Raw genomic sequence first — 72,089 nt, 5'->3', positions numbered from 1 at the left:
TATGTACCGAGGGCAGTGTCCCGGGATGATTTGGTGGCACGCGAGTTCATACCGGTCGGACAGTCTTTTTCGAGCAAATCGCTCGGTTACAGCGGAATAATTAACCATTTGGGTATGACGGTGTTGCTTGTTACTTGTACTTTGCATGATGATTGATTTAAATAAGGGGGGAGGACTCACTTGTAAGATCCGTAGGTGTTGTGGCAGGTGCCGAATCTGCACGGCTGGAGATCGCACTCGTTTACGTCCTCGGAGCAGTTGGGCCCGGTGTATCCGGCCGTGCAAGTGCATTGGTACGTGTTGTCCAGCGATCGGCATTGCGCGTCGTTGCGACAGGGCGACGATGCGCAATAATCGACTTCTTCGCAGAATTCGCCTGTAACCATGAATATACATTTTTTACGGTTAATTAATACATTTATTACATCAGTCGATAAATCATGTACCATATTATTTTAAGAGTCTGTGTGAGGCTCGATTGGTTGGGCATAAATCTACCTTAGCAATCAAATGTGGGTTTCATTAGTGTGCGATTTAAGCCTCGCTATCTATAAAATTCAATATACCAGAGACATTGGGTTTGAGACTTTGTATGTGCCATTTAACGAAGCTTTGAACGTTTCCAATAAATTATCAATCCAACGAGTCATTGGCCGAAAAATGATAAAATTTCGAATCAGAAATTTTCAAGGCCAGCATAAAAACATTTATTTGATATCTCATCGGACAGTATAAGTTTTTATCCAACGCCTCTGTTATATTAACGTTTCGCGAAACACATGGAAATAGCTTGATATACGTTCGAAAATTCGTTTTATTCTTCAATCCAACGGAGAATGCCACGAAAACGATCTCACATGAGAATCTGTAGGAAAAAAAGGAGCAAAGGGGAAAGAAAAAGAGTTCAAGAGAGAGAGAGAGCATGTCATTAAAGGGAAGCGAAGGAGGGGGAGGAGCGGGGGGTCTTGGAAAATACTCTCGTGTAATTACCCTCGTGTATAGCATACTCCGAGCAGGCGATATGGAATCGCAAAAAAGTTTCCGCGACATCGTCCTAATTCGCAGTAAAGCCGTCGCGGAAGAGGTCCATGGAACCGAAGGGACCTATACGGCGTCCGTGTAAGGAAGTTAAGATATCGGAGCTGCAGAGCGAGCCTTGACCCCTTCGCTTTGCCCCGTGCTTTTCAGCTTCTTCTTCTTCTTCTTTATCGAGTGTATACGCCATTCGTGGGGACGCAAAACGTACGTACACGTGTGCTGAACTCTGTGTATCGGCTGTGACGCGTGTAGCTTATTACATTCGCTTAGGGCAATCGTGGCCTGTAGTTTCGCTGTATCGTATACGTTTGTGTCCGGGTGGTGGTTTTTTAAATAAAGTTTTACATTGACCATGGTTTTTCTATACCTTGAACTAATACAACGATATTCAAAGATTTTTTTTCGCGACGAGTTAGCTGCTCGTTAACGTTACAGTTAAGCGATTCAAACATGTTTCGATTCAGGACCTGGTCGTTGCACTATACCTCAGAACTGCAACATTGGGCAAAACTATTAGCTACGGAAATGTGGTTACACCTCAGAATTTTTTTTCTATTGCTAAACTTTTTATCATTGGAAAGTATTGCGTGCAACGAGCACTTGGCCACAAATCACAAATTTTTAATTCCGATCACTTCTAAGGTTGCCACGTGTCTCTGTCACAACAAACAGAGGATTAAGTCGTTATGCTCGATCAATCGACGTGAACCAGTAACCAACATTTTCCGAAATTATTTTTTAACCATTAAACCAATAAAGGACAACAAATGTAAAAAGAGCAACAGCATTCCCCAAAAGCTCCTCGAGCCGTTCCCAAAATGGTCATCACCCGGCACCCAAATAAAAACTGCGGATCAGCCGTGCCTCGATTAAATAAAAAGAAATGAAAAAAAAATACATCCAAGAAACCTTCCTCGTTCAAGCCTCCTATACCACAGCCCGTCCTCCAGCTAAACCGCGTACGGTCGGGCGTCTCTCGATCTCTCGGAAGGCAGTGGTACACAAAAAGTCACTTAAACGGGTGCATTAATCGACGGAGGCCGCCCGTTGGATCCAATCGGAGGCCGTGGGCCCGTTATACACGTCTCTCGCGACACATCCCTCGGCCTCTCGGTAGAAAAAAAAAAAAAAAAAAAAAAAAAAAAAAAAAAAAAAAAAGCCGATGATCCTCTGCTCTTCGCTTCATTCTTACTCCTTCGCATCGGACGCTCGCATTTGCATAATCCCGTTGAAGAGGTCCTGGCACCCACGCGAACCGATAATAGTACGTACGCGTTACTCACACTATATGTGTCACAATTAAAAATATATAATCAGAGCTGTGAGAGAAATCCGGGAGTATCTAACGTTTTTTTTTTTTTTTCAACATCGAAACTTGCGACATAAATGTATACGTGTACGTATGATTCATACTCCCGAGCGATCGATCGGAACTTTGTGCAACGGCAACTTACAGCGAGAGCGATTATAATGCATAGATTTCCCGGTGCAGGTGTAACGGGTTTGTCTTTGAGTCGGAGAGTTGAGAAAAAAAAAACAGGTAATAATAATGCAAAAGAAAAATAAGACACGGAATGTGGATTTCATTGAGCCGAGCGTAGGGAAATGTCGCGAACGTCGGATGTGTGTATGTGTCTTATCGCTCGCTGCATTGCATGTTGTTAGATTGATGGGGATACCTTATTAATTAAATATGTAAGTAGGAGAGCTGCTCTCCTTTTTCCACGAGAGCAGTGTGTGAACCGAAATGTTATGTAAGCGATCGGAGGAGTATGGGTGTGTTTTCAGTCTGTCCAGCGACGTGGTGGTGTGACACATACGCAGGAATTTTGCGGTGCGTGAGGATTTTTTTTTCCCCCTGAATAGCTGCAGAAACGCGTTACGTGAAACTAGTTAAGTGTGTAATAAGAGAGTATACGCGTGTTGTAAATCTGAAGCGCGGGTATTGCGGTCGGTAGGGATTTTAAATGCAAGAAAAATATGAATTTTAATTGAGTGGAAGGAAGGAAAAATGTTTACCGTCCAGATGTATTCGTAGATTTCATACATTATCCATAAAGAAGAATAGTTTTATCGACTTTCTGCTGAAATTTTTTATTTTACTCAGCATTTAGAAATACATCGCGATAACTGGCTAATAAGAAGTGTCTCAGACCAGAAATCAGTGTGGATATCCACGTAAGTCGTGGACATAACATAAACTGACATCAAAAGCCCTCTGAGAATCAAAGCTCGATTTCTATTTTATTGTACTCATGAGTATGAGGATCTTAGGGTTTATGTTACTATGACGTTATTACACATGAGAAAGTACTAATTTGGTTCTTAAGTAGTCTGGAATGACAAGAGATCAAGTATTTCTGAATTTTTTAATTCAAGAAAAAAACAGTTTTTCATTTTCCCATCTAAAGCGTAATTTTAAAACTTTGAACGCTTTGCAAGCCCCCTGGAGAAGATGTAGGCCAGTAACGAAATTCATAGTTGTTACTTTATCCTTGCACGCATTTGGTAGAAGATAATTTAGCGTTTGATGATTAATAATATGCAACAGGAGTAAAAATTCATTAAAAAGTGTATATTTGGTTAACAAAATTAGTGTCTTACAGAACACAAAGAACTTTACATAAGTGAATTATAAAATCTAGTGATACAAATTTGAAATTCAGTCATTTACATAATAACTTCCAGAAAATTATACAATAAGTATATCTGAATTGAATACAACAAATTTATGTAGAAAAATTGTCCTTAAGATTATCATGTTTATTGTATTTTTTATAAAAATCTTATTCTTGATGGCAAAATTTTCAAGCAACATGAAATGAACATAAGAATCTTGAAATATGCCATAGCAAGACGACCCATGATTAACTTTGGGGTGGCATCGTATGATTTTCTTCTACATGCTGTATAAATGCTGTGAGAGTCGCAAACGTTTGTTTGCACTCGTTGCAACGATTGTGGTTGGTCTTGTGGATTTCCAGGAAAATCACATCATAAAAAATTTTCCCGCACTCGAGGCACATAATTACTTCATCGTTTTGGACGTTAGAATCCTGTTCTGAACTTATATCCATTTTAGTATGTAATCCTGGAGTTTTCAATCAGCTTTTATGATTGATTCAAGTCGTCTCAGTTTTCAGAGATGGTTAAAGCTTGAAGTGCTACTGTAACTTAAATACAAAATTGATTTAAAAAATTGTTTATATGTTGCAAAAACGTAGATAGGATATTATGCACTATGCACCTGCACGAGACTTTTCAAAAAGTTGAAATAAAATCCTCATAGCTTAAAAGTTATTTATTTCTTTTATGATAACAAGCAAACATGCATTCTAACTAATATATTTGATGATCAAAAGTTGGAAAAAAAAATTGTGGACTCACTAAAAGTAATTGTTTTTCGACTAGTTTGAAAGCCTTAACAAGATTGTTCAACACTTTTTTAAGACTTAAAAATATCACTTGATTTATTTCAATTACACCCAACGGTGTTGGTAAGTTTCACACATGGAATGATAGAAACGTGTAAAAAAAAGTTACAGAGTAATAAAAAATAGTCGTTTTCAAGTAGATTCACATTTTAGTCTCAATTTTGATCCCGAACTAAAAAATATCATTCTTCTTCATCATTCTATTTGAAAAAAAATTAATTTCGATGTAGAATCGAATTGAACTCGAGATTTTATCAAATCCACTTACGTTGATTTAACTATACTGACACGTACAGCTTAGTTTATTGAATTTATTTTAGTTACAAAAATCGTGACTATTGTTCAATGCACTTTAAAGATTTAAGGTTATTTTACTACGTCTCAAAGAAAGTTCGAGTGTAGTTGTGTTTTATGGAAAAAGTCAATCATCATCATCTAATCTTTAATTTGTTAAAACTCGTTTCAAAGACACACGTGTTTGAACAAAAAAGTTGTAAGAAAGAGACTAATTTTTGTTTATAAGCGTACTGTAAAGATATGAGGTTTTTTTTCTACATTTTAGAAATTGCCTCGTGGACATGCTTATCATGCACCTAGGGAGCAAAGTAGGCTTTGTACGTGTCTCGGATACTTAGTCTCTTAGAATACATAACAGCCTAATTTACTCCCGTGGTGCATGTAGGACATTGTTCAACGTACCTTTTTGTAAAGTTCACCCTACGCACATAAGGACTCTCCACACGAAATTTGACTGCAATGGCTCTGATTGCACGTAAGCTAATATAACGTCATGACTACCTCAAACCATACCTAACTCTGTTAGAATGATTAAACTACTTTCACTCTTATCACAAATAAGTAGAAAAATTCGTCCATCTCTTACACAAGTTAAGTATAATCATTTATGCCATGTTGGCTTAAGTTCAATCAGTGCTATTGCAGTCAATTTGCGTGTGTACAATTTTCGAGTTGATAGTTGTGTAAATTTTCTTCAGTTTTTTTTTACGTTAAGAATAAAAAAAAGTAAAAAAGTAATTTTATTCATATAAAAAAAACTTACCTTTATGTGAATCAATAACAATATTTTCCCTGCAACGTGGCTTAGAGACTAATAACTGTAATATGCTTGCACCGTTCAACGTATACTTATCATAATACGTGTATACGAATGTGTAAAAATCACTAAAGAAATACTGATAATGTATTTACAAAATTTAGCTTCTGCGCATATATGGAATATTCCGACTTTTCCTACCGTAAAAGTGAAGATTGAAAGTGGACAAGGAGGTTCGTACAATGGTGCTGACTTGGGCGCAGCTTAGTTTGACTCAGTAGTCGCAAACTTTTTCATGCATTGTTATTTGTTCAACAAGTCATTATAAGTAAAATGGCTCCTCCTATATCCTTTTATTACTTCCATTGAATCAAGATTTAAACCAGAGCTTTTTTTTTTTGGTCAGAGTCTTGAATGTCGTCGTGTACAATCATCAACAAAAAAAAAACATGAGTCAAATTTTTCGTCTGTCAAGAAATTTCGAAATATTAAAAAAAAAAAAAAAAAAAAAAAAAAAAAAAAAAAAAAAAAAATTATAGATAAACTCATAGATTCAAAGCCACTAAATTGTATTTTCGTCATCATTTTTTATGAACATTTTAATATGAGGTAGACCAAGTACTGTAGATACGCCTGTAGCTTATTTTTAATCCGTATTGTTAGTAAGAAATAAAAATATGTTGCAATCACAGCTGTCCATTGGCTATAGTAAAACATTTATCAGTTCATTGAGGTTTCATTGTGTTAAAAACTAATACTAAAAACGAAGTGGCAATACATTTAGTTGCGTACACAGTTAATTACAAGTTATCAACCTATCAATTGTTATTGATCAAACAGTTGCTAGCATTTACGGTCACGTTCGTTAACAGTTTAGAAAAATATACAATTACAAATTATTATTATTATTTTTTTATTTTTTATTTTTTACAAGTATCGTGAACCTCTAGTAAGGTGGAAGTTAACAAGCATACATTTGGTAAAACCAAATCAATATAAGTTAATAATAAGCGATCGTTAGCGTTATACCGAACATTCCGAAGAAAATAAAGAATCAGCTTTTCAAGTTTAAGGACAATTAACAATTTAAAATATTATCAACAGCCCCCGCTGTATGACCATCACTGCTGCAACACTCACTGCTCTTTGTCAAATATTATAGCAATATCCGATGAAAAAAAAGACTGTGTGCGTTAAACCCTGGATAAATCATTGGTTGGATTGGCTGGAAGAGGTATGAAGAGTCACATCGTGCCTATGTGTATACGTCACATCCATTTAATTTACTTCTCGAATGAATGTAACATTAAATTGGTATCCTTTGTTTTGAAAGTGTTATTTTCTACCTTAAAGCTAAAATTAACTTTGAAAAAAAAAAAACTCTTTCTTTTCATAAAATTTGTGCCTATATTTATACGTTTATATGCGGTAAAAACGCGTGAGTGTTAAAAAATCTACTTTACCTACGTTTGATGAAGTAAAATAAACTGCGTAGATAATAAAACAAGTCAATTATTTTGGGGAAAAAATGAACTTTGACAAAAAAAACCAGCAGTAAATTGACTTGGATCCATAATATCAATCGATTTTCATCGGTACACGTATACAGCCATGGGTTCATAAATAATGGTCCCGTTACATATATCTCAAGCGCACAATTACTCAGCCGTCAATTACCGTAACCAGCTCACGAACCACCTTAAAAGCCAAAATACAACAATAATCGCTCGACGATTTATTGTCCACGTAATCCGCAATTTTTCCTCCATCGAGAAATCCGTGGAAGAAACAAAAAATAATAATAATAAGAGAGAGAGAGAGAAAAAAGGGTTGCGCCATGTTGAGCTTACACTCAGATGGAGAAGTTTTGAGCAAAAAGTTCCGAACAACGAAGGGTATACGGGTGAGGTTGGCGTATTCGAATTTGGCGCGAGAAAGAGGGACAGACAGAGACAGATAGACCACAGTTGCTCCCGCGGGTCTCGTAAATCCTATGCTCGTTGAACTAATGAATCGCACGCGCGCGGTACTTAAAGCTACGAGCTGCCGTTGTTGCCTCGCGAATCTTTTCCTAGTCGGGCCAGCTCTTTCTCTAAGTATCTGTCTGTCTGTATGTCTTTCTCTTTCCTACGTATATACAGATATATATATACACGAGTAGACACTCGAGAATCGAGGAGAGCTTTCGTGTGTGGTGTGGGAAATTCGGAGCTCGCGTGGTACGCAACGTGGATCCCAAATGAAATTCAAGACCGATACGTGCATAGGTGTACACATGTGCGGTTCGTTGCACATGATTGTTGTATCATTATGTGTCATATGTCACGTGCAACGTGGAAAAAAAAAATCAACTTACCGGCGTAACCGTGGGCACAGGAGCAGGTGTAATCGTAGAGCGACTTGAGGACGCACGTGCCGTTGTTGGAGCAGGGCGACGAGTCGCAGGCGTTGTCGATCCTGATCTCGCAGAGGCTGGCCGTGTAGCCAACGGGACAGGAGCAGACGAATGACGGGGTACCACCGCCGATGCCCTCGCGCACGTGGCAAGAGCCACCGTTTTGGCATCGCGGTCCTGTTAGGCAAGGATTGCGATGCTGGCAGTACTCGCTCACGTAGTGAGATGTGCAGCTGGAAGGAAGAAGACGAAAATTAGTTTTTTTCTTTTTTTTCCATTTCATGATTTATGCTGTTATATTATGTTGAGACACTTTCTGAGATTTGGGTGGCAAGTTGTGGTTTGATCGTTCTAAAATGTCATTCAGATGCTATTTGCCATTTGATTCAATTTTTTTTTCTTTTTTTCAATTTAATCAACTCCCTTTATGTTATCTATTGTATGTTGGACTTGTACCTTCATTTAAACACTTGTCTTTACAAAGTTAAATTAATGATATTTCAAGGATATTACATTGAACATTGATTCCAACTCCAAAGAGTCGGGTCTGATCGAGTAGAGCTATCAATTAAATATTTTTCACATATTTTTTACAGATACGTAACTCATTATTTGTATCTCCGTATGAAAATACTCTTACAGAGCTACGTGACCTAAATACCCACTTCCACAACTGTACTTTCTGTGAATTTTACCCGGGCGATCACAAATGACCAATTCTCAAGGGGTAAAAGTCAAATGCGTGATACATAGTAGAGTTATCAAGAAAGGCCATATAATCTCTCGAAGGCACGCCAGAGCTCGTAAATATCGTCAGTGGTTGACAATTCTTACCCCTACTTAATAATACTATGCTCAGAGGGGGTACATATTAATACAAACACTTACAAGAATATTACATCCTATGCACGAAATTTCGACGAAAACACAACAATAACGATCAAGGAGTGTGTGTAACCCTAAGGAATGCACCCTCTGCGTCTCGGACGCGACTTACGGAAAATTTAATGCGCGCCCTGTAGAAAGAGCAGCAATGTCCAGGCTTTGTTTATCGCCGTCGAGGATACACTTTATTCGAAGCTTGCCCGTAAAAGCGTGTAAGCCCAAAGAAAGGGAAAAAGAGAGAGAGAGAGAGAGCCAAGCGATGTTGCAAGCGCAAGTGTACGCGGAGAGCACTGCTCCTCTTTGTACCGATCGGAGGGGGAACGGAAAGAAAAAAAATCGCAAAGCCGGTGTGTAGCTTCGTGCCGTGCTTTTTTCCTCGTACACCCTAGGGACATACGCGGAGTCTTTCGAGCCGCAAAGATTACGGATGAATCTACAAGATTTTCGAACATCGGCTCGAAAACCGATCTCCCTTATACCTACATCAAGACGTCTCCCCGAGCGCTCGTTTAGACGACCATCCGTCTCCGGGTGAATACAGAGAGCAAACGGAGTAGTGCACTTTGTCCATATTACCGGTCATCCCGCGTCCCGGATAAATTAATCCAAGCCTAAGATTAATTTCCCGCTCTGTGCATCAAAGCTCCATACGTGCTCGCACGTGTATTTTCCCGACGCCCCGGGACAGCGCTCTTCTTTTCCAGAGTACAGATACATGTATATATACAAGGATATTGGCTCGCTTGGCAAAAATGGTGGCTACACTAGTCGTACTAGTGCCATCACAGCGTGTGCATCGGCGGCAAAAAAACCGCACGCAACTCCTTTGGGGATGTGAGAAGTACGCGTTACGCGCGCGATCGAGTGGAAGAAACTCGTTCGTGCGTCGTGGGATCAATCGAACGTGTAGGTTTGTACAGGGAAGGAGCTGCGCCAAAGATGGAAACTCGGCTCGTGGGGCAATTACACTCTCGTTAGTACGGATTTCGTTTTTGAGGGGGCCCGTATAGTTGGGACGGCTGCGTTGCCGATTTCTCAATTACCCGCTCTAAATGGCCGCGTGCACTGATTGCCGATGAATAATTTAAGAGCCCTGGCAGTCGTCAGCGAGCACCAAAGACCCGGTCGCCTGAAAATCGGCAAGAGATCGGTAGAGCCCGAAAATGTACGTTTGTCTTCATCGGCGACAATGCCCATATCTCGTGGCTAATTTACCAATTACCCCACGTGCCATCGAGCATAATCTTAACGATCAATTTATCGAGAGTATACGCGTTTTACACTCGCTGCTGAGCAGTGGCGTAAAAACTCGCTCCGGTCGTCCGTGGAAAAATGCCGACGCACCCGATGGTCGGGACAAACTCAAACTCGAGTTCAAAGCGTCGCTGGGGCAAAAAGTTTTCCATGCAGTCATCGGCGCGAGAGATGCGTCGCTTCTTTTTTTCCCTCCCTCCTTTTTTTTATACAAAGGTACTCCCCGAGAGTTGGTCAGCGCTCGCCGGGAGAATTTTCTATCGCGATGAAGGTTCCCGGGCTACCGGTGTATACGTGCGGGAATGAGAAACGGGGAAGTGAAACGTGCGCGCCGAGTAAGTATACGTGGTATATATTTCCTCGGGCAACTTGTGTGCGATCCGTACAAAATCCAGAAGAAATTTTCATCCCGATGCGATTGGAAAGAAAAAAAAAAAAAAAACAATAATAAGAACAATCACACGCTCATCGGTACAAAACTGTCCAAACAAGCGCGCCAACGAGGAAACCCTCGTCGAGATTATGCATACCCTCGCGAATTATTTTAAATCTCATGCAATATTCAGGGATCCTTCTCTCTCGCGGCGCGATGTGATTTTGCATTCCAATCGAATCGACGGTATTTTTCGTCCCTATACGTACACATAGTACCTTTTACGCATATGTATGTGTATGTAGACTCTCGGCGTGTTCCTCTTTTTCGCTCCACTCCTCCTCCGCACACGTACACACTCACACGCAGTGCCGGACAAGGGCTCATAAAGAAGGGAATCCATTCAATGCGCAATAACAGGTTTGATCTCGTCGAAAAACAGGTTCCCCCTCGCGTATTATCACTTTCTTCTTCCTCTTCCTCGATTATTTCCCCCCCCCCACTCGCCCCTTGTACATTATTCCCTCGGAAAGATTCCCTCTTTCGATTTCTATTTCTTATAATATACGTACACGGACGCGTCCCTTTTTTTTTGTTTGTGGCCATACGTACACGTGCATACACACTCCCGGCGCGGGGTCTTTACGATCACACCAAATGATCGCGAGGGCCTCTCTTTCTCTCCTCGTCATTACTATCGATCGAAGGACTATCATATTGCGATACAGAGTCGAGGGTGAATTTCACGGAGATGCAAATTGAGCTTCATCTCGCGGCTCATTTGGGGTGACCAAAGGATCTCCGTGGCCATTTTTTTTTTTTTTTATTCGTACCTCGTCTTTTTCTCACGTGCTTGGACGCGCAGAAAATTACGCGTTCGCAGAGAGTGAGGTATGCATTATTATGAGGTGGCACAATCGATTGGCACTACATGTAGTCGATTGAAAAAAAATAAAAGTATGACCCATCGATTTTAATCATTATCTTCGTAGCTTGTTTGAGTATTGTGTTTGAGAACATTTTTAGCGTGCGTTGTTACAGATGCTAACTGTTGGCACGCGTCAGGCGTCGAGTGCGCGCGTGGGCGTTTGTTCGGCGCATTAATTTTCATATTTTACTTGGCTCGCACGACAAATCATAAATCATATTGTGCGTGTATTTGGAAAAAAGAAAAAAAAAAAAATCTCTAAAAGGCACAGGTAGGTGCTCTCATGGTTTGTACAGTTCAATTAGCACCTGCGAGGCGAGCGTTAGACATTTCCCTGCTGGGAGCGCGTGTTTGTTTTTCGGTATTATCAACTCATGAATGATGATTCAGGCAATTAGTCCTGTGTACTCGGAATCTCGTATACGATAATTCTCACAGATAAGTTCAAGGAAGGGTAAAACCAAAAGAAATACATGTAAAGTTGAAACTCACGTCCCCGCATTTTATGGACGCACTCGGGTGCAAGTAAGTAATTATAGCTGTTTAACAGCAATTGCAATTATGTATTTAAACTTAGTTTTGAAGAGCTGCAATTTCGTACTTTGTTTCATTTGCCTGATTACTTAGTGAAAATAACACGTGCGCCAAAACAAAAAGAAAGATTGGCCATAACGACGTACATTCAAAATCGTGCCATTTAGCACGCGCAACTAACACGTGGAAGTTCTTGCAGGGAGAAGAAAAAGCAAAGGTTTTTCGAGGCTAGCTTGGAAATTCATCGAAGGAATCATGCCACTTGGCATCGGAATGCCCGCAGCGCGCGGTGTCGAGCCCCTCAAAGGGTCTACATAGGTATACAATGATACCGTGTGCGTAGCGCGGAGCCCCGCAAAGACATCACACGTCACACGACTCTTTCGAGCCTGCGTACACGTATACACGAATACATAACAGCACTCTTCCTTAATCAAATTAGCAGTATCGTAAAAAGCAAAAGTACGCGAGCAGCTATAGTAGAAAGACTCTGATGGTACAGTTAAAAAAAGAGGGGGAAAAAAAAGTCATGCACAAATAAGACGATACGTATCGCACGGACCCGTACACGTCATATGAGAAAGTGTACAATGGTCTCTTCTTTCTTTCCCTGTACAGGAGGCCGCTTGTAAAATATACATTTCATTACACGCGGGGGACCGCAATAAATGTTTATGTTTACGACACACGCGCGTATTGAGACGCATATATAAACGGCAGCAGCGTCGGCTACTGCTATGAGCGTTCCCTTCGTCATTTTCTCCCCTGCGCATGATGATTACGCGTCGTACTTGTAACGACATTCATAGAGTGGTCCAGCGGACGTGTTTTCAATCACCTCGACTCTCACTCTGATGTACCTCTCGCCCAAGGAGTGCAAAAACTTACGAGTTTAATTATTGTACAGGTACTTTGCGTTCTCGCATCTTTAGTATCGTCAGCGTGTAAATTTCAAGCCTAAGGTGATGGTCTGAAGAGGTTTATTGCCCATTAAACGCATTGAGAAAACTTGGGTGACGTGCGATTGGCCTGAGCTTACTCTACGAATAGCATTTCCCTTTACTGCACAGGGACAAGACGTGGTGATGGTACAACCCTTTGCAAACCCCCTCGGACACGAATTCACTTGTCCATCCTCGATGGGAACACGGAGCACCAAAATTCGCCTGCCACGAAATGAAAAATAACAAGGAGAAGACTCTCTGTTGCGTATCATGACAAATGGAGCCACCCCTGCTGTTTGGACCCTCTCTCTCTCTCTCTCTCTCGCAAAAAAAGCGCTGCCATCGCCGCACTCGCTCATCTCCTTATCTAAACGAGCATCTGAAATTGCATCGGGCGAAACACGGAAGCAATTTTTAATTCGCACTCGGCGTCTCTCTTGTTACCACTTATCGCGCCTCTGGAATCGCCGTTGAAATTTTCGGGACAGCACCCTCTTCCCTCTTATTCCCCGAGCGGGTATAACAGTTTTGGAATTGGCATCGATTCGCGCCCCACCCCCTGCCTCGTACGTATTTAATTGCGCGCAAGCGTACGCGAAACGGGAAGGCTTCCTTCGTTTATTTCGCGTCCCGATCGCGATTAAAGGTGCCGTGTCTCAATTTCAAAAGGACGTAACTGTTTTTTTCGTCGGAGGGAGGTCCCTCACCAACGAAGAGAACATCGGCACAAAGCTATCCCGCGTAAAAATTTTTACGTTTGGCCAAACTTGCGCAAAAGTTCTTGTGGTCAAAGTTTGGCCAAACTTTGGCTGAGCTTGGGCAATGAGAAAATCCCAAACTTGGATTTTCGTTGGAATATTTGACTCAATATTTTTCGTAAGTCATATAATGCAGACCAACTAATATCCTGACGCAACAAATTAATTTTTTAGACGTTTGGATGAACATTTGCTAAACTTGAGTCAAATATTCCAACAAAAATCCAAGTTTGGGATTTTCTGATTGCCCAAGCTTGGCCAAACGTTGACCACATGAACTTTTGCGCAAGTTTGGCCAAACTTAAAAATTTTTAAGCGTGTTTTAATTGGATTGTTTGGGAATATGCACACGAGTTATTTTCAGAGAGAAGCCAGAAAAATCTCTATACGCGCCAATACAACGTCTTGTTTTGCCGGATACACAATGCAGTGATATAGTATGTATTATTTCAAAAACAATTTCCACGAACGGTCATCCGTCCGAGGAGGCCAACGTCCGGCCGAGAGGCGTGTTTTCGCGGTAAAGGCTCGGTAATCGTCCCCTGTACAACACGTATATGTATAACCACGAAGTCCCCCAACAACGAAATTCCCGAGCGCACTTTGTGGACCGCTCCCTCCCATTCCATCTCATCCGAGCGAGGCTTCAAAGACAGCTGTTAAAGCGCCACGGCGATACTGTTTGGCAGGTGAAGGAGAAGGAACGCAGAAGCCCGGAGTATAGGAGGGGAGTTTGACGACAGTATATACTATGTACGCGCTTACATGTATACAGGTGCCCTACGGGGACTAGTCGCGTTTGCGGGCTGTTCACGGGCGTGTTCGTGAATGGGCTTTGGGTATATTTTTGGTATTTTCTATGGGAGCATACTCCTGTATATACCGGCGAGCTGTGTGGGGATGCAAGGATGAACGGCAGAAGATGTCGACGAGGTGTCGTAAAGTGTTTTTGTACAGATGGATGGGATGCGCGTGTGCGGTATGTTGGATTTTACGGTGCTCGATGCTGATTATTCGAACGGGTCCTTGCGCGTCGAGAGACAAACATGCGCGTGAGAAAATCTAGCACAACCTAGTGCCATAAACTCATCTCCGCGTGGCCGGTGCGTCTCATCCTTTTGTTTTTGCGTCTGTCCATTCGAACTTCCGATCCATCGGTCGATCCATCGAATCATCGAGTTCTTCCCCGAAAACGCATCCACCGGGGGAGCAAGTATGCGCTTCAGCCCCCGAAAATTTTCTGGGTCTAAGAAAGAGGAGGAGGTGGTTGGTACTTGCGTAATTATTGTTTTTCAGTGCCGGAGCGCTCGCTTTTTTTCGGCAAAAATGTTCTCACGACGACAAAGCGGACTTTCAACTCTCCTCAAGCGAGTGTGTGTCTCTCTTCCGAAAACCGGATCCCATCCTCTCTCGCGTCGTACCTATTACACGTATATAGGTGCGCAACGACCGGGACGACGTGCCATCCTTTGGTTCAAAGGAGAACAAATCCAGTTGGGATTTACCGCTTTGATTTTTTTTTTTTTTTTTGGAGAACTTGGCGCCGGCCACCGCGGTCTTTCTCTTTAGACGGGAATCGGTGTATGGGCCGTTTAGCTTCACTTTTTTGAGGGTTTCCTGGTAACTCTTTTACATAGGATACCACCGTAAAATTCTAAACCGTTGATGATGAATCTCGCGGCCCTGATTTTGCGAGTTGAAGCAAACACGGTGAGCATACAAGTTGTTTTTTTTTTTTGTCAACAATGGGTCTATATGTATGCAGCATTTGGCTGTTTACAATTATAATCAACAAAATCAATGAATTGAGAAGCAATAATACACGCGAGTCCGAAGGATGAAGCCTGGTCGAGCCCCCATTAGGCGCACAAGCGCGTCCCGGTAATCAGCTTTCCCATTACAAAGGCGGCCGGCGCGCGAGGAAGCTGGGGAGAAGAAAGAAAGAAAGAGGATCTTCTCCCTCCTCTCCCACTGCCACCCACCCAATATCCAAAGCTGGACGGTGGCTCGAGGCGGTCCTCTACTCCCCCTCCCCCCTTTCCTCTCTCACGACGGCAGGCAGCGGCTCCATTAGCGTTCACGGCTTGTAATTTGCCGCTCGCCGAATGTTAATGGACTCCGCGAGATCCTCCCTTTATAATATAAATAACACTCTCCTATCGTGCATCCGTATGTATATATGTACACACACAAGGAGCGATGCCGTTCAATCGTCGTGTCGATGGTATACGGTAGCTGATGGCCATTGCACGCGGTCCCACTTAACACACACTGTGCCTATTTTTTCTTTTCCGACGCATCATCTATATACTCGTGGCTTTCGTTCCCGGTTCTTGTTTTCTCCCGCCAAGGAAGATGATATACACGTACGTAGTGTGGGGAGATACTTTCTGCCAATCGATCGAAGATGCGCCGTTTCAAATATGCATCCCGATGGTCTTTAGGAAGCGTTTGTCGCGGCATCTTCGATTTGTCGCCATCAGCGATGCCGCAATCTGGGGGTACTGGGAAATAAAAGATCCACGAGTGTCCATCGGATTCAAAGTAACGGTAAACTCAATTGACATATAATTCACATCGACTGGCATATCCGACATGGCCCAATCGATGAATCGAAGCTCTATAGACACACGCGAGGGACGGTGTAATCTTATCCAAGTGTACTTGCGTAACACCCCAAGAGACGCCTCGTACACCTGAGACTAAATTGTACTTGGAAGCGGTGAAAGTACCGAAGAAAAAATGAAAACTGTAACGGGTAAAAAAAAAAAAAAAGAAAGAAAAAAAGAAAAATGGTGTGTCCGAACGATAATGACCGGGACGGAGGATAGAGAGGGTAGGTGCATACACTTGTACAGGGGCTCCTCCTCGCGGCACCTATTATTGGGCAATTAAGACAACGAAGGAGAGAAAGAAAGAGGAATCGCTCGTTAAGTAATTATGGAATGGCATTAGCCTCGATGTAAATCTCGTCAGCAGCACAAGTGAAATCGAGTCGATCTTCGTCTTTGTATGCATGAGAGTGTAAAAAAAGGAGAGGGGGGAGGGGGTAGGGCACGCGTTATTATGAGGATAGAGTTTTTTGTGAGCGAGGGCACCTTTTAAAATGAATATCATCTATTAGGTAGCTGGGCTTGAAAACAAAAAATGATTGAATCACCGAGAAATTGCTTATTTCAAAGTTGATGGAGTTTGGCGGGCATTTTTTAAAAATACATTCATGCATACGATGGGTAGTAAAAAGGGCGTTAATATATTATACACAGGTAGCCGCGATGGTCGGTCTTTTTACGTAACCCGGCCGCGGTACCTCGCTTGGTTACGGTGAATATTACGATACTAAATTGATTTTTTCAAAAGATTTTGTAACCTCCAGATAATATGTATGTATTTAATTACGAGTACGTATAACTTTATTTATTGGCTTTTGTTTTACGTAAGTTTGGTATGCGACGGAGTTATGATGGTAAATTTTAATATGCGCGTTACGCTACACTTGGACTTTCGAAAGTACGTAATTCTCACGTTAAACAATTTTAATTGATGCTTAACGCGATTAATAAATTATCCCAGGACTCCATTCAAGTGTCGAATCTAAGTTAACTTTAATTTATGGACCTCGATAACTCACAAACAAGTAGCAAAATTTTATTAATCATTAAATTTTACTTTTATTTAAAAAAAAAAAAAAAAAAAAAAAAAAAAACAAAGGTGAGAAGCGAATTCATCGAAATTTTGAACTGTATCTTGAAATACCAAGAAAATAAATAGGAAAGATACGATGAAGAACCTACCAATTGCAATTGCCAAAATAATTTAAATACTTTGGAACGGGACAAAGACATTTGAAAACTCGAGCAATGACGCTTTGTCCCACGATCAAACCGTAACAGCCATCACACTAAAAAGGAAAAAAAAAAAAAAAAAAGAAAAAATTCCCAACCATTACTCTGAAAGACAAAAGGAAAGCCGCGCTTTCCCAAGAGTCTCCCGAACCCCTTTTCCCTCGACGCAAGTCCCACGGCGCAGCCCCGAAAAACAAATCACCGTCTTCCTCAAATTCACCCTCGCACTCGGCGCCCAAATCAATCTTCCCTTTTCCCAGCATCGAGGAAACAAACGAGTCTAAATCCGGGATGCGTATAAACGAACGGGTTGCCGAGTATAGTCCAGGTGACGGGGTGATCTAATTAGAGGCAGGCGGAGCTAATGAGGGACAAACACTCAACGCTCCTTGCAACCCGATAGCATATTATACTCCCCCGAGGATACGGAAGGAGGGAGCGCCTGCCCCGCTGTGGGTTGAAGTGCACTATGGGGTGGCGACACCGAGCCCGCACCAGCGGCCACATTATCCACGTGGGAAGGTTACACGGAGGAGTTTGCCTGTACGTGTATACGTGTACTCGCGTGTACCAGCCGGAGACTGGCTCGTCATATCGTGCTTTTGTCTCTCTCTCTCTCCCCTCTCCGAAATATCTGCGCTTTGTTCAAGGGTGAAGTACCGCAAAAGGTGGGTGACAATCTGTATCGGTGGATGAATGAGTAACGCTAGGCGATAAGTTTGTTTGATATACCGAATGGAAATTACCGAAATACCGAGGGAAAACAACCCGAGAGCTCAACTGATTTGCTCTGTATACATGAGCCAACGAACGTGAGATACAGGGCCCGGCTGCAAGTTCTTAAGATCACCACTCGAATTCCCAATACGTGATGCCGAGGAGGAGAAACGACGAGCGCCTTCTCCGTTTGGAATAGCCTCGATCGCTCCATCGGAGCACACAACTCTCTCGAGAGCCACCCGGCGCTGCGGAGCCTCAACGGGGGACAACCAACTCTCTTTCTGGGCCGCAGCCTCGAAAATGATCATCGTTATGCAAAGGCAAAACAAACGAGCGTGAAAACGAGAATCGCTGAACGGAGTCGAGTGGCGAGGGAGAAGTCAATGCATCATCGGAGCGAGAGTGGGTATGTGTGTGTATGTGTGCCGAGTGCGCCCACAGCCTCCCTGAAATGGATACGCGAGCGACGCGGGGCGAAAAATAAGGCCAAAAAAGAGAGGAAGGCGAGCCATGGGGAATTGTTCCCATGGGCTGCGGCTTTGAAAGACAACACTCTGCGAGCGAAGGATGCCGGAGCAGGGGGAGGGATGTGTTGGGAGGAAAGAGATGCATTTGCGTCTTGCAAGCAGGAGAGACAGACAGAGACAGACAGAGACAGAGTCCGTACTTCGTGCGGTTTGAGTCGCAGAGTGACAAAGAAAGTATGTTGCACGGAGGTCGCTTATTTTTTTTTTTTTATTTTATTTTATTTTTTCATGTTCGTAGTTGTTTATTCCATTTCGATGACAACGAAAACATGTTGCAATTGTAAACGAGTCACTGCCTGTAATTTATTTAATTGTTCGAGTCACCTTAGCGAGGGAGCAATAGCTTTTTACTTTGAGGATGAGTTTAAAATTAGTTGGGGCGTGAGTACGAAAGCTTTTGAGGAATAAAGAACAAAGTCGGCAATTACCAAATGATCATGCACAGGGTTACGCTTTCGGTTCAAAGGAACGAGGGAACAAAGATTTAACCGCATTTGGTTGACTCTGTGCGAGTAAAAAGCCAGTAATGCGCCATAGGCGTGTATTTTTTATATGGTACACAAAAAAAATGAGACAATGTAACAATTTTAAGGAACCCAAAAAAGAATTAAATGTTGCCAGCGTAGGCGACTATTACGAGTCTACGTGATACTTACTACTGTAATGTAAAGAACTGTACTTTTATTTTTATTTTTGGTGTTTCTGTTGAAAAGAGGAAATTACAAAATGGAGATTACGACTACGGATACACGTGCACAGTGACATATGCGGCCTGTTTTTGCTGCTCGACATGTGTAATTTTTTGTTGTTGTTGTTCCTCATGAAGCAAAGTGAGAAGAATGACGATACAAAATATCTAAAAAATATTATTTCAATAATTACTTAATTCTCTCTAGGAAAATCAAACCAACGGCAGAAGACAAAAAAATTTCGCTCTCATCGCATACAAGACCCAATGCCCTGTGACCTTAACAACATCTTACGAGACACATACCTATACACATGTTAGCCAAGCAAACGCGGGGCAAAAAAATTTCACCACATGCTGGCGGAGGAGCCCGCGCTTGCACAAACGGAAGAAAATAAACGGGAGGAAAAAAAAGGAAGGACTGATCTCGTCGTCGTTGCGTCAAATTGTCGAGCAGCAAACTTTCTCACGACTTGACTCGGTTCTCCCTCACTCTCTTTCTCTCTCGTACAAAGGCTTAATCGTGCGCAGAGAGAGCGGTAATGAGAGGAGGAGGCAAGAGTTTATTTTGGGGCGGGGGCACGTAGAGTTACGATCTTTGGGGTTGGCTCATTGATAAGCTAATTGCTTCTTGATACCCTACTTGTATGCGTTGGGTACGCGTTGGAGGAGAGAACGGGACAGCTTGTCGGAGATGTTTGAGTAACGAGGCGTGAACTAACGTAAGTCTGGTGAGGCGTTTGAAGTGCCGATGAAGAAGTTGGGCGGACGTGTCTTGAGAGCCTTTTTGATGGTTGTAGAAAAAAAAAGAAACATTGATTTACAATAGGAATACAAAATAGTACAAATACATGTTCTATGGCTGATTTTTTAGAATATCAATGTTTTATTGAAACTATACATTACTACAAATATGCTAACAACTTCTGATTTCTCATTATTGAAATAATACAGCTGGATATGGTTTGAAGTCAATGAGCACGAGATTACGATGATATTCCCAGTTGCTGGCCCAAATCTCCCAAAAATTGAACAAGTTCATTCGCTAGGTTTCTTAATTCGTCTAGAATTTCTAAATAAATGAAAAATATTTTACTGACGTAATACTGATATTTTGAATTTTAGGGTATGTCTAGTTTGAAAAAATATAAAAATTATAGTTAAATACTTAATGGATTCTGGGCTTCGGTTGCAGTTGCAAGCATTAAAATAAGTAGAAAAAAGAATATGTACGTTCTCTCCATCTTGAAAAATTTACAACTTCCACTAGCACAGTCAGTTAGTTACTGAAACAAATTTTCTTTATTGCCCCAAGTTGATCATGTAATTTCAATACTTATGTAGCATTATACTGTCCAGATAAGAATGAAAGAAAATTAGCGATCAGTAATAAGTGATAAGGGTTTTCATAGATAATTGAAGGTCAAACGCAGGTATACGTATCCAGTTATACGTTTTTGTATAATGATATTAATTAGATAAAAAAAAACAGAGACGTGAAATTTTTTAGTTAATACTTATAAGTAATTTATAACAATATATTATAAAAAAAAGAAATTTTTGCATCAAATTTTTTAATTCTAATAACTAGGTTCTTAAATTTACTTTAAATTAAAACTAGGTTCAACAATAAGTTTCATTTTTCATGATTTCACTTTGTTATTTTTCATTACTTTAATAAATATAAATATGTTGTAATAATTGTTTAGTAACTGTGATTTTGATTAATTCTATTTTAATTTTTCTTAAGATTAAAAGTAGAAAATAATACATCACATTAGTATTTAAAAAGTTGGTTCATTTATTCATTTTTTGAAATACGTCTTTACATTGGTACTATATTAATTATTTAAAATGCTTTTCAATAAATCTTGAACTGTGCTCAGAATTTTCAATATATCGTCCAAAAGACCTGGAATGAATAGTAAAGTTATGACGATAATTTTGTTGATTCAAAATAAATAATTGTTTAAAAGCAGAGAAAAATAATATTATATTTAAAAAATACCACCTCTATTGTCACTAGTATCGTCAGCTTTACAAACAGTTGCGAAAAATAGAACAAATAAAATGAAAAATATTTGCGTGGGATTCATGATAAAATAATTATAAAAAATATGTTTCACAATAATACCAAGATTAAGAGACAATGCAAAAATTCAAGTGACAACTTCCAGTAGGTTTTATTGCACTTAAATGTCACCAGTCGGTCTTATTTAAAGAATTACTTATCAGAATATTAGTAAGGAATGTGCATAACAACAGAAAATAAATGTATAATAGAATAATGAAGTCGGCATATTTTGTTAGATCCAATTGAAGGTTAACTGAAATTTTCTTGCCCAACATATTAAATGTTATCAGAAAATACGCCTTATCAATGTAATACGTAACGTCATCCTATCTTCTCAATTAATTTTTTTTTCTGCTATTAAAGATGATTAAACACTCAGATGTTAAGCTTGTAGCAACCGTAATGTTATTATTATTATCGTACACGTTTTAAAGTAGAGTGTGAAAATGAATTCAGGAAAATGGCATAAAATTTACATAAAAACCTTTAAATTGATAAAAATAACTGTAAATGTCTAGTCAAACAAAAATAAATTATCATCAAAACAGGGATTAATATTTTGTAATTATTACTATGAATTACCATTACCTAATAATGTAAAAAAAAAATTGTTAAATGAATGACCAAAAAAAATACATCTCGATAATTTTTTTTACGAACATTAACCATTGGACGACATTAAAAAAGAAGCAAGGGGTTAAGAAACATCTCCCCGAAATTTCATCTGGTCCTCCCACGACCGACTACTAAACAGACAGACGAAAAAAAACGCTTATTACGACCACGTGTTTGCATGGCGTGCGTCGTCGTGGAGGACCCAAGAGGAGGTGGAAGAAAAACGGAACTCATGTCGAGGGGGTGACGTCAAATTGCCCAGTTCTTTTTCTCACGACTCGACGCCTGCTCGCGCTCGATGAAAAAAAAAGGAAGATAGAAAAAGGGATAGAGGGTTTATTTTTAGCGTACCCCTGTTAATATACCTAACGGAGGCACTCGAAGGATAAGATGTTTGATGACGTTTTATATAGCGCCATAGTAGTACCGAGCGGGAGGGACATACGTTTTTCCTCGACATAGGAAACGCAAATCTAATTGCCCTGGCAGTCACTTACGCGGCTATGCAAACTTTTTCAAGTTTCAGTGACAATCGTCATCTCTACTTTAACGCGTATTCAGGTACAGCTATTATCGTATCTTCAACGTTTTATAACGGTACGTCCTTTCCAGTTGGTTATCTTTACGCGACGTGTTTTGCAATTATTGCAGAGTACGTCCGTAGATTGTGTACTAAGGGTTCATTAAAATAACAGTGATAATGATGAAAAATAATGGTAATAAAAAAAATTAGTTATCGAATGTGAATTTTGTACCGTTAATTGCGGTTAACAAGCAAAGTTTCACCGGTTTTCAGAGAGCTTTTCTCTCAATCCAAACAGTGCAGAGAAAAATTTTAATGTTCTAAGAATGTAGCCTTTGCCTCACAAACGACTGTTTTTTTAAATACTTTAATAGATTGATACATGCATTATCCGGGTAACCTGTACTTTCAGAAAAAAAATCTCATCTTCCTTAAATAAGTGATTCACAACCACCCTGCGCCATATACCTGTAGGTACACGCGATAAACGTCAGGCTATCGCAGAGAGGCGATGAGACGATATTTAAAATTATAATTTCAGGAGCCTATTGCCACCGATTAAGGAATAAAAAAAAAGGGGACAAGGGGTAGTGTTGAAACCCACCAAGATTAATAATCATCGACGTCGCGGGGCGAGGAAAACTTTTGTTTTACTCGTTTGACGGTATCGAAGATTTTATAGATGAATTATTGCACACCATACACACCCAATGAGAACTTGATACTGTAATGTCTCAACTAAAAAAAGCCGAGTGTCGAGATGCATAATCGAGTTTATTTAGTCAAGCTTACGTATGCCCAAGCGGTAATACTGTATCGTTTGAAAAAAAAAAATCACTTAACACACATTGTACATTATACTGAGCTACAACTAAAATTTAGCACACGACTGCTGGAGTAATTTTTCGAGGCGTGGCCGCGAATCTACATACTCGCGGGCTCCCACGCGTGACCCAGGTCCTATTCGATTGTCAGCCTGTGTCGCGCACTATAAGATAACGTGCACTCGCACCAGATTCAGTTTTTGCAGTACTTGAGAATATTAAATGAATGTTCTCGCGGATCGATCGTGTGGACCTTAAGATATTTCTTTTTTTGTTTTCCTGTGTAAAGTTCTTGTAACCGAGAGACCGTCACACCATCAATTTTCCAATACACACGTGTTTTTTATTTTTTTATAAAAAGACAATTGATGGCACTGCGGTCAGATGCACATCCCAACCATAAATCCCTCACTCCGTGCACTACCGATTATCATCACCGATGTCTCATAACACCCGATCTTTCTTCTCTTCTCCTCCCCTCGATCTCCACTCATTAGCCCAGCTGTCGAGCACCTTGAGCTCTTAATAAGCGAAACGCAGCCACCGATGGACGAAGCTTTCTCATTATCGCCCTCCCGGATGATCCAGCCTCGGATGCAGTGGTGTGGGTACATGATTGCGGAGTCACGAAGACCACGTGTACCGTTTCTAATCCCTTTCCCATTGACCCGCGAGACCAGGGGGGAAATGCAAAATTTTATCGCCAGATCGTGGTAGTGCACCGCTCATCCGACCCGCTAATAATTAGAAATATGCGGTGGACAGGGATGGGCGTGTCGGATGTTTTATGGATCACGATCGATCTGTATCTCCGCGGTTTGAGTACCGATATAACGACGTGTTAATGTATATATGAGGGAAACCGTTGTTTCGGCAGTAACAATCCCAACCCTCCGAGGTTACCTACACCGAGACACGATTTTGCTCCATTTTTCAATACATATACGCTCCCATTCACGATATATTATTCAATCGAGCGCCGTAAAAATCCATGGACTCTTACGCGAGGGGTCATTAAAATACCGCAGTCACGCGTGAAAGGGGCACCCGTGGTAATGGAGAGCACGTAACCGGGGGGGAAAATGAACGAGCGACGCACAGAAGGAAAATGACCGAGCCCCGAGGAGGAGAGCCCGGTGTACTCCCACGAAAAGTAGTATCGAGCTCGTGCGTACGGGGAAGCCCCGTTACGGAGGGAATTTAAATCTACACTTACGTAGCGGAGCGCGTAAACCGCAGAGAGAAATATTAGCATGATTGGACTCACGCGCTCCGATGGACTTTTTTCCATTTCTTCCTTATTAGTTTAGGCGCCAGGTAGGGTCCCGTGGCCTTTTCAATTAGAACGGACCCACCAAAGTTTTTTTAATGTATTTTTGCCTGCTGAACACGATTATCGATGGTGGGTTGCGATCCGGATGGATAATTTTTTTTTATCAACAAATTTTATAAGCAAATAAAAATTATTCATTTTTTTGGAAAAAAAAATTTTTTTCCTATTCTTTAGCTCATTTTGAAAAAAAAAGTTTATACACACCATATGCCTTAACCCAATACTTTTCCCGTAAAAAATTCGACAACTTTCAAAAAATGCGTTTTTTGCTATTTTCAATAGCTTGCTACTTAGAGCCCGATTAATATTTTTCAACTCAACACCTCTCAAATTGTGAGCCAAATATAGTATTTGAAGAATACGTAAAAACCAATTGATTTTATTTGGTTGTTCTTATCCAGCGAGCTTGACGGTCTGGGCCTTTTTAATGTGACCGTACGGCCTCGGCGCAATACAATATATTCTGGCATTAAATGTTTGTTATCTGGACAGCCATACATAGATTGTTTTTTATGTATTTTTGCCTGCTGAACATGATTATTGATGGTGGGTCGTAATATTGAAGGTGATCAATGTTTTTTTATTAACAAATTTTATAAACAAATTGCAAAAATGTAATTTTTTCTAAAAATCATGTTGTTTTTGCTTTTATTATATTTTTTTACTAAAAAGTTTTTAATTCTCCAGTTTATATAGGGGCTTATGGTAGTATATATGTAGCTATGTAGTCAATTGATTGTATACGTAACACAAATAAATTGTTTTTGAACGATTTTTGTAAGACAAAAAGTTTGACGAAAGAAGGGGATAGTATTAAAGACGTTGGGTTGTCTTGCATTTTTCTACTTAGAGTTAAAAAGCATGAAGCTGCTAAGTTCACTGAACAAAAATAACAAACGAATAAAATTAATCAACTAGAAGACATTCTTAAACCCTTGCATGAACTGGAGAATTAAAAACTTTTTAGTAAAAAATTATAATAAAAGCCCCACGTTGCAGCTGTGTAAAAAACGGAAAAAGTGAATTTTTTACAGTTCACGTTTTTTTGCGGAAATAGTATGGGCTTAACAGATGTACATTATACAAAACTTTTTGTTTAAAATAAGCTCGAGAAGCGGAAAAAACATTATTTTTAGAAAAAATTACATTTTTGCAATTTGTTTATAAAATTTGTTAATAAAAAAACATTGATCACCTTCAATATTACGACCCACCATTAATAATCATGTTCAGCAGGCAAAAATACATAAAAAACAATCTATGTATGGCTGTCCAGATAACAAACATTTAATGCCAGAATATATTGTATTGCGCCGAGGCCGTACGGTCACATTAAAAAGGCCCAGACCGTCAAGCTCGCTGGATAAGAACAACCAAATAAAATCAATTGGTTTTTACGTATTCTTCAAATACTATATTTGGCTCACAATTTGAGAGGTGTTGAGTTGAAAAATATTAATCGGGCTCTAAGTAGCAAGCTATTGAAAATAGCAAAAAACGCATTTTTTGAAAGTTGTCGAATTTTTTACGGGAAAAGTATTGGGTTTAGGCATATGGTGTGTATAAACTTTTTTTTTCAAATTGAGCTAAAAAATAGGAAAAAAATTTTTTTTTCCAAAAAAAATGAATAATTTTTATTTGTTTATAAAATTTGTTGATAAAAAAAAAATTATCCATCCGGATCGCAACCCACCATCGATAATCGTGTTCAGCAGGCAAAAATACATTAAAAAAACTTTGGTGGGTCCGTTCTAATTGAAAAGGCCACGGGACCCTACCTGGCGCCTAAACTAAGTGGTCAAAAAAGGCCGATGCGGAACAACTTATTCAAGCCGGTGAGTGCGCGTAAGTGCAAATTAGAGGAAGAGCTAATTAAGAATTTTTTACCAATCACACGACGCTTTTAAGGCTACAGGGGTTTCTCTGATTGGTCAAAACTCCGATTTAGTTCTTTCTCGCATAATAGCTAATGAGCAGTTAGTGAATTAGGATCAGCCACCTGCCACATTGTTGGCGTGTCATTGCCGTCATTGGTGATGGAAACGAGACAAATATATATTATAGGCGGCACAAGTCTCCCGTTTTCCCGCCAACGGATCTCTCCGGCACTCTCCGCCGTCTTTATACCTTCAGTCGAAGCACGAGGCTACGCAGCTACAGCACATAATATACATTGCAGTTTTGGCTCTTTGACGTATATGTATTGTAACTTACATCCAAAAGTGCTGGTGCTTGGTTGGCAAGTGTGCAACTGTGCTCTTGAGTGATCGTGAGCAGCGTGAGCGCATTTTGAGCGCGAAAGTGCTATACTTACCTAAATATATTGGTTTTTAAATTATATAATATATAAAATATTTTGGAAATATAAAATACTTTGACAATACTCGAGAAGTGCAGTCTGTATCTATATTGTGTTGAGTAGTTAGTGTTCTTGTCGCACGGTTGATTGTAAGTTGTATCCATTAGAGTATTGTAAGTAGGCGGATTGCCTTCAGGTCGGGCCTGATCTTTGTCTCTGGAGACGAGCCAACGAGGGAAGCTAAAGCCGGAGCGGGAATTGGGTTTTACAACCTCACGACGGGCGTCAACGCGCACTCTCGCCAAGTGTGAACGTCCGACATGCTGGGTCAAGCACTTCATCGTCCAGCCGAAACGCCGGCATCAACATCGCAACGTTCTGCATTAGGTGAGTCTTACTTTCCTTTTACACCCAAGTACTAAGTATACACACACTATCATTTATAAAGCTTAAAACTTCATTTTTTATTTTTCCCACTTATGCATGTGTGTGTACATTATATTTATAAATATATACGTTCTTGCTTTATCCTAGCTAGCTCTTCTGCTTCTATTCATTCTGCCGCTGCTCTCTGCACATGATGGCTCCCTCTCATTATTATAGTTATTCCGACTAACAGAGTGTTCCTATATACATCTTTTTGCTTTCGTGTCAACGTGTTAACTTGAAACTTCACTCCGCTTAATTACTTTTTTTTTTTTTTTTTTTTTTTTTTTTTTTTTTTTTTTTTTTTCCAATCAAGTTTTCGTCACGGTAAAACTGATAAGTAGTCTAATTACTTACCTATTATACTTGATAACAGCAATCCGACTCTTGTGATATACATATGCATATCCACATATACATAGGCACACCGGTAGACTGATTATCGAGAGCGATAATACAAATATTTTTTTAATTATTTTTAGAAAATAATTTTACAAAATGTAAGTAGCAATATATTAAACACAAATTTAATGAACCGTAGTGTACAAAGTCCAACCTCATAATTTGTAATAAAAAAACTTGTCAAATAAGAATTTTTTTCTGTTACAGTACATCCATGGTCACCTGAGAGATGTAATGTGCTCAAACGCAGAAGCACAGAACCAGGGTATTGCAGTACCAGCAAAAAGCAAAACCTTGGCAACGAGGGAAACCATGTCGAGAACATTCAGTTGAGACCAGAAGGTATGTATTAGGAGGCCACCCATTACTTTCCTAAGTGTTGAATGCCTTGAGTATGCCTCCCTCTCATTATTATGGTTATTCCGACGAACGGAGTGTTCCTACATCTTTTTGCTTTCGTGTCAACGTGTTAACTTGAAACTTCACTCCGCTTAATTACTTTTTTTTTTTTTTTTTTTTTTTTTTTTTTTCCAATCAAGTTTTCGTCACGGTAAAACTGATAAGTAGTCTAATTACTTACCTATTATACTTGATAACAGCAATCCGACTCTTGTGATATACATATGCATATCCACATATACATAGGCACACCGGTAGACTGATTATCGAGAGCGATAATACAAATATTTTTTTAATTATTTTTAGAAAATAATTTTACAAAATGTAAGTAGCAATATATTAAACACAAATTTAATGAACCGTAGTGTACAAAGTCCAACCTCATAATTTGTAATAAAAAAACTTGTCAAATAAGAATTTTTTTCTGTTACAGTACATCCATGGTCACCTGAGAGATGTAATGTGCTCAAACGCAGAAGCACAGAACCAGGGTATTGCAGTACCAGCAAAAAGCAAAACCTTGGCAACGAGGGAAACCATGTCGAGAACATTCAGTTGAGACCAGAAGGTATGTATTAGGAGGCCACCCATTACTTTCCTAAGTGTTGAATGCCTTGAGTATGCCTCCCTCTCATTATTATGGTTATTCCGACGAACGGAGTGTTCCTACATCTTTTTGCTTTCGTGTCAACGTGTTAACTTGAAACTTCACTCCGCTTAATTACTTTTTTTTTTTTTTTTTTTTTTTTTTTTTTTTCCAATCAAGTTTTCGTCACGGTAAAACTGATAAGTAGTCTAATTACTTACCTATTATACTTGATAACAGCAATCCGACTCTTGTGATATACATATGCATATAAGGGTGTTAAATCTTTCCTCAATAATAACGAACAAATTTGTTTCTCTGTAAATAAAGTTTAGTTTATTACTATTTACAAGGGCTATTTACAATAATTACAAAGTTACCTGTAAATAAAGAAACGACAATTGAAGTTTATTATTATCACTTCTTTAATTCACTCGTTTAACACTCTTAACGAAATCTATCTAATAATTGCTTTTATTATAAATCCTTAGAATTATCTCTCTCCATTACTGTAGTTTTTCCAACGTATTTTTCTGATCTGTTCAGTCTCTCAAAATTTGCTAATCATCCTAGAGTTAGTTGAAGGAGACGTGCGTAGTGTATAAAACGCGGCCGATTCAAATGAAGAAAGCCTACTTTCTTTACATCTCCCCTTCCCACCGTGAAAATTGTGTCAAGAATTTTCATCATCTGTTGTATTTTCTATTGGTACTAATTTTGTTTTATGGAATAATTCTTTTTCTTTATTTTTTTTTCCGGTTTTAATTTTGTATATTGAATCTGATATTTTTTCCATTATTTCGAATGGGCCAATCTTAAGTTCATCTAGTTTTTTTCTGTTTAATTTATTGCCATTTTTCACATATACTAGGTCTCCTATGTTGAACTCGTATTCTTTTCTGTTTTTATCAAAGAGTTTTTTATTGTAATCATGTGATTTTATGGTCCTTTGTACTGCTAGTTCTCTATTTTTCTTCTAATCTTCTGCGTTTTTATTCTCTTTTAATTCTTCGGGTAACAGACTTGTATCTGTACCGTCTAGTAAATATTTTGGTGTAAAACCTGTAACTGAATGTTCTGTTACGTTATATTTGTTTACACACTCTCTTGCTACTGTTGTCCAAGCTTTCTTTTCCTTGGTTTCGTTAATTTTGCATCTTATTTTGTTAACTATCGTTTGGTTAAGTCTTTCATTTAGGCCGTTTGAAAAGGGTGTATTTAAAGCTGTGAATATAAGTTTTACTTTTTGTTCTTTTAGAAAATTTTTAAATTCTTTTGAGTTAATGCCTGGATATTGATCTGTAATTATCATATCTATTTTATCCGTTTCTAGTATATTTTGGACCAGTTTTATAAAATCACTTGCAGTTTGTGTTTTGGATGTTAAAACAAATGCATATCTTGTAAAATGATCGACTAATAAATGAAGGTATCTTTTCGTTGATTTTTGACCGCCAAATCCACCAATCGTATCGATTGACATTATTTCAAATGGTCTAGTTGCTGGTCCTAAGTGTGACATCAATCCGTATTTTATTTGGCCTCTCGATTTATTTTTTACGCATATGTTACAATTTTTGCATATTCGTTTTATATTTTCTATTAAATTTTTCGCTGTATAATGCGGGTATATTCTGTTTAATGTTTGTCTAATTCCAATATGGCACCATTCCATGTGCGTTTCTTTTATTAATTTAATGCTTAGTTTCTCTGATAAGATTATTTTATTTTTATTATTTTTTCCTTGTTTGTAAAAAATACCGTCATTATCAACTATTTTTCTTTTTTGTTTTTGTAACATATTGTTTTCTTGTTGATCCTTTTTTATTTCATTTATCTTTATCAAATTTACTATTTTTAGCATATCTTGTGTGTTAACTGATTCTAATACCGGATTTCGACTGAGACAGTCTGCTTCAAGGTTATATTTTCCTGGTAAATACTTTATTTTGAAATCGAATTGTGATAGGTAGTATGTCAACTCACCCAGTTCTGCGTCCGTTTTTACTTTAATATTAAGATTTTCCAAGGGTTTGTGGTCTGAATATACTTCAAAATATCTTCCAATCAGCCAGTGTTCCCAGTAATTTATTGCCTCTTTAATTGCTAGACATTCTAAATATATAGCTTTTTTTCTTTTTTGTGTTTCTTTCAGTTTTTTTGAAAAATAAGCCACTGGTTTTTCTTTTCCATTTTGTTGAACTTGTTTCAATATTGCACCCATGCCTTCTATTGAAGCATCTGTATATATTTTGATGGGCAAATCTTTATCAAATATCTCTAGCACTGGTTGAGAGCATAATAACTTTTTTATCTTTATAAAAGATTTTTCACATTCTTCAGACCAATCAAATTTCACATCTTTTCTTAACAATCTATGTAATGGATCTAATATTATTGAAATTTCTGGTACATATTCATGGTAAAAATTAATTTTTCCTAAGAACTGTCTAATATTTTTTTGAGTTTTAGGGGTGGGGAAATTTTGAATTGAAATCAAGTTATCTTTAATAGGTCTTACTGTGTTATTCTCGATGATGTGTCCAAGGTATTTTACTGACCTCGCTGCAAACGTGCATTTCTTCAATTTCAGTCTAAATCCTTCTTTTATAACCGCGTTTAAAACTTGTTCTATATGTAATATATGGTCTTCAAAAGTTTCTGAAAATATTAATAGGTCATCTATATAGTTTTCTGTACAATGTTTGAGATTATGTTTTCGAAGTATACTAGATAGGATTCTCTGAAATATTGCTGGCGCTGTTTTTAGACCAAATGGTAAGCAAGTCCATTGGTAGTGCCCTTCTTGTGTTATGAAGCCGGTTTTATTTCTATCCTCTATCCTTAGTGGAATCGACCAAAATGCAGAATTTATATCTAACGTTGTAAAGTATTTACAGTTTCTGGCTTTTATTATTATATCATCGATAAGTGGGAAAGGTTGCGCCTGTGGTATAATTATCTTGTTAAGATCTCTAAAGTCGATGCATAATCGAGATTTTTTTCCTTCATCTTTTTTAAAAGCCAGAGTCACTGGTGCCGCAAAAGGGCTATAAGACTCTTCGATTAGGTTTTTCTCTAATAATTTTGCTACCTGCTGTTCTATTTCTTTTTTGTCTTCAATCGTACATCTATATGGTCGTTTACAACAATATTTATCCACTGATAGATCTATCCTTGCTTCATAGTCTTTCACTGTTCCTATATCATATTTGTCTTTTGCAAAAATCATTTTGTATTTATCTATTAGACTTTCTATTTTATATTTTTCTTTTTTATGTAAGTGGTCTAATTTCACTTCAAATTCTTTTTCTTGGACATGTTCATTAAAGTTCACTTTAGCTTCTATTGAGCTTTTTTTTTCTATCTCTGTTTTTATTTCGTTCTCTATTAACTTTTGAGAGATTTTTAAGTTCTCGTCTTGAGTTAATCTAAATAGTTTTATCATATCAAGCCCAATTAAGAAATCTTCAAAATCATCATTTTTCACTATAAATACATCTACTTCTTTTTCTATTTCAAATATTCTAATTTTTATTGTTACTAGTCCATTTGTTTGTGTCACACCATTGACTGTTTTTAATGATATTTTATTCATATCTCCTTTATTTTCTTTTATCTTAATAAATTTTGAATTTATAATTGATATCTGTGATCCTGGATCATAAATTCCATCCATATTTAGTCTGTCTTCTAGTAACATTTTTACTCTTATCAATGGTGTGATGATTCGTTTTTTGATTCATTTTGTAAATTTATTTCTAAGACTGCATTATTACCTATTGTCTTTGGTTGTTCTTTAGTTCCATTTGGTTTTGTTTTAAACCAACATTTATCTTCTGGATGGTATCTTGCACCTTTATTTAAGCTTTCACATGTCTTGCATGGTTTTTTTTCTTGTTTAGTTTCTTTTGTTCTAAAATTACTCTTTTTATCTACTCTTCCTTCATGGTTTTTTAATTCATTAAATAAGTCTGTTATATTTTCTAAATTTTCTCTATCTATTTTTTTCCTAATGTTTTCTGGTAGACCAAATCCAATTCTATCTATAACTGTGTCTATGTCCATATCTTTGTTGATTTCTAATAATAACTTTTCTTTTTTTATTGCATAATCTAATAGTGAGCCTTCTTTGTATTTGTAATAGTGAGCATATGCTCTATTATTCCATCCTTTGTTTCCAAAAGTCTTTATGAATTTTTCTTTCCATGTATCCCATTGACTTTCTCTCTCTTTCAGCATCATTGAACTATACCAGTTTTGGCATGTGTCATCCAAAAAAAATCTTAATATTTCAATCTTATGTTCTTCTTCATCTATCTGCAATCTTGTACATTCTTTTTCGTATATAATTATCCATTGATGGGCATTGGATGTTTTACTATTGAATTTTTCTACAATTAACTTATCTGCAATATGTCTTAAATTCTTTTCTTCTCCTTTTTTCTGAGAAGCTTCTACTAATTTTTCTAATATTTTGGTTAAACTTGTATTGTCTATATCACTGGTTTTTTCACAATCTATCTCCTGCAAAATTCTATCTTCAAATTGTAAGTTTCCTGCTTCATCTATATATATTTTTTTAAGATTATCTGTTAATATAAACCATGCACTGATTTTGTCATTTCTTCTCTTCAAATTTGCTTTTATTTTACTATATGTGTTTTCTTTTAGTAACTCTTTATGTGCACTAACATTCATAACATCCTCTGGTAATACATACACTTTCCCATCCTCTGTTTTGATTGATATTATAGCTATCACACTTGATTTAGTATCGGTCGGAGAAACTACGACTTTAAAGTTAAATTGTAGTTTCATGTTTCACCAAAATTGTCGTTTTATAAGGGTGTTAAATCTTTCCTCAATAATAACGAACAAATTTGTTTCTCTGTAAATAAAGTTTAGTTTATTACTATTTACAAGGGCTATTTACAATAATTACAAAGTTACCTGTAAATAAAGAAACGACAATTGAAGTTTATTATTATCACTTCTTTAATTCACTCGTTTAACACTCTTAACGAAATCTATCTAATAATTGCTTTTATTATAAATCCTTAGAATTATCTCTCTCCATTACTGTAGTTTTTCCAACGTATTTTTCTGATCTGTTCAGTCTCTCAAAATTTGCTAATCATCCTAGAGTTAGTTGAAGGAGAGTTAATTGAAGGAGACGTGCGTAGTGTATAAAGCGCGGCCGATTCAAATGAAGAAAGCCTACTTTCTTTACATCTCCCCTTCCCACCGTGAAAATTGAGTCAAGAATTTTCATCATCTGTTGTATTTTCTATTGGTACTAATTTTGTTTTATGGAATAATTCTTTTTCTTTATTTTTTTTTCCGGTTTTAATTTTGTATATTGAATCTGATATTTTTTCCATTATTTCGAATGGGCCAATCTTAAGTTCATCTAGTTTTTTTCTGTTTAATTTATTGCCATTTTTCACATATACTAGGTCTCCTATGTTGAACTCGTATTCTTTTCTGTTTTTATCAAAGAGTTTTTTATTGTAATCATGTGATTTTATGGTCCTTTGTACTGCTAGTTCTCTATTTTTCTTCTAATCTTCTGCGTTTTTATTCTCTTTTAATTCTTCGGGTAACAGACTTGTATCTGTACCGTCTAGTAAATATTTTGGTGTAAAACCTGTAACTGAATGTTCTGTTACGTTATATTTGTTTACACACTCTCTTGCTACTGTTGTCCAAGCTTTCTTTTCCTTGGTTTCGTTAATTTTGCATCTTATTTTGTTAACTATCGTTTGGTTAAGTCTTTCATTTAGGCCGTTTGAAAAGGGTGTATTTAAAGCTGTGAATATAAGTTTTACTTTTTGTTCTTTTAGAAAATTTTTAAATTCTTTTGAGTTAATGCCTGGATATTGATCTGTAATTATCATATCTATTTTATCCGTTTCTAGTATATTTTGGACCAGTTTTATAAAATCACTTGCAGTTTGTGTTTTGGATGTTAAAACAAATGCATATCTTGTAAAATGATCGACTAATAAATGAAGGTATCTTTTCGTTGATTTTTGACCGCCAAATCCACCAATCGTATCGATTGACATTATTTCAAATGGTCTAGTTGCTGGTCCTAAGTGTGACATCAATCCGTATTTTATTTGGCCTCTCGATTTATTTTTTACGCATATGTTACAATTTTTGCATATTCGTTTTATATTTTCTATTAAATTTTTCGCTGTATAATGCGGGTATATTCTGTTTAATGTTTGTCTAATTCCAATATGGCACCATTCCATGTGCGTTTCTTTTATTAATTTAATGCTTAGTTTCTCTGATAAGATTATTTTATTTTTATTATTTTTTCCTTGTTTGTAAAAAATACCGTCATTATCAACTATTTTTCTTTTTTGTTTTTGTAACATATTGTTTTCTTGTTGATCCTTTTTTATTTCATTTATCTTTATCAAATTTACTATTTTTAGCATATCTTGTGTGTTAACTGATTCTAATACCGGATTTCGACTGAGACAGTCTGCTTCAAGGTTATATTTTCCTGGTAAATACTTTATTTTGAAATCGAATTGTGATAGGTAGTATGTCAACTCACCCAGTTCTGCGTCCGTTTTTACTTTAATATTAAGATTTTCCAAGGGTTTGTGGTCTGAATATACTTCAAAATATCTTCCAATCAGCCAGTGTTCCCAGTAATTTATTGCCTCTTTAATTGCTAGACATTCTAAATATATAGCTTTTTTTCTTTTTTGTGTTTCTTTCAGTTTTTTTGAAAAATAAGCCACTGGTTTTTCTTTTCCATTTTGTTGAACTTGTTTCAATATTGCACCCATGCCTTCTATTGAAGCATCTGTATATATTTTGATGGGCAAATCTTTATCAAATATCTCTAGCACTGGTTGAGAGCATAATAACTTTTTTATCTTTATAAAAGATTTTTCACATTCTTCAGACCAATCAAATTTCACATCTTTTCTTAACAATCTATGTAATGGATCTAATATTATTGAAATTTCTGGTACATATTCATGGTAAAAATTAATTTTTCCTAAGAACTGTCTAATATTTTTTTGAGTTTTAGGGGTGGGGAAATTTTGAATTGAAATCAAGTTATCTTTAATAGGTCTTACTGTGTTATTCTCGATGATGTGTCCAAGGTATTTTACTGACCTCGCTGCAAACGTGCATTTCTTCAATTTCAGTCTAAATCCTTCTTTTATAACCGCGTTTAAAACTTGTTCTATATGTAATATATGGTCTTCAAAAGTTTCTGAAAATATTAATAGGTCATCTATATAGTTTTCTGTACAATGTTTGAGATTATGTTTTCGAAGTATACTAGATAGGATTCTCTGAAATATTGCTGGCGCTGTTTTTAGACCAAATGGTAAGCAAGTCCATTGGTAGTGCCCTTCTTGTGTTATGAAGCCGGTTTTATTTCTATCCTCTATCCTTAGTGGAATCGACCAAAATGCAGAATTTATATCTAACGTTGTAAAGTATTTACAGTTTCTGGCTTTTATTATTATATCATCGATAAGTGGGAAAGGTTGCGCCTGTGGTATAATTATCTTGTTAAGATCTCTAAAGTCGATGCATAATCGAGATTTTTTTCCTTCATCTTTTTTAAAAGCCAGAGTCACTGGTGCCGCAAAAGGGCTATAAGACTCTTCGATTAGGTTTTTCTCTAATAATTTTGCTACCTGCTGTTCTATTTCTTTTTTGTCTTCAATCGTACATCTATATGGTCGTTTACAACAATATTTATCCACTGATAGATCTATCCTTGCTTCATAGTCTTTCACTGTTCCTATATCATATTTGTCTTTTGCAAAAATCATTTTGTATTTATCTATTAGACTTTCTATTTTATATTTTTCTTTTTTATGTAAGTGGTCTAATTTCACTTCAAATTCTTTTTCTTGGACATGTTCATTAAAGTTCACTTTAGCTTCTATTGAGCTTTTTTTTTCTATCTCTGTTTTTATTTCGTTCTCTATTAACTTTTGAGAGATTTTTAAGTTCTCGTCTTGAGTTAATCTAAATAGTTTTATCATATCAAGCCCAATTAAGAAATCTTCAAAATCATCATTTTTCACTATAAATACATCTACTTCTTTTTCTATTTCAAATATTCTAATTTTTATTGTTACTAGTCCATTTGTTTGTGTCACACCATTGACTGTTTTTAATGATATTTTATTCATATCTCCTTTATTTTCTTTTATCTTAATAAATTTTGAATTTATAATTGATATCTGTGATCCTGGATCATAAATTCCATCCATATTTAGTCTGTCTTCTAGTAACATTTTTACTCTTATCAATGGTGTGATGATTCGTTTTTTGATTCATTTTGTAAATTTATTTCTAAGACTGCATTATTACCTATTGTCTTTGGTTGTTCTTTAGTTCCATTTGGTTTTGTTTTAAACCAACATTTATCTTCTGGATGGTATCTTGCACCTTTATTTAAGCTTTCACATGTCTTGCATGGTTTTTTTTCTTGTTTAGTTTCTTTTGTTCTAAAATTACTCTTTTTATCTACTCTTCCTTCATGGTTTTTTAATTCATTAAATAAGTCTGTTATATTTTCTAAATTTTCTCTATCTATTTTTTTCCTAATGTTTTCTGGTAGACCAAATCCAATTCTATCTATAACTGTGTCTATGTCCATATCTTTGTTGATTTCTAATAATAACTTTTCTTTTTTTATTGCATAATCTAATAGTGAGCCTTCTTTGTATTTGTAATAGTGAGCATATGCTCTATTATTCCATCCTTTGTTTCCAAAAGTCTTTATGAATTTTTCTTTCCATGTATCCCATTGACTTTCTCTCTCTTTCAGCATCATTGAACTATACCAGTTTTGGCATGTGTCATCCAAAAAAAATCTTAATATTTCAATCTTATGTTCTTCTTCATCTATCTGCAATCTTGTACATTCTTTTTCGTATATAATTATCCATTGATGGGCATTGGATGTTTTACTATTGAATTTTTCTACAATTAACTTATCTGCAATATGTCTTAAATTCTTTTCTTCTCCTTTTTTCTGAGAAGCTTCTACTAATTTTTCTAATATTTTGGTTAAACTTGTATTGTCTATATCACTGGTTTTTTCACAATCTATCTCCTGCAAAATTCTATCTTCAAATTGTAAGTTTCCTGCTTCATCTATATATATTTTTTTAAGATTATCTGTTAATATAAACCATGCACTGATTTTGTCATTTCTTCTCTTCAAATTTGCTTTTATTTTACTATATGTGTTTTCTTTTAGTAACTCTTTATGTGCACTAACATTCATAACATCCTCTGGTAATACATACACTTTCCCATCCTCTGTTTTGATTGATATTATAGCTATCACACTTGATTTAGTATCGGTCGGAGAAACTACGACTTTAAAGTTAAATTGTAGTTTCATGTTTCACCAAAATTGTCGTTTTATAAGGGTGTTAAATCTTTCCTCAATAATAACGAACAAATTTGTTTCTCTGTAAATAAAGTTTAGTTTATTACTATTTACAAGGGCTATTTACAATAATTACAAAGTTACCTGTAAATAAAGAAACGACAATTGAAGTTTATTATTATCACTTCTTTAATTCACTCGTTTAACACTCTTAACGAAATCTATCTAATAATTGCTTTTATTATAAATCCTTAGAATTATCTCTCTCCATTACTGTAGTTTTTCCAACGTATTTTTCTGATCTGTTCAGTCTCTCAAAATTTGCTAATCATCCTAGAGTTAGTTGAAGGAGAGTTAATTGAAGGAGACGTGCGTAGTGTATAAAGCGCGGCCGATTCAAATGAAGAAAGCCTACTTTCTTTACATCTCCCCTTCCCACCGTGAAAATTGAGTCAAGAATTTTCATCATCTGTTGTATTTTCTATTGGTACTAATTTTGTTTTATGGAATAATTCTTTTTCTTTATTTTTTTTTCCGGTTTTAATTTTGTATATTGAATCTGATATTTTTTCCATTATTTCGAATGGGCCAATCTTAAGTTCATCTAGTTTTTTTCTGTTTAATTTATTGCCATTTTTCACATATACTAGGTCTCCTATGTTGAACTCGTATTCTTTTCTGTTTTTATCAAAGAGTTTTTTATTGTAATCATGTGATTTTATGGTCCTTTGTACTGCTAGTTCTCTATTTTTCTTCTAATCTTCTGCGTTTTTATTCTCTTTTAATTCTTCGGGTAACAGACTTGTATCTGTACCGTCTAGTAAATATTTTGGTGTAAAACCTGTAACTGAATGTTCTGTTACGTTATATTTGTTTACACACTCTCTTGCTACTGTTGTCCAAGCTTTCTTTTCCTTGGTTTCGTTAATTTTGCATCTTATTTTGTTAACTATCGTTTGGTTAAGTCTTTCATTTAGGCCGTTTGAAAAGGGTGTATTTAAAGCTGTGAATATAAGTTTTACTTTTTGTTCTTTTAGAAAATTTTTAAATTCTTTTGAGTTAATGCCTGGATATTGATCTGTAATTATCATATCTATTTTATCCGTTTCTAGTATATTTTGGACCAGTTTTATAAAATCACTTGCAGTTTGTGTTTTGGATGTTAAAACAAATGCATATCTTGTAAAATGATCGACTAATAAATGAAGGTATCTTTTCGTTGATTTTTGACCGCCAAATCCACCAATCGTATCGATTGACATTATTTCAAATGGTCTAGTTGCTGGTCCTAAGTGTGACATCAATCCGTATTTTATTTGGCCTCTCGATTTATTTTTTACGCATATGTTACAATTTTTGCATATTCGTTTTATATTTTCTATTAAATTTTTCGCTGTATAATGCGGGTATATTCTGTTTAATGTTTGTCTAATTCCAATATGGCACCATTCCATGTGCGTTTCTTTTATTAATTTAATGCTTAGTTTCTCTGATAAGATTATTTTATTTTTATTATTTTTTCCTTGTTTGTAAAAAATACCGTCATTATCAACTATTTTTCTTTTTTGTTTTTGTAACATATTGTTTTCTTGTTGATCCTTTTTTATTTCATTTATCTTTATCAAATTTACTATTTTTAGCATATCTTGTGTGTTAACTGATTCTAATACCGGATTTCGACTGAGACAGTCTGCTTCAAGGTTATATTTTCCTGGTAAATACTTTATTTTGAAATCGAATTGTGATAGGTAGTATGTCAACTCACCCAGTTCTGCGTCCGTTTTTACTTTAATATTAAGATTTTCCAAGGGTTTGTGGTCTGAATATACTTCAAAATATCTTCCAATCAGCCAGTGTTCCCAGTAATTTATTGCCTCTTTAATTGCTAGACATTCTAAATATATAGCTTTTTTTCTTTTTTGTGTTTCTTTCAGTTTTTTTGAAAAATAAGCCACTGGTTTTTCTTTTCCATTTTGTTGAACTTGTTTCAATATTGCACCCATGCCTTCTATTGAAGCATCTGTATATATTTTGATGGGCAAATCTTTATCAAATATCTCTAGCACTGGTTGAGAGCATAATAACTTTTTTATCTTTATAAAAGATTTTTCACATTCTTCAGACCAATCAAATTTCACATCTTTTCTTAACAATCTATGTAATGGATCTAATATTATTGAAATTTCTGGTACATATTCATGGTAAAAATTAATTTTTCCTAAGAACTGTCTAATATTTTTTTGAGTTTTAGGGGTGGGGAAATTTTGAATTGAAATCAAGTTATCTTTAATAGGTCTTACTGTGTTATTCTCGATGATGTGTCCAAGGTATTTTACTGACCTCGCTGCAAACGTGCATTTCTTCAATTTCAGTCTAAATCCTTCTTTTATAACCGCGTTTAAAACTTGTTCTATATGTAATATATGGTCTTCAAAAGTTTCTGAAAATATTAATAGGTCATCTATATAGTTTTCTGTACAATGTTTGAGATTATGTTTTCGAAGTATACTAGATAGGATTCTCTGAAATATTGCTGGCGCTGTTTTTAGACCAAATGGTAAGCAAGTCCATTGGTAGTGCCCTTCTTGTGTTATGAAGCCGGTTTTATTTCTATCCTCTATCCTTAGTGGAATCGACCAAAATGCAGAATTTATATCTAACGTTGTAAAGTATTTACAGTTTCTGGCTTTTATTATTATATCATCGATAAGTGGGAAAGGTTGCGCCTGTGGTATAATTATCTTGTTAAGATCTCTAAAGTCGATGCATAATCGAGATTTTTTTCCTTCATCTTTTTTAAAAGCCAGAGTCACTGGTGCCGCAAAAGGGCTATAAGACTCTTCGATTAGGTTTTTCTCTAATAATTTTGCTACCTGCTGTTCTATTTCTTTTTTGTCTTCAATCGTACATCTATATGGTCGTTTACAACAATATTTATCCACTGATAGATCTATCCTTGCTTCATAGTCTTTCACTGTTCCTATATCATATTTGTCTTTTGCAAAAATCATTTTGTATTTATCTATTAGACTTTCTATTTTATATTTTTCTTTTTTATGTAAGTGGTCTAATTTCACTTCAAATTCTTTTTCTTGGACATGTTCATTAAAGTTCACTTTAGCTTCTATTGAGCTTTTTTTTTCTATCTCTGTTTTTATTTCGTTCTCTATTAACTTTTGAGAGATTTTTAAGTTCTCGTCTTGAGTTAATCTAAATAGTTTTATCATATCAAGCCCAATTAAGAAATCTTCAAAATCATCATTTTTCACTATAAATACATCTACTTCTTTTTCTATTTCAAATATTCTAATTTTTATTGTTACTAGTCCATTTGTTTGTGTCACACCATTGACTGTTTTTAATGATATTTTATTCATATCTCCTTTATTTTCTTTTATCTTAATAAATTTTGAATTTATAATTGATATCTGTGATCCTGGATCATAAATTCCATCCATATTTAGTCTGTCTTCTAGTAACATTTTTACTCTTATCAATGGTGTGATGATTCGTTTTTTGATTCATTTTGTAAATTTATTTCTAAGACTGCATTATTACCTATTGTCTTTGGTTGTTCTTTAGTTCCATTTGGTTTTGTTTTAAACCAACATTTATCTTCTGGATGGTATCTTGCACCTTTATTTAAGCTTTCACATGTCTTGCATGGTTTTTTTTCTTGTTTAGTTTCTTTTGTTCTAAAATTACTCTTTTTATCTACTCTTCCTTCATGGTTTTTTAATTCATTAAATAAGTCTGTTATATTTTCTAAATTTTCTCTATCTATTTTTTTCCTAATGTTTTCTGGTAGACCAAATCCAATTCTATCTATAACTGTGTCTATGTCCATATCTTTGTTGATTTCTAATAATAACTTTTCTTTTTTTATTGCATAATCTAATAGTGAGCCTTCTTTGTATTTGTAATAGTGAGCATATGCTCTATTATTCCATCCTTTGTTTCCAAAAGTCTTTATGAATTTTTCTTTCCATGTATCCCATTGACTTTCTCTCTCTTTCAGCATCATTGAACTATACCAGTTTTGGCATGTGTCATCCAAAAAAAATCTTAATATTTCAATCTTATGTTCTTCTTCATCTATCTGCAATCTTGTACATTCTTTTTCGTATATAATTATCCATTGATGGGCATTGGATGTTTTACTATTGAATTTTTCTACAATTAACTTATCTGCAATATGTCTTAAATTCTTTTCTTCTCCTTTTTTCTGAGAAGCTTCTACTAATTTTTCTAATATTTTGGTTAAACTTGTATTGTCTATATCACTGGTTTTTTCACAATCTATCTCCTGCAAAATTCTATCTTCAAATTGTAAGTTTCCTGCTTCATCTATATATATTTTTTTAAGATTATCTGTTAATATAAACCATGCACTGATTTTGTCATTTCTTCTCTTCAAATTTGCTTTTATTTTACTATATGTGTTTTCTTTTAGTAACTCTTTATGTGCACTAACATTCATAACATCCTCTGGTAATACATACACTTTCCCATCCTCTGTTTTGATTGATATTATAGCTATCACACTTGATTTAGTATCGGTCGGAGAAACTACGACTTTAAAGTTAAATTGTAGTTTCATGTTTCACCAAAATTGTCGTTTTATAAGGGTGTTAAATCTTTCCTCAATAATAACGAACAAATTTGTTTCTCTGTAAATAAAGTTTAGTTTATTACTATTTACAAGGGCTATTTACAATAATTACAAAGTTACCTGTAAATAAAGAAACGACAATTGAAGTTTATTATTATCACTTCTTTAATTCACTCGTTTAACACTCTTAACGAAATCTATCTAATAATTGCTTTTATTATAAATCCTTAGAATTATCTCTCTCCATTACTGTAGTTTTTCCAACGTATTTTTCTGATCTGTTCAGTCTCTCAAAATTTGCTAATCATCCTAGAGTTAGTTGAAGGAGAGTTAATTGAAGGAGACGTGCGTAGTGTATAAAGCGCGGCCGATTCAAATGAAGAAAGCCTACTTTCTTTACATGCATATCCACATATACATAGGCACACCGGTAGACTGATTATCGAGAGCGATAATACAAATATTTTTTTAATTATTTTTAGAAAATAATTTTACAAAATGTAAGTAGCAATATATTAAACACAAATTTAATGAACCGTAGTGTACAAAGTCCAACCTCATAATTTGTAATAAAAAAACTTGTCAAATAAGAATTTTTTTCTGTTACAGTACATCCATGGTCACCTGAGAGATGTAATGTGCTTAAACGCAGAAGCACAGAACCAGGGTATTGCAGTATGAGCAAAAAGCAAAACCTTGGCAACGAGGGAAACCATGTCGAGAACATTCAGTTGAGACCAGAAGTTACTCTGACGCTTATTTCTAAAAATAGTGGTTCAACTGCAATCAAGGAAATACATCAGTACAACATCAACATTCCCAATTCCTGTGACGAAAGTTATGAAGAGGCTTGTGATGAAAGCTTTGAAAAACTCAAAGATGAGAAAGTTGAAGAAACATCCGTCAATTTAACTAGAAATAATGATTTCAGTTATCTTGAAAATTACAAAGAAATTAAGTTGACGAGAATTAATCGAACTGGAAGTATTCAAGTACTAAACCAAGATAAATTGCATAATTTATGTTTGCCTGATGAAGTCCATGCAAAAGATTCCGAAGCATGTTCACAGCTTGATGAATCAGAGGCTAAAATATCAACCAAGTTGGTTGCTGATCTTCCAGAAGTTTCCATTGAGCCTTGTTTAAGTAATGCTAAAGCCAAAATTCCGAAATCCAAACCAAAAAAGCGCAGATCACATAAAAAAGCTCAAGCAAGGCTCGAAAGAGCTGCTGAAGTATTGGAACAGCAAGAAGTTGAAAACGAAATTGCTACTAACTCTGATTTAGTATGTTCTTCATTATTTGAAGAACCGCAAACACCTATTATTACTTATGCAACTGCCCCTACTGTCTGTGATTATGATCTCTTCAGTAATGTTGGGATTCCCGTTGAAATTTATTGGTCTAAGGACAAACCCTACTATGCTCATGGATTGCCAAACCCAGTAACAGAAAACAGATGTTGGATTAATGCAACTTTACAAGTTTTGTTTCGACTACCTGTTTTCAACAATCTTAGCTTGTTAGATGTATATGATTGTTCTAAATTGACAAGGTCACTTGAAAGTATTCAATACTACTGGAAAAGAGGAATGACCAGAAACTACGCTTACAATACAAGTTTTCAGTAAGTAATTAACGCTAAGCTTGTTTCCTTACACGATTTATTAGTTTCTTTTGCAATCTTTAATTGTGTTATTTTTTGTTATAGTCATTTTAAAGAGGAGTTATCAATATTAGACAAAGACTATTCATCCAAAGCCCAACAAGACGTTTCTGAATTTCTTATGAATCTATTGAATTTTATGAAAACGGAATTCGAAACAAAGTCCAAAGAATCACATAGTGATGAAATTGAAAATATACCTAATAATGAACAAGACACACCCAGAGAGTCACAAAGTACTTCACATGATTTTAATAAAAGATCACCATTGGCTGATATTTCTGCATCTACAGGTCAATCTGGAAGCAGTCATGTAACAAATAATGAACAACAAGAAAAGGGAAGTACTACAACTCTTTCCTCACCAAAGTCTCAAAATGATGAAGCTGAAGCTAGGCCTAATGTCATTGATGACAATTTTTTACTTTACATGGTGGAGAATTATTCTTGCCTTCAATGTTCTAAGAAAAGACAACGAAACATAGAAAATTTAATGTTATTGATTGATTTGCCGTCCGACGATTGTGATGGTACTCTTGACTTAATTGACATGATTAATACAACCTACCATACGGAACAAAGAGAACTGACGTGTGAATCATGCAAGCACGATAGACATACTATGGATACCAAGTTAAAGGAGATTCCAAAAATTTTGATGGCTCAAATAAAGCGGTATGAAATGACTATCGAAGGTATCATCAACAAAAAATCGACTAAAATTGATATTCCACGGTTATTGCAGCTTGAGAGCCTTGTTATGTAAGTCTTTTTAATTTACCAGTATGCTGTACAAAAATTTGTTGTATCATTAATATAGTATTGGCTTTGTTTCAGACAAAACGATTCAGAGTTGAGTCTTTCTCCATCATATGAACCTGTTGGTATAATATCACACATTGGTGACAGCATAGACTCGGGACATTACATTAGTTTTGTGAAACACAAAGATGAATGGTTTTGTTATGATGATGCAAATGTAAAAATACTAGATGAGGATGAAGTTTTTAAATGTGTACAAACGAATGCTTATGTAATATTCTTCCAAGAGACGGAGTCGTGAAAAAATAGTCATGTTACCGCGGAACAGAAAGGAGGGTAATAATATTTGTTATAAACGATAATAGAAAAAGATTTTCTCTTTGGGCCTGTAGGATGATAGTAGTTATTTACGTTCGGCTACGCGAATCAAAAGTAGCACTTCTTTCCCGCAGCATCACGGAAAGTGGTATACACACCATAAGAGTAAGTAAAATAACTCGACTTCACCTCTGGGATAATAAACATGAAATCTAAGACATTCGTAACTTTCGCTCCCTGGAGGTGTGTAATGTACAGTCCTTTCTATACTTTTAACAAGACTGAGCATTGAAAGTTAATTCTAATAGTATTTGAAAAATTCTTTGAAACTTCTCTTTTTAAAGAATTTGCTCAAATCATCTGCAATTTTCAATATTCAGTTTATCTTTAAATGTCAAAAAAAAAAATTTATTACATTAAACTTTGTACAAAAAAATTTTTTAAAAAATTTAGCTTTGATAAAAACAATATAAATCTAAAGAATAATCCCCAAATTTTTTTTATCAACTTTTTGACATTGATCGGTTTTATTAATTAATTTTTTAAATTCCTAAATCTTAAGTAATTTTGCAATGTTGTGTGAAGCAGTTTTTACATTCATGGTGTATATTACCCTCTTATACAATAACATCAATTCTCACTTGTTGTATGTTTAAGTTATAAAATCAATTATTTGGTCAAATCTATATTGTATTTCATAGAGGACAAATGATTTTGGACTGAATAATTAGTTAATGTACATAAGCGAGAATTGGTAATAGATTAATCCTATATACTTACAAAGTTTACTGTTTATAAACGGTACGAAACTCAAGTGTCTTGAAACGTTAATTCAATATATTGGCGCATGTAAAATATGTAAAATAATAATAATCATTAAAAAGAAATGCTAACGTCAGCGTCAGAGATTAGTATTAGAGAGATTGCTGACTGCAATGCTACGGCGCGAGTTCACTTTTGGCCACTGTTTCGAGCGCCCTGTCGCGGCCAACGCTGTCGAACCAGGCGCACATTTTTTTTTATTTGAGAAGCGTGGAGGCGAGGGGCTGTCGACGTGATTTAAAGATTTAAAGATTCAAATGCGATTTAAATCTTAAATCGCAATATTTTCATTATTATTTTTTTTTAATTATAAACGAACTATAGTGCTTTATAATGAGCAAATGTAAGCTCACAATGATTTTAGCTGTAAAATATTTCTTACTCTTGCTGGTAGGTACATAAAAACGAGTCAGAAGTGAAAGTAAGTTACCACTCATGTCACCATATAATTAGGTTATATTTTGTAGTGTGTAAAAACCATATAAATGAAATGCAATTTACTGTATTACACATATTAAATATTATTTAAGTGTTCATTATACACTACTACGTTAAATTACTTTTAACTGTGATATATCACCGATAGAAATACGCTTCAGGTAAAATTGAAATAAGATTTAGTTTTAAATGAAACGTTAAATAAAATTAAAATGTAAAAATTAGATTTGCACTTAAGTCAAAATAAACATTTTTTAAAAAAATTTATTTATTTCGCTTTATTGAGAGAAAAAAATTTAGTTTTTTCACACTCAAAATATTGTTCTTTTTCAATCATATTAAACAACAATATTTTGTTTTTATTTCAATTGTAATTGCACTGTTGCAAGTGGAAAAAAATGAAGGCAATTTTTCCTTTTGCAAAAAAAGTGCATTTGCGGTTACCTGCGATTTATCGCCGATATAAATACGATTTAACAGCGATTTAAAAGCGATTTAAATGTAATTTAAATTCAGTTGCAATAAGATTTACAACTGATTTAAATACACAGTAAAACCAAAATGTAAGAAGTATATTTACACTTACGTCGAAATAATAATTTTTTGTTTTTACATTAATAAAGCTTTTTTGAGAGAAAACGAATTGAGTTTTTAATCACACACCCGAGCACACACCAAACATTCTCCTCTTTCGGTTATATTAAACAACAATATTTTGTTTTTATTTCAATTGTAATTGCACTGTTGCAAGTGGAAAAAAATGAAGGCAATTTTTCCTTTTGCAAAAAAAGTTTATTTGCGATTACCTGCGATTTATTGCCGATATAAATACGATTTAAAAGCGATTTAAAAGCGATTTAAAAGCGATTTAAATGTAATTTAAATTCAGTTGAAATAAGATTTACAACTGATTTAAATACACAGTAAAACCAAAATGTAAGAAGTATATTTACACTTACGTCGAAATAATAATTTTTTGTTTTTACATTAATAACGCTTTTTTGAGAGAAAAAGAATTGAGTTTTTAATCACACACCCAAGCACACACCAAACATTCTCCTCTTTCGGTTATATTAAACAACAATATTTTGTTTTTATTCCAATTGTAATTGCACTGTTGCAAGTGGAAAAAAATGAAGGCAATTTTTCCTTTTGCAAAAAAAGTTCATTTGCGGTTACCTGCGATTTATTGCCGATATAAATACGATTAAACAGCGATTTAAAAGCGATTTAAATGTAATTTAAATTCAGTTGCAATAAGATTTACAACTGATTTAAATACACAGTAAAACTAAAATGTAAGAAGTATATTTACACTTACGTCGAAATAATAATTTTTTGTTTTTACATTAATAACGCTTTTTTGAGAGAAAAAGAATTGAGTTTTTAATCACACACCCGAGCACACACCAAACATTCTCCTCTTTCGGTTATATTGAGAAACAATTATTTCTTTTTAATTCAATTGTAATTGCACTTTCGCAAGTGTAAAAAAATTAAGGCAATTTTTTCTTTTACGACAACAGTTTATTTGCGGTTGCCTGCGATTTGTTGGCGATATAAATGCGATTTAAAAAAGATTCAAGTCAAAGATATTTTATCAATTTCCAAGGTGGCACAAAAGCCCAAAAAAAAGGTATAAATTTTTTTCTGATTTTTTTCGTACACGCGTATTTGCGTATACACGGAAAACTGACTGTTTTCCGATTCTGGCGGCCTTTCAAGGCTTGGAAAACTAATTGGGATTATGTATAGTAGTGATAGAAACATATTTTATTAATTTTTGAGGTGGCACAAAGGCCCAAAAAAAAAGTTACAAATTTTTTTCGGATTCTTTTCGTATACGCGTATTTGCGTATAGGCGGAAAACTCTTTGTTTTCCAAGTATGGCGACTTTTCACGGCTTTAAATAGTTGCAAGGATTGTGAATGGGAGAATCGCAACTCCATATAGCGTTTTTCTAATGGATCAGGAAAAAAAAATTTTAAGCCACGGGGCCCCTTAGGTCTGATTCGTCTCTTATCTGGTGAGGCTACTCCGGCGTGGGGCTAGTTTCAGCTACATCGTACGAACGAGCATATGATAAACGGAAAGACACATAAAACGAAATAACAAATTTTTTAAGCACCAAAGTCTAGAAGAGCAATAATATGTACGTATGTACATATATGTGTTATAAAAGTATACTTATTTTACGTAAATATATAGAAATGGTATTAATTACGTATACATAAAAAATGTTGCATCTTAAAAAAAAATATTACTATGTTTTTAATTGTAAAATCCTTTTTTTACGTAAGCTTACTCGCGCCACCTGAACAAACACAAGCACAGTGCATTTAATATACTTAGATTTTATTACATTTTTACATGATTATTCGGCCGCGCTGATTGTAGAGAAAATAGAAAATATTTGTAAGTAAGACTTAAAATTAGAATCGCATTTAAATTGCATGTAACTTGCATTTAAATCGCATTTAAATTGCATTTACATATAACCCATATCAGGCTTAAATCACACTTGAATCGCAACTAAATATATCATAAATTGAGGTATTAAGAACATGCCTAAAAATAAAAAAGTAGACTTCATGCAAAGCATTGAAAATAATTTAAGTTTACAATAATAGAAAAATAAATCTTTTTCTTTAATAATGTAACTATAGATCAGTAGGAAAATAAATTTTTTTTAATTCTAACTGTCGAAAAAATAGAAAACATTTGTAAGTTGGAATTAAAATTTAAATCCCATTTGAATTGCATTTAAATCACATGTAAATCGCATTTAAATCGCATTTAAATTGCATTTAAATCGCATTTAAATCGCAGTTACATCGCTTTTCAATTGCAGTTGAATCGCATTCAAGTATTACCCATATCAGGCTTATATCGTCAGTTGAGTAAAAGAACGTCGTATCTCGAAAATGTTTTTCAAAAACGTCCTATCTCGAATTGTTATTGAAGAACGTCTTATCTCGAATTAATAGTGAGTAACGTCGTATCTCAAAAATGTTTTTGAAAAATGTCCTATCTCGAATACATTTTTTAAAAACGTCCTATCTCAAAATTACTTTAAAGATCGTCCTATCTCGAAATTATATTGAAAAACGTCCTATCTCAAAATTACATTGAAAAACGTCCTATCTCAAAATTACATTGAAAAACGTCCTATCTCAAAATTACATTGAAAAACGTCCTATCTCAAAATTACATTGAAAAACGTCCTATCTCAAAATTACATTGAAAAACGTCCTATCTCAAAATTATATTGATATAACGCCTCATCTGAAAATAATAAACTATCAAACGAGTAGTTTCTCAAAACAGATTATAATACAAAACTTATCTCAATAAATTTCTATTTTTTTTTTTCAAACTGACTTTGTCTAGTTTAAAATAATATTTTCTCACTACTCTACATTGAGATAGTAAAGTTTAAATTATATGCTTTGGCATCATTGCCGATGCCTACTCGCCTGAAAGATTAAAAAAAAAAAAATTCCCAAATAAACAGTTGGGTTTCTTATCGCCGATGCTTACTCTTTTAAAAGATTATTTTATTTATAAATCCAATTAAAATCACTTGGGTTTCTAATCGCCAATGCTTACTCGTTCAAAAGATTATTTTATTAATAAATCCAGTGATTAATAGTTGGATTTTCAATCACCGATGCCTACTCGCCTCAAAGATTACTTTTTTAATTAATTCCCAAATAAACAGTTGACGTTCTAATCGCCGACGCTTACTCTTTTAAAAGATTATTCTATAAATAAATCCAGTGAAAAATAATTGGGTTTCTTATCGCCGATGCTTACTCTTTTAAAAAATTATTTTATTTATAAATCCAATGAAAAATACTTGGGTTTCTAATCGCCGATGCTTATTCGTTCAAAGATTATTTTTTTAATTAATTGTCACATAAACAATTGGGTTTCTAATCACCAATGCTTACTCTTTTAAAAGATTATTTTATGTATTAATCCAATGAAAAATACTCGGGTTTCTAATCGCCGATGCTTACTCGTTTAAAAGATTATTTTATTAATTAATCCAGTAAACAACAGTTGGGTTTCTAATCGCCGATGCGTACTCGCCTGAAAGATTTTTCAAAAAATAAATTCCCAAATAAACAGTTGGGTTTCTTATCGCCGATGCTTACTCTTTTAAAAAATTATTTTATTTATAAATCCAATGAAAAATACTTGGGTTTCTAATCGCCGATGCTTATTCGTTCAAAGATTATTTTTTTAATTAATTGTCACATAAACAATTGGGTTTCTAATCACCAATGCTTACTCTTTTAAAAGATTATTTTATGTATTAATCCAATGAAAAATACTCGGGTTTCTAATCGCCGATGCTTACTCGTTTAAAAGATTATTTTATTAATTAATCCAGTAAACAACAGTTGGGTTTCTAATCGCCGATGCGTACTCGCCTGAAAGATTTTTCAAAAAATAAATTCCCAAATAAACAGTTGGGTTTCTTATCGCCGATGCTTACTCTTTTAAAAAATTATTTTATTTATAAATCCAATGAAAAATACTTGGGTTTCTAATCGCCGATGCTTATTCGTTCAAAGATTATTTTTTTAATTAATTGTCACATAAACAGTTGGGTTTCTAATCGCCAATGCTTACTCTTTTAAAAGATTATTTTATGTATTAATCCAATGAAAAATACTCGGGTTTCTAATCGCCGATGCTTACTCGTTTAAAAGATTATTTTATTAATTAATCCAGTAAACAACAGTTGGGTTTCTAATCGCCGATGCCTACTCGCCTGAAAGATTTTTCAAAAAATAAATTCCCAAATAAACAGTTGGGTTTCTAATCGCCGATGCTTACTCGTTTAAAAGATTATTTTATTAATTAATCCAGTGAAAAACAGTTCGGTTTCTAATCGCCGATGCTTACTCACCTCAAAGATTATTTTAATATCTAATTTCCAAAAAAACAGCTGGGTTTTTAATCACCGTTGCTTACTCACCAAGGCAGATATTGTTAATAAATATACTGATAAACTATTGGGTTTCTTATCGCCGATGCTTGATTGCTTAAAAGGTTATTTAATTAAATTAAATTTTTTTTTTGTGATTCAAGATTCAAATCCTAATTGAATTGTAATTATTTCTTGAATTTTTGAATCCCGTGGACAGCCCCTCGCGTCGAGGGGATATACCGAGTGTGTGCCTACGGATTCGCGCGGAAATGGGCATGTAGGCACATACTTTGGAGACGCGTGGAAGGGGTATACTGAATATGTGCCTATACGGAGGAGTGGTGCATAGAAATGCCGACTACAGCTATATAACTATATGACCGCGTATATCATAGCGAAAGAAAGTTCTCTCGAGAGAGAGGGAGTTTAGCATAATCCGAGGGACACTCTTGGCGGGGGCGTCAATGGGCTGCGCGCGTGCACGGGATTCAGGAAGTCCAGGATCGAACGACGCGCTAGTTCATCCAAGAGGTACTTAGTTCTGGGCACAAATAAACATATTCAGTCGATGCGACAGGGTTCGTTTCAAAGGAGGTCTTATCCAAACACCACTTGGAGAGTGTCTTACGTATGGTCGTAAAGCTGCATCTGCTCAAGGGAACGGAGAATCCGGTAATGGGTTACGATGTCGTAAAAAGAGATCCATTTCTGATCCATCCTCGATTTTCGAAAACGAAATCACAATCATCTTTTACGACGTTGAATTTTTTTGTTCGCTGTGTATGCCCACGACGCGCATCTTTGAGTTCTCCACTTGGATGAAGGAGGGCCATAAAAGTAGAAGATTAAAAAAAAAAAAGAGAGACAGGACCACCGCCCAGGACTCGAAAGACGGACGGTCTATTAGAGAACAGTGGCTGGCACGCACAGGTAGCAACGACCGAAATCCTCCCGCGTCACGCCCACCGAATCGAATTACTCCCCTTGTCTTGCCGAATACAGTACACCGTGGGCGAGATTCGCCAAGCCAAAGTGTCCTCGTCGCGCCATTGGGGAACCTCGTGTACGTGAATGAGAAGGGACGAGAGAAACGATTGCGGGACGAAGGGGGGTGGGGGGTGGAAAAAAGGGACAAGAAACAAAATCGTGAAATAAAGGGGAAAGGGAGAGACCTGAAATTAGTGTGGAGGAGCAAACAAAGGGTTGCGGGGGACCGAGTAAATAAAAGACCGCGGGATTCTATTAGCGACCGAAAGGAGGGAGAGCATCTTCGGGCTCCTGTTGCTGCGCTGTGTATATGTATCTACGGAGCTCATCGCGTCCACTGGAACTTTGCGGATCCGGCCACGAAGGATACGGTGGCAACTACATTTATATATGTATATGGGTACCGCTGGGACACCATTGCCGTCGAAGGGACAGCGCAAACTTGGCTAATATCTTTTTCCCATCTCTTGGCGCCTGAAGCTACCTTTGGGATGGATTATTGCGCTATTACGGCTCTTTGTGGCTCAACAGTAACTACTCCAGCTGAGCACTGCCTTTGCTTACTTCGTAGGAAATCCTCTTCTCGTTGTTCAAATCATTGGAAAGAAATGTTTTAAAAAGATGTGTACTTTTTTTTATGATATTTCTAATGAAAAACATTTTAGAACGATCTGACCTTTTGGGGCTCTGCTTAATCAATGTCACAGAAAACTCGAAGATTTCATGGACTTACCTGAAACAGACAAAAAAATAGATCAATTAGCATCGTACAGAAGAATATAGGGAAACAAAATAATTATTGGCTTAGATTTCTGATAAAATAACAGATTCGCAATGTACGAGAAATTTCTTTTTGCAGCCACAAACTCGTATAGTTGCATCGAGTTTGTTCTCTTGCCTCATTTTTTATGTCTAAAGGTCGTTTATTGCCAAATTTCCAGAGGTTGCTTTATCAAATTATACGAAGACAAGTCGAAGTTTTTTACGTGTACAGTTGCAATTTAAGATTTGAGATCATTTCGTCAAATAGTCACTATAGTCCAAAATATGTTTTTGACAAACCAAGAGCGAGGATATATAAATAAAACAGAGCAGAGGAGAGCCCGGCAGTAACATAGAGCGCACAAAGTGAAACGAGAACGGACGCGGCAATTTGTGTCAATGTAGCCGCGACCCCTCCGACTGATACCGAGCCGAGAGAGAATCGAGAGCGCGAAGATTCACTTTCCGCTTGGCTAATGTTGTCTAGCTCGCGCGTTACTGTCGCACGCGTCCACGAAAACCCGGAGAAACTGGCAACAGCTGCACTTTTACTCAATTCGCTTGGTTTCGCTTTTCAATTGTTGTCAAAAAAGGTTATTACATGTGAAAAAAAATGTAGCTTTAAATTCAATACTTGTCTTAAATAAAACACTCTTTATATTCAGATGGCGGTAATTACCAATGTAAAAATTAATCATTAACAAAAAATTATAATTATTATACTTTATCGCATTGATCAGAAAAAGAGTACAATTGTATTTGTTACTCAATCTACAAGGCTAATGTACATTTTCATTGAATTAAAATAATTAGTTGATCAACTATTTCAATTCAAGTTTGTACATTGATGATTGAATACCCTTGTTATCCTTATGCATCAATACATTTTTGCCTGAAGGTATGCATATACACGCGTACACGCCTGCCCATGGGCATACACGTCGTGCGTCAAGAGACGGAAATAAGTAAATTGGACAAACAATAAAGCACCGCCAACGCACCACAGAAAGCCAATCATTTCACTGCTCTCGTGGAAACGAATAAATTTTTCGATTCAGCTGTTTCCTTGTTTGATAACTAGTTGTACGTGTATACACACAGCCACCTAAGATAAAACCCACGAATACCAGATACGCCATTCTACCCCCGAAAATTAAAACCCATTCGCAAGGAATACGGATACGGAGAGAGGCACATCCATCAAGCCCCGAAGCCATTTGGTTTCGTGCGCGAGTATCGCTCGCAAATCAGCGTCATTACACGTACGTCTCTGTATACTCAAACCCAGCGCATATATGCGTATACGTTTTACGCCTACGTTAACCCATTCCACGACCTTCCATCAAAGCGAGTGTGCATGTGTGTGCATTTTGAATCATCTCCCAGACCATATATTTCAATGAACGTTGTTGCCAACTAACGTGCATGCACGTAAGTATATACTTGTAGGTATATGTATGCAGGGGGTGCACGAGATATTGTCTCGCGAGGCGTCGTTCCCTATACATATATAGACACAGGCAAAACCTCATATTCGTTGTGAGGATATAATGTAAAGTTCGTAATGTGCCCGAACGAATGGTTACCATGTCAAACACAGATTTTTTGATCCGAGGTTAAATTACATTTGTGATGTACTTGGTCCAGTCACCGAAAAAGCAAGCTGAACTTCGTATGAATAAAGAGATCGTTAGCACTTCGTATAAATTACCCGTGAGGGTGCCTATACGTGAATTTGAGGAACTGGAGGGGCTCTAGTCGAGTGCTACTGTGGAACAGCAAGCGAGGCAATTAAAAGCGGACACACCGTGGGCAATTAGTCCATCAGCCACCCCTGCGAGAGTGTCGACGATGTGGTATCGTTCGAAAAAAAAAAAAAAAAAAGGCTCATACTAATCATCCCATGCTGCAGAAGCTCTTCCAATTAGACAGTTCGAGCTGGATGGAAAAGCAAAAAGTGGCCCGAGCCAGCCGACCGCTGTTGGCCATGGGTGTGCTCTTTGCGAGGCTCTTTGCCCCGAAAATACGAGGATTTTATGACCTTTCCCCGAGACATTTACGTACGCAACGAGGCTCAAGTTACAGATGTATGTATTCATGTTTCACGAAGCCGACACCGGTATCGACACCCACACTTGAAATAGAGAAAAAAAAAAAAAAGAAAAACCCCGCGACTCCGCGCATACAGAAGCCGAGTAATGGGTAGCGAGAAAAGAGAGAGTCTCCAGCTCGGGAAAATAACAAGCGCCTCGGTAATTTCAATATTAATGACCGGCATAGGGGCAGCGATGTAGCATCGGTATGTAGGTATACACGTGTAGGGGTGAGGAACTTTAATGGCAGAGGGGAGGGGGCGATGCTGCTTCTATTCCGCGGCTCTCCTTCCTCGCTGGAATTCGACAAATGCGGCAGCGATCGTTGTCCTGTGTACAACTTTGCCTCCTCTTTCGCGAGCGTTGGTGGTTTATTCGTGCTCGTCTTTTTTTTTTTTTTTTTTTTTTTTGCTCCTTGTCTCGGTGATTCGAGGTATCTGGTGAGCCAACGCTGCGTCAATTTAGCGACGATTACGGAGCATTGAAACGTTTCTTTACATTTTTTTTAACGGCTGTGCTTGAGTACTGCAACCAAGGCTTCAACGCTTGGCTCTGTATTGAATTAACAGAGTTATCAAATGAATCTTGGACTGATGCAGGAAAATCGATCAACCGCTCTCGTGTGACAAACAGTGACGTACGCGTGAGCGAAATCAACCGATGGACATCAGTTCAGCGAACTGTTTTTCTCGGCAAATGAACGTTTGGGGGGGCTTGCGCGATACTGAATATCTTTGACAAATAAGAGCGTCGGGTGTAACGGGCTCTCGTGATTTAAATTTTAATAGCCACATTGCGAATGGCGCGAGGGCCACCGATGTGGGCGACCAACGGCTGGTTATCGCTCGAAAGCTAGATTTTCTTTTTTTTCCAGTTTTGCTTCTCTCACTCCCGCGTGTGGGAAAGCATATATACCCCCACGAAGTGTGTTTATTTCACTTCGCAGCGTATTAGTTTTACGGTCCGGTAAACATTTTGCAAGAGCGTCATGAAACGGCCGTTGGATAGCGCAAATCTAGGGGATGGCAATGATGATAGTAACGATGATCGCGGGTGTCGCGATTTAACGATCTCATTCGCGGAAAACCGGAAAAGGTATGTATGTACCTATACACGCGTGCGGAGATCGATGGCAGAGACGGACACTCGAACGCGATAGCGATGTTAATCATTCGATTCAAGCGCGAGAAGAGGAGCATCTGCACCAGATACCGGCTTGGATACATATATATGTGTGTGTGTATGTAAGCTCACGGAGGGGAGGCGTGAAAAATCGCCTCGGGATCTTTCCAAAGCGAGCGTACCGTTAAGCGCGAGAGTGTGTATCGATAGCGAGGATATTTCTGCGAATACGAGGGATAGCGCGGGAATGGGACTCGGGCGAGGATTAATAGTTCGGCTGATTCGGGTGCTAAGTGGCTCGTTTGGGATATCAATTTTGGTCCAGCGATGGTTTCATAGATTCATTTTTTTTTCTTTTTTTTCCATCCAAAGATTGCTCCTGTAGTATGTTCGTTTGCCTCTCTCCTCCGGCATTCCGAAAGGCTCGAATTTTTTCATTACCCGCATGCTAGTAATGGTGGTATCATTAAAGTATTCCGCGGCTCGTGGCCGATGGCGACGACGATCAAGATCACGATTCGGAAGGCGCACCGGCTACCGCTGTCGGCGCTCCGCGGAGCAAAACGGCAGCCTTGGCTATAGCTATTACACGTTTCTGCTGCTCCTGCCTTCCCCGGTCCATGTGAGAAAGTCCAGGTGAGCTTTCCTCCGCGTTTTGCATGTGCAATTACGGGGGCGCTCTCTCTCTCTCTCGACTTTTTTTCGCTCTAGGCGCGGCTGATCTGTTATGGTATACTAGCGCGTGTGGCTAACCGCACGTGGAAATTATTACGTCTCCCGGCGGATGGTAATCGATGGGAGACTTTTCTTTCATCATGTAATGCTTGTAGATTCTTTTTTTTTCTCTCTTGTACATGTATGCAGGTATAAAAAAAAAAAAAAATAATAATAATGATCACAAGAGATGTTGTTCGGTATGCAACAGGTGGGTGGAGAAGAAAGTTTCGAAATTAGTCAACTATAACGAGCTGGGGAGTGTGTTGTGTTTTTATGAGGCGTGTTCCGTTTTTGTGCCGGTGCGAGACGTTTATTGTAAATATTATTGCTTCTTTTTTTTCTTTTTTCTTTTTTTCCAGGGTCGGGAAGGTAAGTTCGCGGTAGAGGTTGGCATGTGTTTTACATAAGGCCGTCCATTGGAAAGGAAAGCGTGGCAGGGATTATTCGTTGTTTACGGTGCGACGTTGATTGGATGACGGTGATAGTTTATGGAACTTGGAAGCAGAGATAATATAGTTGTGTATACGCAAGAGCCAAGTGAGATAAACGAAGTGGAGATTAGTTATGGCGACTCGTTATAGCGAGAGTATTGCGAGAGTGCGTGAAACTTTAAAAACGATTTTTTTTTAAAGAATAGGCTCACATTTCCAGGTATCGCCTGTTCTACAACTGATCACAAGTAATAGTTTCTGCACAGACAAAGTCGCCAATGAAATCTTATTACCGCAGATCTGTGTAGCAGCTCTCACTTCGAATTTAGTAGATAATAATGGGACGATGAAAAGTGTTTTTGGATCATATTGAAGAACAATCAAGCACGTGTACCTTGTATTGTTCGAAACATTTTTCTTTATAGAGAAGGACGTGCGAAATGTTGACAAAATTAACCTAATGGCTGTACGAACACCTTAAAAAAAAAAAACGAACTTTATACAAAAAACAGAAACAAATTTTCACTCAAACGGAGCATAATAATCATCCATATCCAACAATCACGCTCGCAATTGCTGGAACAGTATACGGCATTTGCATCATCGTCCACCTCTCCATCCGCTCGCTCTCTCTCTCTCTCTCTCTCTCTCTCTCTCGTGATTCGCATTAAAATGCCGTGAATCCAATTGACGGAGCGGTCCTCCTTTCGAGCAATTGGGGCGGTTGAAGGGGAAAGAGAGGAGAGCACGTATAACAACGGCATCACAGAGAGAAAGAACAACTAGCGCAATCAGTGACATCGAAAATCAAACGAGCAGCCAAGGAATAAAAAAGAGACCGAGGAAGCATCATCATCATCGGCATCAGGAGCGAAGGAGGAAGTAAAATTAAGCCGGTCAGAAGGCCCCGTATGTAGATGGGTGCGAGTACTACTCCCCCTCATTTTCGGCGGCGGCACGGCCTTTGACTCGCGTGGACGTGGCGCACTAAGTGGATCTTTAAGCCTTATATACATCAGGAGAGGGGGTGGGGAGATACTCGGGCAGATTTGACGCGTGATTTGACAGGCGAACGACCGGCGCTCCTTCCCCTCTGTACGCACACACGCTTGTTCCCCATCTCCTTTCCCCCATGGGGTCTCTTTGGCGTGTTTTCGATTTGACGACTCCGATGCTCGAACGGGGCATTAAAGCGCTGGCTCATACGCTAATGAGGCTTATCGATGGAAGAGGACAACCAAAAAAAACAACACCGCAATCCTCACGTGTTTCCATTGTTATAACTGCTGAGTTTTTACGATGTTTATTTCATTCGCGCCGAATAGAGCCTCTGGTTTGATTTTACAGCTTACGTATCAGCTACACCCGATACACTGCCCGTCGTCCTTTCTCAGCGTGCACTCCATTTTCTCGCTCGTGTCCCGTTGACGACATCATTCCCGTCTTTTATTACTTCCGCGTGTTGGTTGGTCTATCGAACCCTACGCGTGTGTGTGTATATTCATACGCCGAGAGTAGAAATGCAATAGCTAATCAAACACCCACGCGCGGCTCTTTGTCTTTCCCTGCGGTGTACAGGAAAGAAAAAAAAAGGACACAAGTGTCGTGGGTGACCCCGAGTCAACAAAGTGTGACCTTTTGCAAATTCGTCCCTTATACGCGTACACCAGATGGTACATCTAAAAACGGACACACGGCGCTTCTCGGGTCGTAAAAACGAACGGTACGCGGGCTCTTGTGCAAAGTGCGCGCGTCCCTTTTATATATGCAGCGATAGCCCGTCGCGAGTGGGTCTCGTCGGGGATTAAAGACGAACCCCCGTCGTCGTCGCGACTTTGATAGACTTTTTTCGGCGACGCTGGTGAAAAGTTATCGCGTCGGGGGTACATAAGTTTCGCTCGATACTGCGAGGATTCGAGGCCCCCGTGAGAACCTCGAAAATCCATCCACAGGTTCGCCAACGTGGATCAAAACAAGAAAACACGGGGGTGCACCCCCGTAAAGAAGAAAAGTCACATCTTTGGGTGTGACAAAAAAAGCGCGCAACCAACCCATTTCAAAATATCCCCGATTGGTATAGGAAAAATAGAGCGGAGAACGAGACAGCCCCGTCTTTGGGAAAAACGCGAGAGTGTTGTATACGGCAAGCGTAACATCCTCCACGAGCCGGCAGCTTCTTTCCTCTCCCACCACCGGCTTTTCCCACGAGGCGGCCGATCCTACACGCGACACACACGTGTACACCTGTACAAGCGTTTTTCCGATCGTCAAGTATATATATACATACATGTGTGCCGTACGTGTAGTGCTTCCATTCCTTTCTGCTGTCCCGCACGCGCGTGGATGAGCTCTCGTTTTTTCCCTCCCCCCGTTGCACACGCGATGAATTGGTACGCGAAAAATCTCGATCGATCTTTTATTAACATGAGCTTATGGATGTCGAGGGTTTTTTCCTTTTGCCAAGCACCGGGAAAACGGTACAGCGGTCGAGCCACCCGTTCGTCGGCGAAACAGTTATGAGCGCCTTTTTCGAAATGTGCTCGTTGATCTTTGGTCTTTGGCAAGAAAAAGCCACTCCCTCCCTCGGACGGGATATATGTACGGGAAAAACAAAGGGACGAGAGCCAGCCGGCGACAAGTGTAAGGACAGGGGCATCGACTCGCCGACCCTCAGCAGCGTCGTCGTCCTCGTAGAGAAAGGAGTAAGTAAGTAGGCACATAGAAGCTGCTCTGTTGGTTGTATATATGTATATGTATACGGTCGCCGCGACAAACGAGAGAAAAAGAGGAGGTAAAGAGCTTGCACGGCGGTGTATATGGCTACCGGTAGGAGGAAAAGAAGGAGAAAATCGTCGACAGGAGAGACGACTGCGCGATGTCGCCCCTTCCGTGCATGCATGCACACGGGGAGAAAGAGAGCCGAAGAAAAGTCAATTTACAAGTACGGCTCCTCGCGCGCGGGGAGAAAACAAACACGGACGCGCGCACAAAGCCACCAAACGAGGGGGGACTGTGCTCTCTCTCTCTTCGCGGTCATCGTAGAAAGAAAAGAGGCTTTTTTCGCTCCTTGATCCGAAAGGAGAGAGAGCAGTCGATTTGCGGTGCGAGTCTTTTGCTTCCGAGAGCGGAGGGAACATGTACACAACTCGCCCTCGCTGCTGCTGTTCCTTTGGAGCTTTTTTACAGGCGTTGGTATTGGACTGTGCACCCTTGGATTCACGTATACGGAGCAGAGTCGGCTTTGTAAGGTGTTTTTAATCAACTCCCGGGGCATTGGAGTTTTTTGCGTTCGAACAGCGTGTATGACCTTTTTTCTGTAGGACGTACGGTATGCGTATTGTAGGACACGCGCGAGCGAAGGGTTATTCGAGATTGGGGCACTTGCGCGGCTTCACTGGGAAATGTTTATGTGGTATTTGTTTTTTTTTTTTTTTTTTCCTGGAATGAACATTTTTTTATTGGCTATTGAACGATTTTTGTACTCGTTTCTGTAATCTGATCTGATGACTTTTTGTTTTACAATTCTTGAATTGATATAGTTTTATTGCTTTTGAATTTCTTAATTTTGACCTCTGTTTCGTAATTTTCTGGTTTCCTTTTTTTTCTGTATCTAAATTATATAAGTCTTTCAAAACTGCACCATTTCGTACCTACGTGTCGCAACTAGAGTACTTTTTCCGCAAAAGATACCACAGAAATGAATTTGAGTATTGTGATCATGGGAATTGACAATGTTCAATAAATTTTACCACAACTTCCTGATGTGTCAACAGGTCAGAGTCCATCGAAGGTTTTTCCATCGGTACAATGCATACGCTCCAGGGGCTGAATTTTTATTAGCGCCCCGTTAATTGAAAGTCAACGAGAGATGAGAGCTCGAGCGACGCCTTACCGACTACGAACGTCGTCTGTAAAAAAGCAGCGTCTCGTACACTCGCCCAACACCACCTGAGCGTCCGAGCCTTGATTAATTAAACATCTGTGTGTGAGAATGGGACTCTGCTCGTGTTCAGTGTACACCTGAATGAATCTTTTAATTAGATGCAAACAGACGGAGAGAAGCACTACATTGTATATCTACTCTATGAGTCGCGTAGAGCGATACTTTGATAAATGTCTGTCAGGTGTGGTGTTTTTTTTTTTAATGGCCTTTTAAAACTGACGCAAAAGTGGCGTACCAAACTAATTTGAAAATTAAGATCTCTCGAGCGGAGTGTATACGTATACCTTACTTTAAAACCCAAAAGTGCCGAAAATTCGGTCGCAATTGTTCGTAATTTGCCCTAATTGAATTAAGACCCGCAAAAAAGGGAAGGGAAAACGATCCTCGCGCGCTCCGTCAATTAGCTCCGGGGAGCTTTTTCACTTGGCGCGCACATAATACACGCACCGACACGCGAAAATACCTTCCCCGGCAGAATTTCCACGACCGACTGGGCAGTCATTTTTGCAAATGCCTCGGTCACACGCAAAAAAAAACAGTGCGGTGAAAAAGGCATGGAGGAAGGGCAGGAAACTCGCTTGCTTTCTTTCAGCGGCGAGAATTATCTTGTCACGTGACGCTCGGGCCCATGGAGTTTCACGCTGGTATAATTTCGTAATTATGAAGATATTACCGGCGGAAGAAAGAAGAAGCTTGACGTTTTTTGTTTTTTCGAGGGAGAAAAAGGGATCTAATGACCGTCCGAGCGGGGATTTTATTTTTCGCACGCGACAATTAGCCTTCGCGCGCACATTTATACACGCAACAAATCTTCGCGCGGACATTCTTCCTTTCTTTCCTCTGCCACGCGTTTTGACGGCAAAAAAGAATCATACACTCCGGCTTGATCGTAAATACACACACGCACCGGGAAATTTACGACCAGAGCTGCCATTGCCCAGTTAGGCTTAATTTCACCAAGATAACAATATATATATATATACGTTGGGATGAAAAATTAAATCCTCCACTCATGGTGTGCGTTACAATGTCACTTATTTGTCCGGAAAATGAGTAACGTTACCGAGAATTGATTCCCTCAGAGATACCCGAGGCAGATAAATTACATCGACACACACTGTGCAAGCGTTCAACGTCTCAATCAACCCTCGAGTAATTGTCCGTCGCGACGAACTTTCACTCGTCACCCGCGTAAGCACGTGTCCCTGGCGATTTACGCCCCGTATTCAAGTAACCACTAAAAACCCAACCTACCCCATACGTGGGCCCTTGGACAGTAAAAGCTCATTCGCCAGGCCGAAGCAGTTATACAAGCTTGGAATTTTAACGTCTTGTTCGACACTGCCACGTCCGTACTACACATACACATATACACGTAACAAATACCGTTTCACGGGGGGGTTACATCGTCGCTGAGGTAACAACTTCTTTGAGGATAGAAGCGGTATACATACATAATACGAGAAAGAGGAGGGAAATAACGTGTCCGCGTAGATATATATTATATACACGATGGGGTAGCACATGCGGTTGTACGTGTTATGTATACGCGTGTGTGCAAATGCACGTATGCGGAGCGAAAACTCGCTCATCACCCACTCGTGTATATGTATAGGTACACCGGTGGTGGCAGCTTACTGTCGACGGCATGTACCTACGTCAGGTCATAAAGTCACCCTCGTCTATGTGTGTACGTATACCTGCGTGTTACGGTGTGGGTGTCGATATTGTGTGGTGGTATAGCGGGAGACGGAAAATCACGATGACGATGCTAATGAGGGAGAAGCGACGACGACTTGTCGTTTGCCTCCCACCGAGGCTTTTACTGCCGGCTCTCTCTCTTCTTCCGAGTGTGTGATTATGATGCTACGTTGGCGTGTACGCCAAAACGAATGGTCCTTGGCGTTCGCGTGATTGGTTGTAATTATTCGACCCTTGACCTTCCCGGAGGATGTCAAAATCGTCGTGCAGGTGAATAATCTGTACCCTCTCCCCGAAAAAAAAAAAAAAAAAAAAAAAAGTGAGCACGTCCGAATGTGGTCGAAAAATTTAATATTCCGGTCTTCTCCGGCAAAAGCAAACACATATCTGCGTGGTGTGTCAACGGGGACGGTGGTAGTCGGAAGGGCATCGATTTCGTTACATTTGTCCACGTACGCCGAGGGTAAATTCTGGTGGACAAATTTTCCCGGCTACGCGTTTGTCGTCCCTTCCGAGGCTTTCGGTGAAACTCGAGACGTCAAACATATCGATAAATGCGGTGGGCAGGGCAGAAACCGCTCAAATATGGACACTGCACTCGACGACGGCGACAAAGAAGGGAGTCGTCCTCGAAAAGTCGAAAAGCACCGACACGTGCTCTCTCTCTCTCTCTATCTCCGTGTTGGAACAAACATATACGCGGAGAGGGTATATACATCCTATACTTGTATCTGCCGGCGGGTGAGCCTTAGGGCCTTTTTTTAGGGCGAGGTTACTCATCCCTCGATCGGATGTGACGAATAGATATGCGTTTAATGAATATTTTATTTAATAATCTTCTCGAGAGTTGGGTGCTTGAAGAAAATTGCGGGCTGGTGTAGACGGCAAGTACTGTTTGATCAATACTCGATTGGAATTGTGTTTGGGTGGTGCGTATATTTCATAAATATTTCAAGAAACTCTGGTGATTCTTCGTATATATTAGAGGATAGAAAAAAAAAGAGAAAAAACTGAACGAAGGTTAAAACAAAAACCCCCTACTCGTTCGGTAACGAAATGTCGTGGCAAACACCTTACAAATCATTCGAGTGCCTCTCGCGCAATCGCTCGCGGAAATCTCGGGCTCCGCGTATACCCATGAAAGCCTCGTGCGCACCACCGAAATAAATCAAGTCGGTCGGGCGCGCGCACATGTACACATGCACGTGAAAATGCGTGAGTCGCGCCACTTTTACACGTGCCGTGGCAAAACAACGACGACGACGACAACGATGCAAGAGAGGAAGGAAACCAAAAAAAAAAAAGGACAACGAGTCAAAGGTCGGGGGGCTCGCGGGCAACAAAACGCAAGATGACTCGGTAAGTAGAAAAGGGACGACGGCTTTTGCCGCGAAGAAAACGTGACGCGAACACGGCCAAGGTAAGAGCTTACGCGCCGCCGGCATTGTATAATAATGTTACATGCGCGTATTGGGAGCGTCTCCTTCCTTTCGGGATTTTACGACGCCGCGTGTATGCACTGATGCTTTTGTTGTTGCTCGTATTTCATGCCGTACACGGTAGGTATGCGGGTATTACCGCGCCGGTGGCTTTTTTTCTCCGCTCGCGCGGGATGAGACCGGAGGAGGAGGAGGAGGTGGTGCAAGTTTTTGTTTCGGATGACGCGCAACTATGCCCTTCATCGATGCGGACCGGATTCGAGGGTCTTCTTTTGCTTGGGGGGAGTGGCATGTTTGTAATCGTTCGATTAGAGGGTGCAAAGGGTGATTGATTGGCAGCCGGTCGGCACAAAGATTTTTCGATTGGTTTTTGTCCCCATCAGGCCCTCGGGGCGATAAAATTCAATTTGGCATTACAAACCTGTTCTTAAGAGTGGTGTTAAAAATTGGAACGGTTGAGGTGAAAAATTACGTAATGTTTTTGGTATAATATTGTAATTTAATAACAACGTTAAATTTCCTCGTGTAATTTCAATCCCCCACCCCCGCGGTAACGCAATTACACGGTGGATTTGCGGTTTTCGTCAATTTTCGCTCGATATCCCCCTTATGGATACCCGTTTTCCTCGTACATATGTAATTCACGTAACGCAGCGCAATGCACTTTATTAAAACCAACTCGAAAGTCGTGCACGAAAATGCAATAGAGAGCAGCGCTTAATTATTTTTTCCGCAAAATCACACCGGGCTAACCCCATATATGGCTGCCGCGGTTAATTGCATCACAAAACTTTATACAGGTATATATACATATATATCTATTCTTGTATGCTCCGATTTCAAAATTCACGTACCACGGAAAAAAACATGAACAACAAAGAGCCTGGCCGAGGCGTGCAATTTCAACAAGCCGCACCGAGCCGGAAAAAAAGGACCCCCGGTAAAATATCGACACGGAAATCCAATCGATGCGTCATTACGCGAATTCGCGGGGGAGAGACGGCTGTTAAAGTGTGCGCGTGTGTTACCGCAACAACAACAGCAACCTCGGTTTTGCGCGCCACGAAAGTTTCTCTCGCCGGGCTGCTTATGGTTTATTTCTCTTTCTCTCGCGGGACTTTCACTGAAAAGCCTCGCCCCAGTCTCCCCGCGCGCACTTGTGTGTGTGTGTGTGGGCACGTTGGCACCAAAGAGATAAGAAAACCATACGTGTACATGTATTGTATACACGAGTACTCGTTCGCGGTTGTATGTAGGCAACTCGAGCGCGAAAAGTGACACCGCGTGCAATGAATTTCTCACGTTTTCCCGATACCGAAAACATCACTTTGTGCACGTGTGTATGGGGCATACATAAACATGGGCTCCGGGGGAGGGAGGAAAGAGCAGACGAAAGAAGAAATTCGCCGGGTGGAGCGTGTTACTTTCTCACGCTAATCGCTCAATCGAGATCACCTATTTATATATACATGCCTGCGAATGCGAGTACCGCATGTAGAGGCGTGTGTATTAATTTCGAGATCAGGAGGAAAGAGAAGGGGGTGGCTCTGGTTTTATTGAAATGCAAAATGTGGGCGGTGGTCCCACGTGGAAAGTTAGCCCGGAGTGGTGAGGTTTTGGTTGTTCTGCAATTTCGCTGCTGGGCTGGCAATGGAGAGGCATGTGCGTGACTTAATTAGTCCTGCAACACGGTGGTGTACAGCTAAACGTACCTATATACTTGTAATTTCAGTGAGCGCGTGCATAACCTTCGGTTTCACTTGATTAACAAGTTATTATGCCCGAGAGTAAATCCGTGGACAAATAAATTACCGAAATTCCAAATTTACATAGGCAAGCGCACCATTTATTGCAAGAAAAAAAATAGAAACTTGCAACCAATCAGCTAATATTTATCGTAGCCTGTAACTCATATTAGGAAATTACACTCATGATGTTGAAGCGACATATTTGCAGCTCGAGTCCTAGCGAACGCCTTATTTATGAAATATACTGCACCTTCCTCTTCGAAGTAAAAAAAAAGAAAAACCACCTTAGACCAGAGAGAGGCCAATAGGCTTATAAATAATTTCGTTAACGGCATGTTCTCGGTAAAGAAAAAAAAAGAAGAAGAAAAAAGAGGGGGGTGCGGCAAAAGGGCCTGTGATCGGATAATTATGCGCGTGGAGGACTTTGCCGCGTATACAACCACAACCAAGCCAATGAATAGCGATGAGGATAATACCAACAGCGAGCAATTACGCGGAATTATTAATAATACGCGCGCGATGTTTGCGAGCGAGAGGCCTATCTTTCGTGGGTATTTATTAATTGTGCGTCTCTTGTTTTCGACATGTATAATATTATATGGGAGGAGCGAAAGTGACCGACGAAAAAAAGAAACACACAACTCTTCTGCCTACTTCCGAAAGAGATACCGTACAATATACCTGCAATGTATACGTTACAACGTTCCCTATAGTTTCCTTACCCTCCTTTCTTTCTTCCATGCGAATCCTTCAATGATTTAATGTTGTCTCTTATCGATCATAGACGTTTTTTTTACACGTTTATAGTCTTCAAATGCTACTGTCGGCACTATTTCTCTCACTTTGTTCTCTCCTAGAAAAAAAAAAGAAGAAATTCAAACCCTGGATATACAATATCCTCGCTAAACCAAGAATCAAAGTACAGAAGGTCACGACAGCGGCGTCGCCTCGAGCGAGAAAAACAAGAGCATCAGCCGACGGCAGCGTTGAAAAGGTCGAGTATAAACCACAGGTAGGTAAGTGCCCTCGCGTCACCCGTAATTACAACGCACAACCGAGCAATTACAGCACCACCGAGTCAAAGGTCGTGCAGTATGAATCCGCTCGTGTATATGCACACAAGTTACGTACGCGTACGGCTGGAGGGTAAGTTAAACGCCCTCGCGATACCAGCTACAACGAAAAGTGCCCAATAAGAAAGAAAAAAAAAAAAAAAAAAAAAAAAAAAGTAAACTATTACACCACACGTACGTGGGAATGGACCTTCGCCTCCGCGGTCGCAAAAGTATCCCGGCTTGTAAGGATATCATTGTCGTAAGTACGTTTTCGCATAGACCGACGCTCTGCGAAGGTATCATTATGATAATCGGAACCGAACGTGTGTGCATGCGCGGGGGAGAAGCAGAGGGAGGGAGGAAGAGCAAGGCCCGGGGCCTAATCGCGATAATGGCACTGGAATCGTTCGTGACCGCAGAATCGGAAAACACACCCGCCGCGTTGCTCTGCTCCTCTCTTTCTCCCCGTCGAAAGAGATGTATCCGTTTGGGAGGGAAGGGAGATCTCTTTTTTTTTTTTTTTTTTTGTTCCTCTTCCTGAGATCGACGTTTTGTGACGTGGCAATTGTCGAGTAGACGTGTCTTTAGCATTACACGTATATATACCTTTGGGCTTGCAAATCTTGTCTTGTGAGAACTCCGTGCTCCAGCAGGACTCAGGCGTCCCAACGCAAGCGAGGAAACAATTTTTCTCGAGCACGTGTATACATTGCGCGCGCGATACACACAATGCAAAAGCAAACGTGACAAATTTTTACTGACAATAAATATACTCACGACGACAACCGCCTCGTAGCAATAAACTGTCAACCTGCGAGCGCGGGGAGGGGAACAAAAATTGCTGACAAACGCGGCCGATTCGTCGGGAGCGTGACAGTGATTTCGCGACGCAATTTGAGCGTAATGTGTACACTGTACCCATCACCGCGCGCTCAGAAGCATATAATACGGTGCGAGTGAATTCTGCATCCCAATGTCGCTCGGTGTGTATGGGTACGTATGTATAGTGTCGATCGCAATTTTCTTGTCAGTCAGATTTCTCTGGCAGGCAGGGAAGTCGCTGCGTGTAAATACCCGCGGAGAAGAAAAACTTGTGAGAGTCATTGGATCGTGGTCGCTGAGTTCAGTGCTCATTATTTTATTTTTTTCCGATTTATACGTGTACACGAGATTCGCACGAGGCGTAAATGAGGCGGTTCTCGTTAGTGGTAATAGCAGTAGTGAGATGTTGCACGAAAAATATCAATAAATTAGGAGCAAAGCACAATGTTTGAGTATAATTGTAGCCCAATCGGAAAAAAGGGTTTCGTCAACTTACAGGATTTTTGGGGTCAAAACATATAGACCAAAGCCCAATGATTTCGTGAAAGAAGAATTTTGATATGTATACTTAATACAGAAATAACAATATTTGGACAGGACAAGAGACACTTTTTTTGGATTTCTTACACTATAGAGTTCTTTTATGATCCTATATCCAGAAACTTTTACGCAAATGACTAAAGCAACTTCCAAAGTCGAAAATCAATTAAAAGTATTCATTCAAACCGTATACATCATTTCCTGGGAATGACCAGCATGAAAGAGGGGAAAAAAAAATCTCAAATAATTAAACGGTCGTAAACGGGCCTCGATGAAATATGTCTCGGAGTCGAAAAATTTTGCATGAAAATAAAATAATATCCACAATATCGAGCGCCCGACCGGCAAAAAACAAACATTAACAGCGCCGCCGTCGCCTCGAAAAAATCTAAGTTCAATAAAAACGCAAATTTATGGAAGACCGCGCGCGCCCGCCTTTTATACCCATATTCAATAGGGACGGCCTCTTACAGGCCATTTTTCCGTCCTCTCTCACTCCTTCTCGTTAACAGGGAAAAAAAAAAAAAAAAAAAAAAAAATGAAATACATAACTTTCGAGCGTCGAATTACCACGGCGTTTTCTAGCGATGAATTATTTATGCCTTTTCGGCGTATACGAGCGCGAGTACCGGCGAATCACAAAAACGACGCCTTCTCCTCTACACGTACGATTCTAGTTCTGACTCTCGCGAACACGCGTTTAACGATTTGTAAAGACACGTTAATTTACACGATACACGCATAATTTTTATGAGACCCGCTCTGAGGAAATAATTGTTCGATCAACATATTTTTTACTGGGCAAACGTATACACAAGGTGAGAGCCGATAAAAATTCCAACGACATCCGTGAAAATTTTACACATTGTGATTGGGAAAGAAGCTTCCGGATGCAGCAGCAAAACGCGGAGAAACATTTTCGAGGCACTTTTTGCACGCAAATGAGGAAGGTTGAACGGCAAAAGGATTAAAGTGTCGCTGGCCATTATAGACAGGGAGAGAGAGAGAGATACATATATACATACATAAGCGCTTGGGAGAAGAACAATGGGGTAAGCAGCAGCAGAGAAAAGAGAGCGAGAAGATAAAAAGACAGATAAAGACAAGAAGGAGGGGAGGCATAGACGGAGAAACGGCTCTGGAAGAGGAGTATAGAGGGTATCTTCTTTTTCTTTTCTCCTTCGCCCGAAGAACGAGGGGTAAGATGCGAGAAAAAGGGGGGGAGAGACGGGGAGCGCGAAACAAGTAGAAAAAGAGGAGGGAGGGAGGGACGAGAAAAACAAAAAAGTTGCGGAAAGACGGAGAGGGGGGGGGCAAAGGGCTGAAAGAGAGAGTGAAAGAAGGAGAAAGAAAGTAAAAAGCGATCGGCGCAGCAGAGCAACGGAGAATAAGGACAGCAAGAAAAAGAGGAAGAGAGGGAGAACGAGGAGGAGAGACTGGGATGGCAGGAGCAAAAGGAGAAGGGGGAAGGAGATGCCCAAGGGCTCTTTAATAATACGGGGAGAGCGCACACATATATTTGCCTCTTCTCAGGTATGCAAGCCTCGAAAGAGAAGACGAGAGAAAGACACAACCCCTTGACTCTCTCTTTTTTCCACCGGTGTATAGGTACGTACGAACCTTCTCGCATGATACGTTTCCTCATCCCTCCTTCCTAAAAGCATCTCTTCGTATCCTCGAAGGGCTAACTCATACAACTCCCGAGAAATGCACTTAAAAGTGCGCTCGCGCGTCAATTGATCCGAGTCTCCTTCCTTCTTTTCCGCCTTCGGATTCCTCCGAATGCAAATGCACTTTGCGCGTTGCTGCTCGTGTCCTTCGTCCCCGTTGTGGTTGTCGCTGCGTTTGCAATGCTAACGAAGGACGGGCGTGAGTGTGTGTGTGTGTGTGCGCTTTAAAAGAAGCAGAGTGAAAATAAGGAGTTCTGTGCTGAGGGTAAGGGCACAGTGTGTGTGTGTGTTGTCGCCAGTGCCGCCATCAGCGGTAAATTGGCTTTTGATTGAAAGTGCTAATGGGATGCTGAGAGACGTGCATAATGCGCGGAGCTGCTACCCCCTCCCCCCCAGCTCTCTTTTCTGCCGATACGACGACGACGTTGAGTATAAATACGTTGTTGTTCGAGATGGTATGCGGGTCGTAATAACGATAAATTGTTCTTTTATGGGACATTTTTCAGGCATTCGGGAGCATACGGATGATTTCTTTTTTTCTTTTTTTTTTTTTTCCTTTCCAAGGCGGAGCGTGTAATTTCGTTATTAAAACAACATCAGTCGAGTAATATACGAGCACACTGCATAAAACGAAGGCATGTCATTTTAAACACTGACCTTCCATTAGCGATTTAAAATAGAGATTTGATGCCTCGCGATCATCGGGCCAAACAAACTCGATTTCGACCTCACCTGGCATTTTTTTCCAAGTCTCGCGTCGTCATTAATTCTATATAGATCGGCCAACTACTTTTAGAGACAACTTAAAACAACCTCAAGGGTCCTTCGAAGTCAAAAGCCAGATACAAAGATTTTGAAATCATCGGAAGGTCCAATTTTGTTCGAAATAAGAAAAAAAGATAATGCAATAAGAGTGTAATAGTTGCACGGTACGTGACGCAACGTTGCAACAACGACATCCATAGGACTCGAGGTAAGTCGCAGTCGATAAACACCCAATAGCCAGGTGCCCTACAAGAACACTCGCCGGTTAAACGCGAAATAACGAGTGATGGGGGCAAAGCTTTATTTATCACCATCAGGGCGCAATAACAAAATATCAGAGGTAGAGCAGCCCGCGCGGAAAGAGAGAGCTCGTGTACGTTATCGGTGACCTGCATTTCGCCAGAGCGTATATTACCTACGATACATCCTACTTACAGCCCAGTAGGAGAGCCACAGCCTAGACAAACAGCGGGAGGCGC

The 72,089-nt window shown here is 38.3% G+C and overlaps 1 protein-coding gene and 1 long non-coding RNA gene across 2 annotated transcripts; one reads left to right on the top strand and one right to left on the bottom strand.

Moving 5' to 3' along the window:
* Window positions 1–20,297: 20,297 nt before the first annotated feature.
* LOC106644227 (uncharacterized) lies at window positions 20,298–21,551 on the bottom strand. The gene is made up of 3 exons (XR_001339125.2): window positions 21,389–21,551; window positions 20,546–20,663; window positions 20,298–20,449 (listed from the first exon to the last, which is right to left on the bottom strand). It is a non-coding gene; the product is annotated as an uncharacterized LOC106644227 (long non-coding RNA).
* Window positions 21,552–27,365: 5,814 nt separating this feature from the next.
* Window positions 27,366–45,823, top strand: LOC149376024 (uncharacterized). Its single transcript, XM_089589523.1, has 6 exons — window positions 27,366–27,432; window positions 28,081–28,215; window positions 28,706–28,840; window positions 43,477–44,494; window positions 44,579–45,295; window positions 45,371–45,823. The coding sequence occupies exons 1-6, from the start codon at window positions 27,366–27,368 to the stop codon at window positions 45,594–45,596; spliced, it is 2,298 nt and encodes a 765-aa protein (XP_089445649.1). The 3' UTR covers window positions 45,597–45,823.
* Window positions 45,824–72,089: the final 26,266 nt, after the last annotated feature.

The sequence above is a fragment of the Copidosoma floridanum genome, unplaced genomic scaffold (assembly GCF_036245765.1).
Source record: "Copidosoma floridanum isolate Cflo_tuat_1 unplaced genomic scaffold, Cflo_Japanese_pri ptg000001l, whole genome shotgun sequence".
Classification (NCBI taxonomy): domain Eukaryota; kingdom Metazoa; phylum Arthropoda; class Insecta; order Hymenoptera; family Encyrtidae; genus Copidosoma; species Copidosoma floridanum.
The sequence above is the reverse complement of the archived record's forward strand: the minus strand, read 5'-3'. Positions and strand labels throughout refer to the sequence as shown.

Bases quoted from the DNA above. Each gene is read 5' to 3' on its own strand.
- LOC149376024 (XM_089589523.1), top strand. From the start codon at position 27,366: ATGCTGGGTCAAGCACTTCATCGTCCAGCCGAAACGCCGGCATCAACA. The intron at 27,433-28,080 runs GTGAGTCTTACT...TTTCTGTTACAG, and splicing joins ATCGCAACGTTCTGCATTAG to TACATCCATGGTCACCTGAG. The intron at 45,296-45,370 runs GTAAGTCTTTTT...GCTTTGTTTCAG, and splicing joins CAGCTTGAGAGCCTTGTTAT to ACAAAACGATTCAGAGTTGA.